Below are 72089 nucleotides of genomic sequence, written 5' to 3' on the forward strand. Positions count from 1 at the left end.
GTTTGGCACTTCACAAAACGACTATTTTTAGAATTAGCCTTCCGCCTTTAGGTTTCTCATCATCTCACCAAATCTGAAAGATAATGCAATTTCAGACATCAAATTCCAAATCTAGACCAAATTTTACCCAAAAATAGGCAGGCAAAAACCCCAAAAGGGAGAGAGAAAGAAGATTTCTAAAAATAGCCTGGGCTACATTCCTATACAATCATTTGCAATGTTTTAGTGCAGTGAGTCCTATATAACAACTATTGTGATCAGTTCCCTCCCTTGACCAATAAAATTGGACAAATGTATTTTCATCAGTTACAACCCTTGAACTATGTAAATTCTTTGTCAAGTTAAGTTGGCGTGTTCTATTTGTAGTGCTTGTTATGCTTACTCTTCTTGACATCTGATACCACTTTTCATAATGAAATACTACTCGTTTGATATATATCCCATTGTGTAAAGTTTTGGCTAAGAATAGGGACTGTTGTTAAATTCTAAACCACTAAAGCTATGTAGCTGAGAACATTGCAAACTTTCAACTTTTCTGTAGTATGTTTGTGTGGAAGAAAAAATACTGGCATTGGATACTTTTTGGTAAAATTTGGATCAAAGACTAACTATTTTGTTTCATTCTGTAATGTTACATGCCAGCCATATTGCTTTGTTTATATTTCTATGACATCATCATCTGTCATATTTACATAGGTGCCATATCAGGCCTTGATAAACTACCAGTTCATCTGATGCCAAATATCATTTTCTTTGATTCTGTGAGCACAAAATAGAACATGTTTACTTTTTAAAGGGTTTACCAACTAAGAAACTTGGATTTATCATAAATTTCTATTAATGCATAATGTGTATAAATAAGCTATAATCATCCCTGTCACCAGGAATGAATTGGTACTGGGGCTCAGATTTTAGACTTAGAAAATTTGAAGAATTTAAGTCCCAGAGAACTCATTTCTGACAAATTTGAGCTACCAAAAACGTATCAAAATCTATATCTTTTGATTTTGTATAAAAACACTGCAAATGAATCAATCTCTCTGCTGAACTGAACAAGGTTTTGCTTGGGCTTAATTCTTACTTGCTGGGGCCCAGACCCCAAGGACCCCACCTTAACCACGGGATGGAATAAAGATTATTTTTTGACCTGGAGAATTAAATCATAATGTGTTGTATTGCGAGAAGTAGAGAAAACAGACTGAATATTCAAATAGAGAACAGCAGACACTTGTTATTATTGATTATGATTTCAAGACTAAATATTATGACTGTAATTGTACTATTAACATAGATTGTTTTCACTTCACAGTTACATTAATGATGATTAGGTAACTGGAGAAAATGAGGATTTGAAGAATATTGATGCATATTATGACTAGATAACAATTTTCTTCAGTTTAACTCTGGAAGGTGCAAAACAGCAGGAAATAAAAGTCAATAATAAGAAATATGGTTGATGTTGGCCTTCGGTTTATTGTTCTTTCTTCATAGATTGTGAAGTGATACAGATTGTTCCACATAGTTAACAGTAGTAGAAAAACAAGGGCAGTAACTACTGTTTATACAATTAATGAATTTGTCCACAATGACTGTAATATAATGAGATTATCTGATGGTCAAGGAATTATAGAGTTGAGAAATATTTTAACAACTTCCAGACTGACCTTTAACCTTGTGAAATAACAATAACAATGTCAGCATGTTTACATTCCCTTAGGTACTGCTACTTTACTTGTTAAGTAGAAAAAAAATGTAATGGTTATGTATTGTTAATGGATTTGTGAGAGAAAAAAGTAGGTTCATTATTCCTGATTCAAACTAAGTTTTTCAAATTTTGAAAATATGTTTATCAATGTCATTATTGATTAAGTGACCTAATTTGCCCTCAAGACATCACCCCAGTTTATTATTTTATATCTCTTACTAACCTAGACAATCAATAGATTATAAAACTTTATAACTATTAGTTTGACAAATTAACACCCTTCTAACCCTGAAAATGGAACCATCTTAGAGGAAAATCACCCATGGTACCTTTGATCAGTGGACAGTGGATGCCCTGTTCTATTTATAGAATACTCCAGCTGATTAATATAGAACATGTGTTAGAAATTGAGTGAAGAACATCATAGAGAGGATAGTAGCTGTATAGACCACATCTAGCTAGTAATATACCTTACATACAGTAGCAGACTTACTCCTCCACAACTCTTATCTATTGGCTGCTTCTACCTCCATTACACCAGCCTGGGATATGCCTGGAAACTTGGTCTTTGGTGTCTTGTCTACCTGGACCTCACCTTCTCTCAACCTAACCAGTTGAGATGCTTAATGAAGACTGTAATTAAAATGAAAGTGTATTGTAGTTAGTATGTGTATATGAACTGTGTAATATATGAACCTGTATCAAGGAAGGAATTGTCTAACTATTTATATTATACTGTATTAGGCCTACTGTATGTATTATTTAAACCAATATGGCTTGTGTGATACAGAATTCTTCTGTTAGTGGTAAGTTTATTTATTACTTACCTTGCACAATATTATTTATAACTCATCTATCTAAATATTATTTTATAACAGTATGACCCATATATTTAGCCATGTGTATACATTCAATTAAATAAGATTAAAGACAACACTGTAAAAACTTAGATCATAATTTCAATTAATTGAATGCAAAATACATTAGAAGATGTAGGACATTGCTCTGAAACATTAAGCAGTCCCAACTGTTTCTGATATCTTACAATCTGTTGTTTATAAATCCTGCTTGTTTCACTTGTGTCAAGAAATTTAAATTAAACTCAAATTCTTCAGCTCTTTTAAATGCAATTACCTTCAATTTTGTGCCAATAATAATGAATATAAAATGATATCATTTGTCTGTTCAATTCAACAACAAGAAACATGATATACTTGCACTCTCTGAACAAAATTCAAGGTATTTTCATCTAAACATGAAATGGAAAAGATTTCTGTATATATATTTATTTAATTCTATACATAGATGTTGTGTATTTTTAGAACTAAAACATTCAGTATGCTGTCTCACAGAAAGATGCAAATCTGTTAAATCTTTTTAGTATTGTGCTAAACTAATATGTCAACTAATATTTGAATGTTAACTTGACTTTCCATAGCTTGTTCTACAGATTTAAGAATTTATACTTCTATTCCATAAGCATTTTTTAAGATGTGTTTACATCTATTATTCTCTGGTAATCATCATTAAGAATTCCAAAGGTTGGAAGGAGTGGAATGGACAGGTTTAATGTCTAAAGAATTTGGACCAAGCCTGTGTAGTAGAGTTTAGAAGTGTACAGATGTTATGTTAGATTGAAAGACTGACAGATATCAGCTGATAGTACCATCTTAACTGTCTGTACCAACTTCTGTTTCCTTTTAATACCTAGCATATTTTATTGAAATAAAGGAGGTAACATTCACTAAAATTAGATATAGATCAGATATAGGGCACACATGTCACTTTTAATTTTAAAGACTTCTAAATGATTTTAGAAAGTATCAAGTTGGATCTAATAATGTAAACATGTTTATCTTGAAAATTATCTCGCTAAGCTTTAAGAAAGAATTATAATGTTTGAATTATTAAAAAAAAGCAATTTGTTTGTTGAATCATAGTATTAAAATTTACATGATATTTGAAGTGTAGAAAAAAAAATTATTGATGAAGTAAGTTATTAAGTATTAGTTGAAACATGTCTCAAAGTGTTAAATTAAGATAGTAAGAAATTTGAAGGTCGGAAGAGATAACTATTCATTTCCTTTCAATCATCTTCTCCCACATCCTGTTTCATAAAGCCAATCTGACTTATTTTGTCTCTAGATTATTTCAAAGTTCAAAAATCCTGTTTCTATAATACATGTATTTAGACCTACAAGGTTCTGTCATTTTAAAAGCTACTGTTTGCATAGTTTTTAATCATAGAATATTTTTGAACCACAGTAAGATCATTCCTGAAAGCTGAAGGCTTAGGGGAAATTTTCTTTGAATTTAAAAGAATATTCTTATTCTAGTTTTTTTTATTTTCAATGCTGAAATAAGTTTGAAAATGTTGACATTAACAACTCCTATTTAATCATGTTTTCAGTATTAAAAAGGTACACATCTTATCTCTGTACATTATCAATAGCATTTATGACTTTGAGATTATCCTAAGTTGATCTTTTAATACACTAATCCATAATTGACACATTAACAGATTATCACAGGATGTTTAATCTGACTATTTAATGGAATAAATCCAGGTGTCACTTTAACAAGACTGCCTTACAGATTATCTTTCTTATTTGTATGAATATAATATATATGCTGCAAAATATTATTGACAAATGAATCTTATGGACTTGAGAACCTTCAGTATGAACACTGTCTAAGATTCTTGCAATCAGAAATTCCAGATATAAATCCATGAAGGATGATTAAAATTTCCGCTTCTATACCTGCATATAGAAGTATGTTTTCTATATGATGTTATCAAGATAGATTGATATGTAAGTTGCTGACCTTAACAATAATCTTTTCAATATGTTTATAAAACTTTTAACACTTTCAATTACAATTAAATTGAGGAAGTTAAATTATTCTAAAGAATTTCATTGGGATGATGCCAAGAAAATGAAAAGTTGAGCCAATATTGCATTTTCTTTAGAATAATTGTTAATTTGTAGAAATACTTATGATGATGATGTACTAACTGCAGAATTTCTATTAATTTTAAACAATGTCGTGACTACCAATGTCATGACCACCCACTGACTAGAATTTAAAAAATTGAAATCAGTATTACATGGCATTGTAATGTTTAGAAGTGTGTAGCTTTCTTACTTTTTTTTATCTTAAAAAAACTTTGGTATAAACTGTTACAAAAACATCTGTTTGATTACAACATCAAATTTAAATCAAAACAAACTGAAGATAAACATACTGGAGAAATTGGTAAATAGATAGGTAGCCATCTTGTACTGTTTAATAGATTGAAGAATTTCATCTGATAAGTAATGTTTTTATTGTATGGGTCAGTCCAAACATCAGTCTACTTCAGCAGGAACATTACATCCATATAAAACTTTCTTTTGAATATAGTGTGCACTAACTTATAGAAATAATTCTGCTCTTTGAATTATCAGATTTTTAATTATATTTTTCCATCTATTATATCTGTCTGTTGACCAAAAAGGATAGGAAATTATATTTAAAGCTTATTTCAAGACTAAGATTTGTATACTTGAAAGGCAAAAGAAATGTCATATGAATGTATATTTATTTCTTATATTATAATTATGTAAGTAAAGCCAAATTGACTCTAAGGAATTAAAAAGAAGCAGTAGAACATTAAATGAGTTTTTTGACAACAACAGCCAATGTCTGTAAAATTTTCAGAAATTACTTTTCTTTTGCCTTTCAGTATATTTAGGTGTTAAATTAATACTTTATCCAAAATAACATTATGTGGATATAAAGGTGACTATAATAATACAGTACAGACTATATTACAAACGTTATAAAGATGTTCTCACTTCAATCATTGTTTATTTAATTAAAGTATAACTTATATCAATATTAGTGAAAGAGAAATCTTCTCTGATAAGATAAGATGGGTATTTATCGTTATACTTACTGATTGATAGAATACATAATGTTGTATAACATCCCCATGGGTGATCCCCCACCCCACAGTTTTATTACTGGATATTAATGATTTAAACAGTAGTTTTATATCCAATCTAGTAATTGACACATATTTTACTCTGGACATTGTTTATCTTCAACATATTTAGTTGTCTTGGAAATTTTAGAGATGGAATGGATTTTGTTATGAAATTTTCTATGATTACATCTCTGATTTTCTACTATAACTACAAAATAGTTCAAAATTGGACACTTTGTGCAAAAAAATCCATCAATTGAATTATATGTTATGCTATGTAAATAATATTATGCATTACTCATTTCTGAATGCAGAACCAAAAACTTTCATAACACAATAGTCTAATCAAGCTTTAAATTAATTAATTGAAATCAGGGATATACATACAGTATAAAAGAGAAGTAAAATGATCAATTTCTAATATGAATAGACTGATATCACTGTCAGGAAACTGGTGTTGTTTGATATACAATCATGTCTGGATATTATATCATATAAAAATCAATATAGTTAGTTTAATAAGGTTATGTCTGGCTTTACAGCACATGGTGTGTATATATTCAATATTCAATTTAACTTGGTGGCATTACCTGAATTTCTGATAATTTTGTTGGAAATTATATTTTCAGTTCATGTTATTTATCTAATGCTGTTTTTTCGTTGCTCTGACATGAAGTTTTAAAACCTTAACTTAAATCAAAGACATATTAATCTAGACAAATCAGTTATTTTAAGGTGCTGTAAGAGCAATGTTATGAGAATGGAAAGGAAGAAAGCTTTGTGAAATTTGTCTGTATTTTTGTCCAACATATCTTTCATGATCAAATGTTGTTTGGTTACTTAATGTCTTGGAAACTCATCTTACATCTATTGAAACAAGACTGTAACTGAGACTACTCGAGATCTGTTTATATTTCAGTGGAAAATCAATACCATTTCTTATATTACACAGACAACCTTACTCTTATTAATCACTTTTTAACCTTCATTGATAATCTTCATATACACTTCTAGAACCATTCACTGGCTACAGATTTCTTTCTTATTGATCTGATTTAGTTCAATTCTCTATTTTATATAGAAAAAAACATTTTGTCAAGTGGCATTCATAATAAGATAGCTCAGTTTTGAAAACAATGTACCTTTAAACCAGTATTACAATTGACGAAAGGTATGATCTGTTTCCAGTCTTGTAAACACAATGTTATTATTGTTCAAACTTCTTTTTTTAACCTAATTATTTCTACTGAGTTGATAGAAGTAATAGAAATAAACCAAGAAATAGACCCAGAAAATGTGATTCTATTGTTTCTATTAGTGCCAGAAGGTGTTATTCTGTAGATTAAACCAGATGTTTTGATTCCTGACAGTCTTTTAGAGCACCTGTTATCATTATTTTTCCAAACATCTTCTTTGTATCCTGACCTTTAACCTTTCTACTTACACTTTCTTGATATTTGGTGACATTACATGACATCGATAATGAGGAGTTTTGTGAAGTTTGAAGGTAAATAGTGAATGTGTTTGGTCTATAAACAAGAGAAAGTGAAGTTGTACAATTCGACTAGCACATGTTTTAAATACTTGTAGTACATGTTAACCTAGTGTAGTTACACAAATCATTTACAACTATTTAAATTGTTATTTTACAATTAAACCTACTATTGAATCAACTTCATTGAGACTTGTTCAGTCAAGTACTTTAACCTAACTATCTTCAACCAGCATTACCTATGTTGATCATTAACACAATGTTTTTGAATTTGTATTTATCATGACCAAAGTGACTGTAAGCTATTAGAGACTTGGACAGGACATTACGTTAATTTCTTCATGAAAAGGATGTAAGAATACAGATTTTGAAAGTTAATGTTTCCTTTGATGGATTAGAATTAATTTTGACATCAATGTTAATTAAAAATTATCTAAATTTGTTAATTAGATTGTATAGAATTTAAATGAGGTATCAATAAAAGTTGACAGATATCTTTGCAAAAACTGAATTATTTCAAGTTTGCTAGTTATGATTAAAAAAAAGTAGTAACATTCAAGTTTACACATCACAGTCATTAGCATGATAAAAAGTCATGAGCCAAAATATTTAGTAAATTGACTATTAACCTCATTTTATGAAAATAAGTACAAAAAGGTATTCTATTAATCAGGCAGACAACTATCTTGACTCTTTCATGGTGGTCATTGAACATCGAGTCTTGTGCCCCTAACAGTGAGAAATACCAGTTGGAATTGTAAGGCATGTTACGTGTAGATTCATGACTAGAAATGATTAAATGTTAGGAATAGCTAATTAACATGAAGAATGAAAGAGAAGTCTAAAAGTTATTAAATAGACTGAATAAAGTTTTATGATGGTTGTATTCTAACTATGAAGTGTTATAAAGGTTAAAGAGGTCACATATTTAAGTCCTAACTGTAATGAAGTTTCCATGTGGTCTGTAGTCATTAAATAGTTAATGATAGCTTTAGTACATAACCATAAACTTTCTACCTTCAATAGATCATTAGCCTTGCCTAGGGTGTGTTAGTGGTGGTAGGTGTTTTTTAATTTCAACCTTCCTTTAAACTTAGTTTTTGATGAGTTCTAAATGGTTAGAATGTCAATTGGCTTAGATATGATTTTCCTGAATTGCAGTTACCTCAATAATTGAGATAAATTTTGAAGATCTTTGATATTGGTGCTTAGAACTATGATTTATACCAGTTGCTCCTGCTTTAATATATTTTTAAGTTCACTAATATAGGGATTGAAACTAAGTAACAGATACATCCTGTGTTGACAACTCAGACAGTAGGATGAAGTTTCAGAAAGTGAACAGCAGAAGTAGTGTTCTCATGAATACAAATCATTATGGATCCCTCTCTTTGTAATCCTTATCATAGTTTCTCACACACATTCAAGATTATTGAAAATTGAGGTTAAGAGGTTTAATCTGTATTGCTGACAAGGATAATGGAAGGGAAAGTAGAATTAATTGAACATGTGGCTATTTTAAGTGGTCAGTTGTAATAATGGCTTCAATAAGCCACAGACAGACCTAGTCTGAGTCTGGTCACTCTTGATTGTATCATTCATTCATCAAGATTTGGTTCCATTACAGCAGACTTGATCCAGATTTATATACTATAATAGTATAGTAATATATAATATATATATTCCAAATGAAGAGTAGCTATGTGTACCCAAGATCTCTTTAAAATTATTAAAATTGCTCAAGTTCTATAAGCTAGACAGGGTTTTTCAACTCATTTTCTCGTTTTTTGGGTAGTCAGATGTGTGGCTTGGGGAAAAATGGTTCATCTCATTACTGATTGATGTCAAACCATTATATAGTTGCTTGGCTCATGTAGGCTACAAATACTCATCATGTCATCAAAACTGCATTAATTTGTACATACTTAGTTACAATTAAAACTTAATATTCAGTTTAACACGGATACATCTAACACATCTTCACCTACCTTTCATCAAATAGATATTCATCAATGAAAGTTATGGAAGATGTTTGTTTGAAGCAGGAAATCTTGTAATCAATTAGTGTAAATAATTAGAGTTTGGTACCAAACCATGTAAAGACCATTATTTAGACAACATTTTCCTCTTAACAAAGTCCCAACCAAGGTGGTTTTAATTATGATCTCTAAATACATCAAAAGAAGGTTATAATCTGAGGCATTAACTATATCAAATTGTAGTCATGAGCTACTGTATATTACAAAAAATGATTTTATCAAAAATTCGAATTTGCAATTTCCAATGTCATTTTTGTGATTCTGTGTATAAAGATGTACAAATTGAATCGTTTGAAGAAATTAAGTATCAATATAGTTTACACATTCTTATTCTATAAGACATCTGAATAAGTGTAATAAATGAAATATATTTTGGAATGAAGTCTCAAAAAGTCTAAAATTTAGGTGATAATATTTGACCTGTGCCAAATTAGGCTGTAAATCTTATGATTAAAACATCTATTTTATATATATTTTTTACTTCATTTAGATAAGAACATCAGTTGAACCTTTCTGGGCATGAGATAACTGAAAAGATAGTAGATAAGGATTTTAGACCCTAGTTGACCCATGAGGTCTGAGAACAGATTGTTAAATCAGGACTTCTGGTGGAATTGATATCTTGAAATGATAAGATGACATCTTGGTTCTACAGATAAGATGTCTTTCCTGTATGTCCTTGATGACTAGGATACAATCTTCAAAGTTGAAACCTGTTTCTTGTCTAAATATGACACTAGTGGATCTTTTAGAACTAAACTAAAGTTATGAAATATATGTTAGTTCAACATAATAATTGCCAATTGATCATTTTAAAGGGGGCCGTCACTAGCATACATGTTTTGGTTGTAACCTCAAGCCACAATTATTGTGTTTGTATAAGATGGCTTGGCTTCAAGCACCCTTGAAACATATAACAAAACACAAGACAGAATTGTCTTCTATATGTGTTCAAATCTTATACCCTTGAAACAGTTGCCTGTTTTCACTTGTCCCTTGTAGTATTTTCTGTAGGTAGGTAGGTAGATGACAAGTTAACGTTCGCTTCCAGCGGATGCTGATATCGCAAACTAGGTAGTTGTTGGTAGTCGTAGTAGTTGGTAGTTGGATTGGATCAAATTGGATGATTCGGTGTTGTTGGTTTGGTTGTTATTTTCTGTAAATTTGTTTTGAGTTATATAGTATGCCTGTAACCCCTGAGTACTAGTTAAAGATGAAAGATGTTGTTAAAAGTGTTATAATGATAGTAATTAATGCTAATGAGAAGGTAATTGATAACTATCATTAGTGCTCTAGTTCTGTGGTTTGTCACTAATAGATTTACTTCCTACCACAATAGGGGGGTCAGTATTTATTTATATTGGCTAGTTGTACTAATAACAGTTAGTCATTGTTTACTAATATCATGGACTAAAGTACCATTAATTCAGCCAATCAGATTAATATGGAGACTTGAAGCAATTTAAAATAAACTCCATGTTGATTTTAGATTATTATTGGCACCATTTTGGCCAGATTTATTGGTTATTGTCACTAGTTATTACAGTACAAGAATTTCACCAGGTTTTGTGCTGACCAGGAACTATTTTTATGATATTTGTACAGTAAATATAGTTCTAGTAAATCTGTCTATCAGTGGAATATTTTATGGTTTTAAATGTGATATATTTAGATAAAATCTCCATTTATTTCTATTTCTGGCTTTCTATACATTACATAACACTTCAAAATTCTTTCTGATATATTACTTCAGTGGATACGTGGCATTTCAATTCATTAATCATATTGAAAATCAACAAGAAATTTTGTTCAAACAATATTATGATCAATTCTCAAGGGGGAAAGTAATGAGTGGCCTTCAGTTTTAAATTTATCTAGTGGCTATTCTATTTTTTTTTTAGAAATAATTATTACTATTTAGAAATATTGTTTTGAAAGTGAAATGAAAGACCTTGATACTAAAAGTAAAACTATGTGTGGAAGTAATGGGTAGATAATAAGGAAGTATGGGCTTGTGAATGTCTTTAATGTTCCAGTCTCTACACATTTAATGAGTGATGAAAACTTCTCAATGAATTACAAATGTTCAGACTTTGATGATGTTAATGAATCTACCTTGGGGTGCTTGTCAGCCATTTTGAATATAATGTTCTAATCTGATGGTTTGTTGATCTTACACTTGAAAATTGAATTCAACACATCAATGGTTGACTCTGGCAGTCATTATTCATTCAAGTTGAAGATTCATTCAGTAAAACTTCATTCAGTTAAAATCTGTCTGAAGTATAAAATATCAGCAAGAATTAATTAATCAGTGTTACTTTGACCTTAGCATGATATTTAAGATTTATTTGTATAATTGAGTTAGCAAATCCATTTCTCCTTTGATAACCAAGCATAAGTTAATATTGTTCATAAATCCTTTCAGTGTTTTTGATGTTCCAGCGTGGTGGTTTACAGATCTTGAAAGAGAATTTACATTATTAATGAATCTTCATTTCGTTGGTTGTTTTTGAAGTTGACTGCTAACAACTTGTTGGACCGAAGCATACCAACCACTTAATAATTGCAGTTGCTTTTGTTCTACTTATCTGATAGTCAACCTCAGAGAATATCTATATGAATTCTATGAGATGCTTTGAATGTCCAAGTCAACCAAGATTTAGTTATTTTATTGAATTAGCTGAGAGGAAGAGGAATTCTACCTGAATTTTTAAAATATTGTAGAGGCTGTTTTTTCCTAGTCAATACAGATCTTTTACTGTTAACTATTATTGAAAGTCATTAAGAAGAGATTAATTATTCCTCTTGAGTACTATTTATTTATCTTTATCTCAGATGTGTCTTGTAGACTATCCACCTGAAGTGTTTGCTTGATAAACTGTTATAGGCTGGGCAATGTTGTGACCATGTATTTTAAAACCTGATGTAAACTGTAATGTTGCCCATCCTTTGATAACAAATGTCAAAGTGAACTAAAAGTTCAAGTTTAAAGTCAAAATGATCAATGTTATATTGGAATTTTTGTCTTTTGGTATAAAGTCTTGTAAAGATATGGATTGGGTTGGGTATTACATAGAAAAGAAGTATCCTGTTGTGAATTCATAGTAAGCACTCCCTGTCTTAACAAGATATGGATTTAAGAATCATACTTTCTCTTTAATCTTATCATAACCACTGTGAAAATCATACAAACATTTTAATGATAATCATTAAAAAAAACTTTCTGCAAATCTAGATTTGATCATTATAAAAACTTAGTCTCTCATCATACCTCTCTCTAGCACATTCATTAACTTAGGTACCAGTGATAGTATTATAGAATCTAGACTAAATGTAATCTAACAGCAGGTCATCAGATTAAAATATTTTTTTACCTTTCTGTACTTAAATTATATTTGGAATGTATCTGGTAAAGAGTGTTTTTGTTACTAAATAAAAAATACAGTACCATGTTACCCAAGTGACAACAGTAAAGTTGGAAAACATCAAGTATCTGGTACTTCAAAATTATAAAAAAGTAAATGTAAAATAAAATCCGAGTGGAATTAAGTACTAGAAAGAACAGTATCTTTATAATATATACAGACAAGTGTCTGACCACCTCACCCTTCTCTTATGTCTTGTAGTTTTAGTTTTGGGTTAGGTACCAAAATAAGTTTGTTGTAGACTAAGCAATAATTATAATTACCGATACTCTTTTCTGTTATTGAAAATAACAGAGATGTATTAAAGACTTGGCTCCATTGCTGATAGTAAAAATTCAAGATGAAAGGATGTTTGTGTTTCTCTCTACTGATATTAATGTGGCATCACAACTTTTGGTAGTAAAGGTAGAAAATATGTAATAAAATTGAAACCTAAGAAAGGATGTATCTAAATCTTGGAAAAATCAGTTTACTGTTATTGACATCTCTTTACTGGTCTACATTTTAAGCCTGCATTTCCCTTTTTTATGGCATGGACAATAAACTGTTTAAGGCTTCCTGAACAACATTATGGCAAATAACTTATAAAATATCTTCCTACAGTTTTCTTTTCCACCTGTCAGCTTTCTTATCATATCATTTTTTCCTTAGATTCTTGCGTAATGTATAAGATAAATCTTAAACAATTTTTTGAATCTATATTTATAATGAAATATATAAGAAATGTATTTTGATCAGTTAAGAATAGAACTAATATTTTTTTTTGGGTAGATGTTACGTGTAAATAAAAGTTAATTGAAATAATTCAATATAAAATATTAAGATATGATAAAACAGATAGTATGATTGAAATGATATAATTCTAAATTCTATGTATTATCTAAAAAAGATTATAATTATTAAGGTCTAGAGAATGTTTTTAATATTTGCTATATTGGTAAAAAATAAATTGTCATTATTTATAATTCTTAGACTATTGTCTTCATGTAAACAAATCTATAAGCTGCTACCGGTGATGGCAAACTCCTCTCTTATAATAATAATTGCTCACAGGAGTGCTTTTATCAGGATCAGATGGATGCACAGGGAATTGATTCTCCCAAACCAATCAGTGGGTCAGTAAAAATGAAATTTTATAGGGAGTTCTTAAATAATAAAAATGCAGATCAAAGTGATACAGAACTGTAAACACATGAAAAAGGTCAAAGCAGTTATAATAGTTTGTCTGAAATTATTTGAATTAGGTTAAATTATCTGGCTAAGGTTTCATTAGAAACTATATGTTAATCTCCCTTTTCTTAAATAATTAGTGATTCTCATAGACAATCCTTTTACGTATGAAAACTGAGTGAAGTCTTAACTGAAAATATTGTACTAGTGATCAGCTGCAACACATGTAAGGTTATTTTTTTATCTGAATAGAGCCAAGAAGAAAACAGACATCCATATTTAGCCCTTATATTGTGACAAATATAGTTTATCAGTTGTAGATCTGCTATTCATTGAGAATCTTCTGTGTAATACTTGACGTCAGACCTGACTTATACTAGTCATCACTAGATCTGGCAATTTACCATAACATTTTAACCAAATCTAGCCTTTATGTGTACATTAAAAACAATGTTCAGAATTCTTAGAATAAACTACATTCTCAGGCTAATCATACAATAACTTACACTGTTTGCATGTGAAAAGCAAAATGAATAGATTCATTAGAACCAAGTGGATTAAGAAATAAAATGAAGTGTTATACTTCTTACTTTTTTGCACCTGATTAAGCTAATGAGGATGGTAAATGGATTTAGAGTTCTCCTTAGTAAGAAGTAGTAATAGAAGATATTCTTAGATCTTAATCATATTCCAAGGTTATTTAAAATTGTAAGAAAATAGAATTATTCTGGTTTGATTTATACAATCATAGAGTCTGAGGATAGTGAAAATCATTCAATGGTTGATATTATAACTGAATTTGTCATTAGAAATAATTTGAGTAATATCAGTTTCAACTCTTACAATGTATGCAAAATATAAAAAATCAAATTTCAAAATAGGAGAAATATAACCACCTATGTTGAAAGTATTTTAGACCACACAACTAATTAAGAAATAGTTTAGGATCAATATAGACCAAACAAATTATTAACTAGTATTGGATTGCAAGAAATGTTTGTATTTTATTATTTTTAATTAGACCTGAGAGAAAAACCATTCTTTATAAGTGCCAAGTTAATGATGTTTCATTTATCTTGTGTTTTATAGAAAGGTGTGAAGGGTATTGACATTTGGACTGTCCAAAACTTCTATAACCAGCAGTTTGCATGGAATTAATATATAATGATTAGTTTTTGAAGGTTTGAACAGATAATTTGGAAAGCATCAAATTGGAATATCCTCTAGAATTAAGAGTCCTTTAGCAAAGATGCTGTCCAATCAGTCAGTTGAATTAGTAGATGACCTAGATATGTTTTTTTTTATATTAAAGCGGAAGTTAAACTGCACCTATATATATTATAAACATACAGGTGTAGTAAATCACCTGACAATTACTGACAAGTTTAAAATAATGGAATTTCTCAATGTTAGATATAGATATATACATTACACTATCCCTGTATAAACATAGGTTAGGTGATATCAGGTAGGTTCATCTAGTTCTCTGTCATGCTATTGATACTCTTGACTTTCTCTTGGTGGATATTCTGATTCAGAATCATGGTTAGGAGTCGAAAACTGTGAGTTCAAACAAACTCTTTGCCAATTAATAATAATGTTGTCAGCTTAAACACAGTCTTCTGAATTAATATTTTTATTATGCACATTTCCAGAGTCATCTGCTGTGAACTTCAACTTTGCTCAATCACAGCATACGCTTGTCTCATTTTTATGTTCAAACCACAGATACTCTTTTTCTTGGATATAATATAATTTTTTCTTTCTTCAAAGGATTTTTGGGTTTATTTTTTTTTACACCACATGTAGTTAAAATGAAGGCAGTTTTTCTGTCTTATTTTATTATTAGAGACATGTTCTGTGTAAACTGCAAGTAAAATTTTATTCTTTCTCAGTAGGTGTCATATTCTTACTTTACTGTGACCTTAAAACATGCTTTGGTATGATTCAGTTGCTGTTTTAAGCCCAGGTTTCCCTGTTTCCATTAAGATTAAAGTGAGGGCATCAGATTCGGTGCTAGATCTCATTGCACAGTGAAAAATTTCCCAGTTCCAGTCTATGTTGGATTACACAGAGTATACCGTACATGGCTTGTCAAAAAAATGTTTGATTCATATACTGACCAAGTATTGCAGGAGCTGATTCAATACCCATTTTCTTGTCCCCCAATTCTACTATAGCAAAAAGGGCATTTTGTTACTGAAATGTATGATTGGTATTTAATTTGTTTTAAACTACATAGCCTGTTGTTTCATCATGAGTATAATTGACACAGATAAAAATAAAATGTCAAGGTAACCAGGTGATATCAAACTATTAAATAGGGTCTAAATGTCAGATTATCCAGCTAAACCTTCTCTTCATTATTAACTTCAGGTAAATAAACATCACTATATCAGTTATATCTTGTTTTCATTTAGTGAAAGTTGTAAGACACTGTTAGACTTAAACATCCTTGTCTATGAACTAAATTATCATTTCTTTTTTGATCAGTATTGTTTCTGAATCTTCCCGGCTCTTCTAGTGGTAAAAAGTCAGCTATACTCGCAATATTATTTATTGATCTATCTATGTATCAGTAGATATTTTTTTTTCCATTTCATCCTTGATTGTCACTGGAAGTAGAATCATAATAATTAGATGATAGAGTTGTCATAAACTACATCTTTAATGTCAACTGATGAGATGAAAGAGTAAAATGTAAATATTGAATTTAGAGTGGCAATGTTTGAATGATGTTTTTAAGGTCAGCTACCTGTAATTTACCTGCAATTAAAATCTATCAACATTTTCTAGTTACATAACTACTGTTTGATTCTATTTGAATATATTCTTCTGCGTAATATAACTTCAATTGAGATCTAAGATACTATGAGCTGTAAACCAGATTTGAACTGATGTACCATTACCATTTTATGGACTGTGTCTTCTGAATAGTAGATTAGAAGTTTGAATATTATATAATAAACAGGTGCTATTTATTATCTTCATTAAGATATATATTACTTAATATCAAGACATTCTTGTCTCAGGTGTACATAATAATCACCATTATGGCACCATTATTCTCCCAGGTAAACAGAACTTATATAACAGACATCACAGGTTAATGTTTTATGGGAAAATTAAATTCCGATTAAAATTATTGGAATTTGAATTATTGTTTTGTAATGGACAAGTAGTGCCTTCAGGATTGTTAAAACAGTCTGTCTACTAATGTTAGACCTACTGGATCAGGAAACCATGCTACAAAATCTCATGCAGTTCAAATTTGACTCACTTATTATCTGTTTTCATGAGAAATAAGACCTGGAAATGCTATGATTGGTTTATTGTAAGTTATGCAAAGAAACGTTAGAATGATTAGTACATAATTAGAATAGTATATGTTTAGAAACATTTGAACTATTTGAAATTTACCTATATAATTTGAAACTAGATGAAAGTTAGATGTTTGATAAGTAAATTCATATCTTGGCATGAAGCCATGCTGTTTTATATGAACTTATTTTTACCATGACATGCTTTTCTAAAATGCCAGGAATATTTTTTACCTGTAGTTTGTTGATGAAGAGATGAAGGTGGTAGCCATATGGTATGATTACATCATTATATAGGTATGATATACTGTATATCATCAACAAATCCTACATATACCCTTTATCCTGGCATTTTCTATAGCCTTCTATTAGTATATGAAAATAATTAAATGACTCATGATCTGTAGGGTAATCAGTGGGTAGAGGTAGTCAGGTTGTTGTCCTTTTCACTAGCCAGTGATATTTCTGGTTACAAGTTGTTTATTAACATTGTCAGTCAATGATTGAAAAGCAGTCAACTTTCTTTCTGAAAATTGACTTGGAATTCTTAGAAACACTTAAACTGGGTGAAGTGTGGAATGGTTTTGATAGTTAAAATTGCATTGATGCATTGAAAATGCTTGAAACATATTTCATCATGTTTTTTCTCTCATCTTTGAAAACAGAATCGATAATAACTGTTAGATGTATATTGAATGTAATTAATTTACAGCCATCTGTATTCATGACAACTTCTAATTACACCACTTTTAAATTAAACAGACACAAACTATTATTTAAGATACGAACAGGTCATGTTTTGAAATTTTATATCCAGTAAATATATTTTTCAAGAGTAATATTTATTTGAAATATGGAATGTGAAGTTATGATTATTTTGATTGTAAAAATATATATATTTAAATAAACACTTCTGAGGAATGGGTTTCTTCTGTATTTTATTTTTACACTGAATGTTTTCAGGGTAGAAAATATATTGAAGATACTATTGTTTAATATTGAACATTGAATAATGTTATAGAATATAATGTTAGTAGAATTCCTATCACCTGGCAACCATGTTCAATAAATCAGGTCATCTTTGTTTTGAGTTAAGTATATCATCAGTCTACGCTGACTGACCGCCTGGCCTCCATTCACCTATATATATAAGGTGTAAAATGTGAGGATTTGGGTTGTAGGAATAAACAAGATAATGTCAGTACCCATGTGGATGAAGTAACTAATCTAGCCTACAAACGGCTGTTTGTTATTTCCATATGATTTCTACTGAGTTCACCTTATAGTTAGGTAAAGGTACTGGAAGTTTGTAATTGTTACGTAGAATGAAAAGTAATGAAATCACTGAGTGGAGGTGTTGAAGTGTTAACTGGAATTCACATCTCTTGTCTAAAATAAGTTTTAGTCCCAAGAGAATTGAAGTTCTTCTCCTCATACAGTGTTAGGAATCTATTACGTTACTTTAAGTACTAATGGCATACATTTGATCCTTGAACATTGCAGCAAAGTTGTAGAGGTTGGTTTGTTAAAAAAGGAACCAAATCAATCAAATTAAATATAATTGCCTAATAACTGCTCATTTTGATAGTATCATAAGCAACATGTAGCAATGTGTAAGATAGATGTAGACTTCTAGAAAGTAGAGAGCTGATATATATAAGGAAATATGTAAGAGGAAAAGTCATGAAGATGATGTGAAATATAGAGTCTTCAACACCCGTTAAAACAACCTTTACTAAGGTATGGAAAGTAGTAGACAGGAAGGGGTCCTTTAAAATAATACATGAGATTATTGTAATAATAAAAGTTAAGTTTGTATTGTGGTTTCCTCCCTCCCACCATACTGTGTTTATCAGTATATAAATATTGTATCAATTGGTGAAATAAAGTCAAGTCTATGATGATCTGACCGCAGACTAAAAACCTTGAATTCTGGCCAAGAATGATTGAATAAAAACTCTATCTGTCTACACCAGATTATTTATAGACTAAATATTGTACACTTAATTTTACATTAAATAGAACTTGGTTGGTAAATTGAACAATATATTCATTAATACTCTACATAATATTATATATGACAAATGTAATGGCACAATTTCAAATTAGTTTACCCAGATACATTGTGTTAAGGTTAGTGTAACTATTATATAGGAATATCACTTTTGGTGACCCTTTTTTTTTTTAAATATCTTTCAAGGTGTTAAAACTGAAGATAGAAAGCATAAACTAGGGAGAAAATGGTAATGTAAAGATCATTGTGTGCATAAATTCTTGATGTATTTCTGAAAAGCAATCAAAGACAAATTCTAATTGTTGTTAGAGTAAAACTGTTGGAATTCTCTTGCATGTTTTCAGTAATTACGTAGTTATGCAATATTCAATTATTGTTCTTGGTAATAGTTTCATGCCTTCTGTATATTACTTTACAAGATAATTATTTCACATGTTAACTATAAGTTAATAATTTTCTAGCTAATAAAGTGGAAGTTTTCAGTGTTTTTATTTTAGCAGATATTATTTGAGACATGATGGTATTTGAACACTGCTACAGACACCTTAAACATTCTCTCTATTTGACTTACTGTTAATAAAACTAATAAATAACAGTATGAATGCACACCATATGGTCAATTCTCTGGTGGCACAAGATGCAGATATTGTAGATATTTGTATGTTGTTTATACTTATTGATGATGATAGGTAAAGGTTGATAAAGATTGACCAGTAATTTAGTCTAAATCTCTTGACTCTCTTCAACATAAATAAGTTTATCATTTCTTGCTTGGACTACATAATAAAGATTCCTGTTGAATTCTTGAAGCAATGTTACATCCTTGAGCTGCAAACTGTACATTTGCAAGAACTTTGAAAATACATTCTACATTCCATGATAAAGCAAACATCAATGCATACAGCTATTCTTTTCTCTACAAGGATACATGTATATTTATTGACCCAAACAAGATGTGTGATTTTGCTTTGGCCAGTATTCTGAAGTGACTCAACCAAAAAAAAATGCAAACAATCGCCAATCTTGAACAAGTATGTTATAGACAGTAAAATTTAAACAATAAAACACTGTCAGTGACCAGATCTCTGGTGAACCCTAAACAGAATGTAAAACTAAATAGTTTAAACATAAGGTAAGAATTGGTTGGTCAGTGATATGGACTAAATTACCAGAGATAAGAGATCTATCAATAAACATCACAGTAGTATACAAATCATGAGTTGACACTTTAATCAGCACAAATATCTTCTACAATACATAATACATTCCTTTTAGGCTACTTTTATCACACATACCTGTAGTCACAAGTAATTGAGATATATGGTTTGACCAATTCTTCTTCTTGGCATCGTCTTCTACAAATTACCTGTTTTTATCTTGATGGTGTCCATGGTGCTTATTAATTGCTTTCTGTACCGATTCCATGACAAAAACTTATAAACTTAAACAATTGTTTTTTAGCAATTACATGTATTCTTGTAGAATTGGAATAAATATTTTCAACCTCATGTTGTTGTGTTCTTTTTGAAAGACTTTTATAGAAAAGATGAAATCCTTAAGATGTAAACACAAAAGGGAAAAAATCATGTTAACTCTAGATCATTGGCACTCGAATGGTTTTTCTTTTCCAGATTATGCAATAGATAAGAGTAGGTGGTCTCAATTGCATGTTTGGAATTGAAGATATTTTTGGCAGAAGAATTCTTTTAGTAATAATCTCTTCTCTTGATTATTGTATATACTGAATGATAAATAGATAGTATTGAACTAAATATAATTTCTTTAATGAGGATTTAATTGCAAGGGAGATAACAGCTCATTGTGTATTTTAAGAGACACAAGTGTTTATTTTGAAACAAAATATTTTATGTTTGAAAAAGTTAATAGTAGAGTTAGGTTTACTGCAGTCTTTCAAGTAAAGAACATTAAGGAAATATTTAGGAAGTTTGTCTGGGATTATTTTCTCAGTTGTTTAGTGTTAAGATTAATAGCCCCCTTCTCTTGGTGTGTTTTAAACATCCCAATATTGTCAGATGAGTTTAAGAATTACAGTTGTTCATTCTGTTTTTGTTTTTCTAGATCTCAGCTCCTTTCACCAGCATGAACTGTGAAAATAAACACATTATGATTGTTTTTATCTTCAAAACTCTTTCTTTGATAAAAACTCTAAAGTTTCAAGGCCATTACTACTAACATGAAAATTTCTTTCTAAAACTACATTCTTTGATGTGGTTTGAACATAAACCAGAAGATAGCACCTTTACCTTTTAAATAGGTCTGTGTTAGTTATAATAATCAGATTTATTCTAAATAAACATGACAGTATAACATGAAAGTCATCAACATTGATAATGCTCAAAGATTTTACTGATAGTAAAAGTTTATAGTGTTCCTGGGAATTGGACTAAAAAATTGCTGGAAGCTTATGCAATTTGTTGTTGATGTACAAGTCCAGTATAGCACCAGTACGCACATTTATTAATTAAGTACAAAAAATAGATACAATAAGAAAGTGTAAATATTTAACACCTGTAGTCGATGAATTTCACTTCCCACCTAGGTGATGAGGTGATAATGAATTTGGCACTCAATATTTATACTTTGATCCTTTTCCTTTTAAAACTACATCTGACTTTACTAGTTGGGTGGGTGTATGTTATTTTACATGCCATCTTGTCATGTTAAACAATTTACAAAATATATTTCACTGTGTTTATTAGATTTATCTTTGTCTATAACAACATAATGATCAAGAATGATCGTCTTTCCCATAAATATCAGCCCTTTAATCGAGGATGTTCAATATTAGCATTCTTCGAGAGAAACACTTTATCATGGTACTGTTTATTTGTATATTCCAAGGGTCATTTTGAATTTCCAGTCATACACATATAAATAAACATGTTTTTTTATAATTTCAGATTCAAACAGCAGCAGTGCTTGGACGCCCCTATATGGGGGAGGAGGAAAACTTGATAAAGACGCAATACAGTTAATACATAAATTCTACTGTAAAGACTGTCAAATGGAAGAACAAGCAGCAGAACGAGCTAAGGCTCAATCGTCCAGTAAAGCTGCTGCTAATTCTCCATATCATCGTGAACCAACTAGTCCAGTATTAGATCAACATTCCTTAACACAAAGTCTAGATAAAAACAAAGAATGTAAGTAGATTTAAATTCTTTAATCCTCAATCAATCCACAAAATTTTACCTCTGTAACATGTTTTGGGTTGGGCCCCTGGTTCCCAACCAGAGAACATCTTATGAGGTGCTGATTTCAGACATCATGCTTTCAAAGGAGTCTCAGCAGTCTAAAAGGTTGTGAACCAAGGGTTTTGGCAATAAACGTTTTCCAGATCTAAGTTATCTGTAACCTGTATTTGGTTTTTTACCCAGATTGATTATATTGTGTTGGTACTAGATGTGAGAATTCTTCTACAGATTTTGATATTCTTTGACCAGAAAGGTCATCAACACTCATTTAACTTGACCATAAAAAATATACATACTTTGTATTGTATTGTTCTCTCACAAGTCATAAATAGTTGTTCTACTTCATAAAGATTATAATTAATAAAATAAGATGGAATATGAAGGTGTGAGTGAATGTTTAAAAGTTTGATGGTATATTATAACCATGCTGTATCTGGACATTAATCATATTCACAGTAATTAACACAAGCCTTAATTGACAGGTTTATTTATCTCTAATTATTTCTTACATGTCCCTAACACCATTACCACTCTTTTTTTCCTTCACCTAAATCAATGAGAAATCAGCTGACTTGCAGGTTTTCCTGCCTGCCAGAAGTCAGTACGAATAATGGCCTTGCACATGAATGGCTAACTGCCAGCAATAAGTTGAAGAATGTTTGGCGCTTGCCTCATCAGTTAACTGTAGGCTGGATGCCAAATGTGTTTTTGAATAGAAGACCAGATGCTTTCTTCTTGATGCTAAGAAATGATTTAAAGCACTTTGAAGTATAATTTCATCATTTCGATTTTTTGAATATTTATGTATATTTCAGAGATGAAAGAGCAAATGTTGCTTTGTTTTCGTCTGTCTATCTATATACATATATAATAACAAAAATAACACATTATAATATAGTTTTCAAATACTTTAGTGCGTCAATATTCAATTAAATTTTTAATGTCTGTTGAGGTGAATAGACATAAAGAATAAAACCACCTTATAGATAGATATTTCAAAGATACTAACATTAAGTGGGGGAGCATAATTAACCGGTTTCTTTTATTTTTTGTCAAATTGAAAATAATGAACATATTTTACTCATTTATTATTACTTACAAGATAATTAACATGCACTAGAGGTATTCAAAATATGTATCAATTTAAAAATGTCCTAAGACTGCATCAATCGCAGATTTAGCACTTTCAAAATAGGTTATTGAACTATACACATCAATTGGCTGTATTTCTGATCAATATCTCTTGGTGTTTGATTAATATATTTTTTGTTTTGAATAAAGGTGTGAGGAAAGAATAATTAACCAGAAAGAATGTCTTTCAAGTGAGTTAATATACCTACCATTATTGGGCTTATTCCTTTCCATTACTTTTTATCTTTGATTTCACAGTTCCTGTTATAATTTCCTGTTTTGTGGGCACTGATGGTTCTATAATTGATTTTTGTTAAATTCATTCTGTTTTCTAGTTTGGGATCAATCTCAACTTTTATTGTTGATATAATTAAATTTTTAGTGACAATAAGCTGGTGCTTGTGAAGAGCATATCAATGTTATTAGTTATAAATGATTATTTATTTTATGCTTATCCCTGCTTAATGCTTTGTTTCATGATTCTTTGCTTCCTTCAACAACTTTTGGAATTTAAAAAATGATAAAAGACAAGGCATGTTTCAGTTCAAAATATTGCAAAATGTCATTTGTCTGCTTTGGTCCAAAAGGAGCAGGAAATTAGTTCATTTTCTCTTTCTTTTCCCCCTTTTATCATTACCTAAAGGTGGAGAGTAATAGATCCAAAGGATACAAATCAATTATTGTATTCCGGAAAACAAAACTCTATTCTGTTCTGATATTCATTCTCAAAGTGTTAGTATGCCACTTTGTGTGAGCAGTTGTAAATGTAGCATCTCGTTCACATGTTTGATAATATTTTGATTTTTTTTTAATGAACTGTGATTGTATGACTGCATCACTTTAATACTTTAGACATGAAAGATGATTTTTAATAGAAAATAAACAATATTATCATAATTTCTCTCAAATTGAAAAGTGTTTGTCACTTAAATTGACTACTTATTAATAATGATTGTGTGCATTTATATAGTTCATAGTTGTGTCATTTAACACACTTTGTTAAGCAGTGTTTTATGGAAACTTAACACTTGATTATTGTAATATTGGTAATTGCCTCTATACATTCTATATACTGTTCCACTTGAAAACTTCAACAAATAAACAATAGAAAAACTCATCATAATGTACAGATAGTTGTGTTCCTTACTTGTGGGAGATATCTATTTCATCTTACATATTTCAAAATACTCCTAAAACAACATATGTTTATAGTTTTTATCAAATGTAATTGAAACTGATATATAAATATCATTATTTTGGTAGTTATTACGTAGAATTTTTAATTCCTGATACCAGCCAGTGTGTCTTTACTGCAGTTTATTATCATACTCTTAGTCTTCATTAGAATGGCTTCTTTTTTACCCATCCTTAACAATTGAAAGTTGCATTTAGCTTTAGATGTAAATCATAAGTTTATCAGCATATTTGTAATTTGCTCTTATCAGTTCTTTTTCACAAATCTGGAAATTAGTTTGAAGTTGTATTCTATCAACTTTTATGGAAATCTTTATAATCAATGTAGAATAAATCTGAAGAATTCTTAATGTATTGTCTTCCAAATTCATGTTATATTCTTATAAATTTCTGAGACAGTTCGCGAGAAAAATGGAAGTGATTTTCAGGATTGATTTAGTTGGTAGCATCAGTGCTAAAAGGTATTGCTTATCTAGGTAGGAATCAATATAACAAATCAACTTATATGTTATTGTGTAAGACAACAAAGTTTCTATATTTGCTTCTGAAAACATCTGCTCCCCTATAGAATTAGTTTACAAGTGTTGAGTGAAATACAGAAAACGTTCATCCTTCTCAACTTTTATCTTATCTCACCTGTAGGCACAAACTATCTCAAATATTCCACTAACATAACCAGGATTTAAAGAGTTTTTTTGATATGAAAGTAGTATTTTAAAGTGTTTGTGATTGTGATTAGTTTATCTTACAGTATATTCTCAATTCTTATTCTCATATCAAGTATCATTAAGAATTATATTCTATCTAATAAATTCTTTCTTTAAATATCTTCTGCCACACTTTCATTTCATTCCATTTCTCATAAATAACCACCATTTATTCATTCTGACATACCATTGAAGTGGCTTTATACCACCAGAGAAGCTTCAAGATCTTGAGATTATAATAAGTTATCTGGTTATGCAGAATTGAGAGGGTAAAGGCTGAATTTTGGTATTCCACCATGTGTTTTATTGTTTTCACTTTTACAATAAAGCAAAAATTGATTTGAATTGAATTATGAATAGTATTGAAAGAAAAGCAGGAAGAGTTTTCTAAGTCCTTCTCTATTTTGTATGTTGTTAAGGTCTGGTTGTAATTCATTGTGGATTTGAATTGGACTAAATATACCTTCATCACCAGTATTCAATGTTGATTCTTAAAAATTTGTGCAATTTATTTCTTTATAACCCTACATTGTTCTTATAAGTCAAAAAGCGATCCCTTTGCTTCTATTCAAAGTTTTAGACAATATAAAATCTTTTGGCCAGAGTTTCTCAGGTACTGATAGGTAATTTATCAGAGTTATTATTTTAGACCAGGTACTATTTTAGTACATAATAAATTAGCGTTAGAGATATTTCTAGATATGTTACAATTAAATTAGAATTATTTGATAAGATCAGTATTATATTTAACTTTATAGCTTGTTTGTATATTTGATATCATAAGATTGTTTTTCTCGGAATTTGGGTCAAAACCATTTGAAAAATGAAATATATTTCATGAATCCAAAAAGTTATATATATAATCTGTAACATACCCAATAAAGTATCTGACACATTTATATGTACAAATTAAATTTCATTCGTACCATTTAATATATAATATGATATTATTATATAGTGTATAAAGAAGACATGAAAAAAAGAAAGTTTTGTAAAGTGTTTAAGGATTAATTCATATGCCTGATCCTCGGAAACCTCATTCAATGTATCAATATAACAACTCATATTGAATTTGATTTGTCAGAAATCACTACTTTTTTGCGTTTTTTTTTTTTTTTTTCAATGAAGAGTACAAAAAGTTCATACTAAATAAGCATACTTGTGAAGAAAATTTGTTAATTTCTATATTTTAGCACTGAAGAGGAAGTTAATGCTGAGAAGATCTGTAAATGAATTAGTTGATCGAGGCATTTATCCACGTAAGTACCATCTTCACTCAGTTTGAAGTTCTTAAGTTCATTGACTTCAGCTAGTAGAACTGTGTGCCAAATACTGAAATACCTACAGATCAGTTGAGATATTTGCATAATGAAATATCCACAGGAATAGATTCTGGAGACCTATTTTTGTTTTTATGCTGTATAACCTATATATGTCCTATTGTTAACCTATATTAGCAAATTAGCTCATGTTTGTAAAAGCTGATATTTTAACTATTTTTTTGTACTATGTTTCCAATGGACACAATATGTACAGAAGACTATTAATTAATATTTTAGATTAAATTATTAAAAATTGTGTTTAAAAGATAACTGACTAGGTCCAGACATATTCACTGTTCAGAACATTTAAGATAGTTCTGCAAACTGGAAGCACTTGAGAAGATAATACTTTATTAGATTTTACATACCTGAAAGATCTATGTTAATTCAAATATAATTTAATGATGTATTCTGTTTTTTTGGCTATTTAAATCTGCATGATGTACTAGGGTGGGGTATAGAAATTAAATCTGTTATGAAATAAAATGATAAGATATCAGAGTGTATTGGGTGTAATATTTAATTAAATGACATACAGGTTGGTCCAAACAGTTATCATATTATACAATTAATGTCCCTGAAAACATTTAAACTAAAATTATTTAATTTTCATTGCGTAAAACAGCCGTTCTCTCAATTTCGACTTACGTTAAAACAGTAACACTAATGTATAGTTTTAGATTAATAGATCTTAATGATGTGATGTCTTTCTGAATCGTTCTAGAACAAATCATATATGACTAAGTATCTTTGATAATTTTCTAGCCCATGTTAGGATAAGTTAGCCCTTTCTGTAATATCAGGCATTGCTTTATACTAATAAAACATTTCTTTTCAGCATTAAAAACACCACCAGCCTATGCTGAACAAAGAAAACAGTTAGAAAGGGCCAAGGTAAGTTGATAAAGACCATAGTTGGTTGTAGCTTTTGGATGTTTGTGCTCAAACCCTCCTTGAAGCAAGAACATATGTGGTTATATTCAGGAGGGATGAATTTCTATAGCAACTGTTTTTTCAGTTTAAGCTAGTTATTTTGAATGGATAATTTGGAAACAACATATCAATTAATTTGAAAAATCCCAGTGAATAATGTTTATCTAATAATTCAAAATAATTTTAAAAAGCTGACTGTTTTTTCTTAATCTTTAATATTATTAACTAAAATAAAATGATAAGATTCTGTTTAGAAAGCTAATTGAAAGACAAGATGTGTTAACTTTCCTCTTCAATTCAACTCAATGTTTATTAAAGTACCCAGCATATTGTTTGATGTTCAACTGGGATATTTTCATACCATTATATTTATTAGACAGGGGGTGATGAAGTATAATAAAATAAATTGATTTTACAAACATTGGATGTGTATTACATGTACCTGGTTGTTTAGAGTGCATTCAGTGAATTAGAAGGACGTTTGAACTGAAAACACTTGTATGGGGTAAAATGTTATATCAACATGGTGGCTCATTAAATCTCTAAATATCTCTCAATACAAGTTCCTTCTTAAATTGAGATGGCTAATTTTTACTGCGCTTTGAACTAGAACTTGAATTCCCTTACAAATTTGATTAAAATTTTCTAACAGGTAATCTTTTAAGATTCCAGGTTTTTTGTCAGCCTTCTGTTGATTCCTAATTAAGAAAGATTGGACTACCTGATATTTAATTAAACTAGTCCAGAAATAGTTAATGAATCACAAGTAAGAAATAAAGTTGAAATATTTTGATAGGTTTAATTCTGGTAACTGATTCTGGTAATCTTGAAACAGTAGTTCCAAAAAAACAATATTAAGATAAAGATTTAATTTAGAAATTTAGTTTATTATAATTCAATATTATGAAAGTGTATTGATTTAAAGAAGGATATGAGATATTATTGAACACTGATTGAAAGTATTTAAAATGTTTTGAGTTATAAGATATAATGGTATTATATTGATGTAACAATTGAAGATATAGTATAACAAGAATCTATATTGACTGAAGTTTATTAACATCATTATACCAGTTAAACATTACCAATATATCCCTTCCTTTCACCTGTTATCTATTATTATACTTACCTACAACCTCATTACATACTTCTACATTTCAACACTACCTAGTTTTCCATTCCACAGAGAAAAAATTTGATGCCACAGTGTGTTCTTTGAAGTATCAGTGGAATTTGGTTCTCAGGTTCAATCCCAGAGATTAATGCCAAGCATGTTTATACACCCACATCATAATGTGGACGTATGTTGTCGTTACCCATGTCCGTCCGTCAGTCGGTCTATCTGTCCACAATTAGCTTGTGAAAGCGATAGAGACTACAGTTTACATCTGATTCAAATAAAATTTGGTGTGTACGATATTCACGATTTTTCGATGAACGGTTTTTGAGTTATTGCCCTTGATTTAGCCAAAACGCGTCAAAATCGGCTTGTGAACGCGATAGAGACTACAGTTTTCATCTGATTTGAATGAAATTTGGTGTAATCATTTATATTGATGAGATCTTGGACAAGTTTGATATTCACGATTTTTCGATGAACGGTTTTTGAGTTATTGCCCTTGACTTATGAAAACCTTGTCAAAATTTGTTTGTGAACACAATAGAGACTACAGTTTTTATCCAATTTAAATTAAATTTGGTGTGAATATTTATAATGATGAGATCTTGGTCAAGTCTTAAGTTGGCTATATTTCGATGAACGGTTTTTGAGTTATTGCCCTTTATTTATGAAAAACGCGTCAAAATTTGTTTGTGAACACAGTTTTCATCCGATTTAAATGAAGTTTGGTATAATCATTTATAATGATGAGATTTTTATTCAAGATTGAATTTTTCGATCAACAAAATTTGAGTTATTGCCCATGACTTAGTAAAAACTCATCAAAATTTGTTGCCGAAAGAGTTGACAGTTTATGTTGGAATTTTATTAAATAATGTGTCTTTGTTTAAATCAACAATATCTTGCACAAATTAGATTTTTGGTATGATTTGATAGGTGACCGCCCTTGATATACTGAAAATGTATCAGGAAAGTGGGTGTATCTTGCTAGGCAACCACTTGTTTCATTTAATGGTTACTTTAGATGACATATGCCATTCAATCATTAGTATTGTTGGTTTATAAACCATTGTATATTTTTAACACATTAATATATGGAGCTTATTAACTTCAACTTTCTTCATTCATTTAAAATTGATGCTACTCTTAACTCTGTATGAAAAACTTTTCATCCTCAATTACAAAAGATGAAAACAGAAAATTTAATACCATCTCAAAAAAATGTATAGACAAATATAGAATTATTATTGAAAATAAAAGGAAAGAAAAGTACAGACAAAAAAAAAAGGCACTTTATTCCAGAAATAAATAGATAGAAAAATAATGAAAAGCCTGAGGTTGGAGTTTGTTGTTTAATGTTAGATAGATGATGATATTATTATAATAAATTGAAATCATTGTTGTGTAATAACTGAAAGCTCTTTAACAGGATATCTTTCTAGATCATTTTGTGTCACTCTGTTTTATTTCACATGATCAACACTGTTCTACTGACAATCTGAAGGGGTATATTAATTTGATGGGAACATCATAAGGTGTTATGTTATTTTACATCTTCATATGCAATTGCATCCTTGAAGTGAATTGAAGCTGAAAACAACTGGCAAATATCATTGTCCCTAGTGATTGGTACACCTCCAGTTTTTGGCCTAGATCTACCACAAGCATATGGTGATGTTGTTTTCTATAAAATACATAAATTCTTTATGCCTGAAATAACTGGTATCTGTATACAGACTGCAGTAGTGCACTTTTCTGACTGATATTTAAATGTTACATGTTATATAGTTTACATACCTGTTCTATAACATTGAGTATAATGATCTGATCTTACATCTTCACAAGCTCAATGCTCAGACATGGCTGTCTAAACTAATGTGACAAGACTGAGAATGCACTGATAACAGCTCCTACTAATGTCCAAAAATCTTCAGGAGTATGTGTCAAGGAATTCACTTTTTTGTCTTGGATTCTGTTATTTGACTATTTTATTTGACTGTTCCTCAAAATTCTTTGTTCTTCTTTCCAATCTAGTTTTGATGAATCATAAATTAGTATTCAGCTATGTTTGCCGCTGTGATTAGTTCGTGCTGGGCTGATAACCATTTTGGAATGTTTGATATCACTCTTGACTTAGATGCCAACTAGGATATGGGAAGATGATGTTCTAGAATATTCAAGTCTTATGTATTAATCACATTGTGTAGGTTGTAATATATCAACTTGTAATAAACTCTTCAGTCTGTAAGATCATAAAAAGTCAAATTCAATTTTGATGCAATTCGTGTGGTTTACAGTGACTTTCAGACTAAACATCATGGTGATAAATAATTTTCTTTGAAGTAACATCTTCAAGATGATATTGGCATAGATTTCAGATTGATTCTCTGATTGAACTCGTAATGTTTTTAAAGAAATTGTCTGATGATGGATTTTCCCTTGGGGTTTTAACTATAATAATAGTTCTAAATTTAACTCAACTAAGCTACTGAAATGACACTAGTTTAGTTTTTTCTTTTTTTCATGCTTGCAGATCATTGGAATATGATTAAAACTGGACTGTATTTTATATAACTAACATATTTATCGCACTATTTGATGATACACCTACTGATTGTTATTGAAAAAGAAAATTCTCGTTTAGGTTGATTGAAGTAAACATGTTTTTAACAACAGTGAAAAATTTTTCTACAATGATTCATAGTAAAATAGTACTAAGTCAGGTTATTTTGAGGGGTAATTGGTATTTTACAGTACCATTATTCTTGTCAAAGATAAATTAAGAATTTTGTAAGATTCGATAAGAAATGATCTCATAATTATGATATTTATACGCTACCTGGTTTTGAGGTATTTCTGAGACTATTCTTAATTCTGTATAATTTAGAACACGTTTAGCAGGCTTTACAACATACATCACTTTTTCCAGAATTATGATAGAAATCAAGGATTACCTAAGAATACCTTACTTCAAAGGCAGTCTCGGCATTGCTTGAATCTTGAGCAAGTTACAGAAGAATCATACAGTGGATATAAGATTAATGTAATGTTACATGCCACAACCATAATCTTTTTTCCATTTTTCAAGGTTAGATGAAAGAGCTATGTTCTTGGCCTTTGTTGATTCTAGAAAGAACTGACAATTTATAAGTTTCTTCTTGCAATAACAACATTTTATATGAAATCTTGTATTTAGAACTGAATAACATGAAAAAGTAATAAGAAATTATTATATGTGATGTAATATTATTTCTAGACAAACAAATAGATTATTTTACTGTTACCAGATACCCTATAGAATTAATAATAGACATTAAAAACTAAATGTCTGACTTATATCATCTTAGAGATTGTATATTAACCATCTGGAATGATGTAAACTCAATCTGATTGGAGGAAAAGATCTCAACAACCAATCATAGCTTTCGGAATCCATTCTATCAGTAACTGTGTAACTCTAGTTTCACAGATGTTCTGAGATGAGAAATGGTTCCAGACCACTTATAAAACTTCCAAATGTTTAATATTAATGATGGTCGAACATACGTCATTCTCTCATACTGGATTGGTCACCTGTTCGACCTACTCACTCACTTTTTATAGGTCAGAATCCAGCCACTGTTGGGGATGGGAATGTTTTGGACTGTTTTTTAATGCTACTGTATAGATACCAGATGAAAGGAACAATGTTATGAAATCAAGCAGTAACACCTCTAGGCCTGACTTTATTGAAACCTTATGATAATAAATAAAGATATAATCTCTTTCAGGAAGTCTACAAGTGACTCATGTGGAATCTAAGTTAGTTTTTCATTTCAATGTCAGGTTAAAGGTTAAATTTTAAAGCATTGAAAAAAAATGATATGAACACATATCCAATATTGTCAATATTGATGCACGGTTAAGTATTATTTTCTGCTTCAACTAAGCTCTGTAAATATTGCAAGGATTTCTAGACTAGATTGCAGTGGGTTGTTGCTATGGTGGTCTCCAACATTTCAAGTTTACTCTTAAATGTTTCACTTGTATCAATTATAACACTTCTGTAGTAAAGTTAAAGCTTTTTTCTCTAAACTTCTTTCTAAATAAAGCAAAACAATTGATAATGATAAGAAAACAGAAGAGAAGAAAATTGATCATTATTAAATCAAGCACCTGCTTTATAAATACCAGGTAGTAAATAAAACTAGCTAGATAAATCAGGTCAGTATCTGACCAGTAGAAACATTGTCCAGCTGTTTGATATATCTGACCACCTGGACTCCGAACTCATCTCATCTAATATTTTATAATCTCTTTACAATAATCAGTATTTAGATTAAAGATTAATTAATTGATGCCACCCAGTTGAACTGCAGGATGTCAGTGGAAGATAGAAACTTCTAATCAGTAGAAATCTATAAACTAAATTATACTTGTATTGGTTACCAACAGATATTACACAGTCTTGCAACTGTTCGATAATATGGTACATGTATTGTAATGCTGTCATAAGCGAAAATATTCTGGATTATTGTGATAGTTTGAGTGAAATTCTTTATGATTTGTCCCTCCCTTTAGTTTGATATGGTATAGGTCTTATCATAAAAAGAATCTCCTATTTGTAATGAATGAAAGGTAGGAAGCTCTAGAACTGTACTTTGATGATCTGCAGTAAGATGCAGAAAGAATTTACCATAAAGATGAACAATGCATACATATTGCTGTTTATGCCATTATGTTCAGTTCTGTATGATCAAGTTCATTATGAATTATATATGAATGGTCAAAATGAAAACTCTTATTTAAATCTGAAAATTGTGCTAAAGTTTCTAAGTCTGATAAAGTCTCCATATATGAAATTAAAAAGCATCATTTGTGTCAATGAAACCTGACAATGGTGCCAATGAATAAAGATGATGTTGTATACTGACGTCAAAGAGACATTTCCTTTATATTGTCAGTTGTCACGGGGGTATATAAATTGAAGTTATTAGTTTAAAATTTATGTGCTTTTATTTTATTATGGAATCATTCCATAAATAGAAATTTATTTTTATACAGAAGCTTAGACAGAGATTAATATCAAATGGAAACGTGACAACTTCAGTTCAAATTAAATCTAAACCTTGTTTTGTATCACTGTTTCAAAAATATCCTTGAGTATGAAAGCTTCTGAAAATTTTCTTTTATTCATGGAAATATTTGAAATCCTGAAACTGTGATTTATTTTTGACAAGAAGTTATTTTCTGGTGTCAATTGTTAAGGAAATACTATTATGTTGTTGATAGACTATAGTAATCATTGGAATAACTATTTAAGTTATAAACAGAGGAACCATTGTTATGCACATAGGAATAGATCTTACAAGGTGGGGAACCAATTTTTTAGTTAAAATTTTGTTGTAGGCATTTATGTCAGTTCAGTCACATTTAATAGGCTCTAGAATCTTCAGTTTTAAATCTATTTTCATAGATAATTTGTATGTGTTTACATAGAAACTAAATAACGAAGTGCTTTCCAAATATTAACTCCTCCGAGACATTAATGTAATCTAGCATATTGGATATGCAATAGAAGTTACAGTTTATATTTCTGTGACAGTTTCCATTTTGTATAACGCAATGTATAGATTTCTATAGGCCTTGTCTATCTAGATTTAACTCAACAAGTTCAGGTGAGATCTGTAGAATATAAGAACGCTTTAGAATAATATACAATTACTAATATTATACAACAATATACAGCTTATATGTAAAAAATGCAAGTTGTCAATATAGGAAATGAAATAATCCAGGCAACTACCTCTCACCTGATAAATATAATTACTTAAACACAACCTCTCAACCTTCAAATTAGACAAGAAAAATAATAAAAATACAGTTAAAAACAAAGTTTTTCAAATTCCAATGTCTGACATGCCACGTTTTATGTCAAATAAATGGCAGCAGTTGTTGCATTAAAAGTTTATTATTGTACAGGAATCCAACTTGAAAGAAATCATGAAACTTTGTTACTTTTGTCTATCAAATTGTATCTAGATGGCGAGTAATTAAGAATCATGTTACAATTATAACTTAAGAATATAAAGAGAACTGTGTACTGTGTGACAAACATGATGTATTTCTTGTATTCTCATTATGAAGCACCTGATGCCACAAATTGACAGTGTTTTTCATTGTGATGCCCTGAAATATAGTAATGTGAAGGATGAGGGCCTGGTGTTCTGCCTCCCTGTCACTACCTGTAATAGATGATTACAATGGTTCTTGAATACATACACTTGGCATTATTTTATGATATTTCAAATGCTTCCTACCCTTCCTGGTAGTCTGACCTGGTTCCTTTCTGTTTCAAGAGAAAATCTTTGAAAAGAAATCCTAATCAGATAGCAAAATTATGATTTTCTATCTTTCACTTGCGTAAGAAGTTCAATATTGTCCACATATTGTTTCCACACCTTTAACTCTCTCTAGACAGTAAATATTTCACTGGACGATGAAATACTTGGCATCAAATCAAGTCTTTTATATCAAGACCACTCTGACCTTTCTTTTATAACATTCCATATCTTATTTATCAGATTAGTATTGATTTAATTGTGAAAATCAAATTATATGATTTTAAATGAATGAAATTGTATTACTTCTAGAAGTTAAATTCCAGTGTAATTTTGAAAAACAATATGATTATTAAAGTTACTTCAATATTCTGAAATTGAAGTTGTTTGGTACTTGTTCTTCAATTTGATGTGAAGTATTAATATAACTTAACTAAACTCTGCAAGTCCAATTGAGATATTTTACTTTAACAGTAATATCAGTAGACTATAATATTTGTTGTTAATTTTTGCTAAACAATCTTTTCACTTAGAAAGTATAGAGAACCAAGTTGGACTACACCAACTAGGAAAAAAATTTGAAAAAGAGTGAAGAAACAACCTTGGACTAAGCACATGACCTTTATTTTTGAAGAGTAAAACTTCTAAATCTTATCTGTAATGGTATACAACAGTTAGTGAGATAATGTCAAGAAATGTTTTTTTGTGTAGTTTATATCTAATTGATGATAATACACTATAGATATATTATATATAGTATATTGCCACTTCATGATTTCTGTTATTTAATTAATACTTGTATCATAACCTATAAACCATAAACTGCTTTTTTTTTAAAATACCATCTTAAAGTCTAGCCAATTTTCTCAGAAGTTAATTGTTACTAGACAGGAAGACCCACTGACTTGTCATGTATTTACAGGCCATCATTGATTGCTGATCTAGGTGCAGTGTTCACTGTTCAGTAACCGTACATGTTCAGATTTTTTTGTTCAACCTAGATTTTGTTTAATGAAAATCACAATTTACAATCAAATATGCATAGGCCTACTACTTCAACAAATGGTTTCCAAAACCAACTGAACTTAATACCAGTAAATTTAAAATGCAAAAAGGAAATCAACGTGGTGTCTATATTAAAATAGTTTTGGTTTAAAGTTTTTAATTTGCATATTTTCAGGCAGGAGATCTGTTGCGACGTAAAATACAACAAAGACCAGATAGACAATCATTAGTACAACAACATATATTAGAAGGTGGGTACACGATCAAGTCATGTAATAAATATTGTATAATTCTTACTACACATAATGCCTAGTATTCCATGCAAGACTTAATTTATAGAGATGCAAAAATAGCTCTATTTCTACTTTACTTTCTTAACTCCATTTTTATGTTACAATGATTGCTTGATAGTTCTGTAATAATAAATTATGCCAATTTCACTATTGCAAAAAATTCAGTTTTGATTTGATGTATTGATTATACCTGTTTGAAGCATCAAGTTATAACAATACAATAAGTAAGGTGGTTGCTGTAATAAAATTTTGGACAACTGCTGCCAATTGTTATTTTCAACCTGTTTTTATATTCTTTAACAAAACTCAACTTTAAAAAAATAATGTTGATGGTTATTTCAAATTGAGATCTTTAAATAGAAATTTTTTTTAGAATTTGAATGATGTTTGCAGAAGCCTGTAATTTGTTAAAAATCTGTAATAAATTTTTTTAGTAATAAATCTGTTTTGTTCTTCCTAAAAAAATGAAGATTTAAATATTTTCTTTGAAACAATAAAATGGTAAAAAAAAAATAAAATAAAGCTCCTGTTGTCAGATGCCACCTTGGATAGGACTTGTCAAGTCCATTTTATAATCATAATACTGTAGTAGGTTTATGAGATCATCTATTATGTGATATATGATATGCTTTTCTTCTTCTAACTTTTACATGTACTACAGTATTTGATATGATTTATTACCATTTTTTTTTGCATATCAGTTGTTGCCAGAACAAACTGATAATTCTGTCATAGAATCTCAATTATTTGGTATGTTGTCTGAAATTAGCATTTGATAATGATAATCAAATGATGAGACACTGTTTTTTTTTTGTTTTTTAAAGGGAACAATTTATTGTTTTGTTTTGACAGTAGGAAGTAATTTAATAGGATACAAAGTATTTTATGATGAAACAGTATGCTAGATAATAATTTAAGAATGAGTAAATCAGAATAATTACTGATTTTTGAAACTGCTATAAACCACTATTAAAAGGTTAAAAAAATAGATAATCAAGATGTTACAGAATGATAACAATTTCATAGAAAAGATTTAGTTCACCAGAAGTTTTAAATATAACATGGACATTCAGGGAAAGATATGATTTCATATGTAAATCAAAAGTCGCATCATGAAATTCTGTACAGTCACTCTTCTCTTAATGTACATAATGAACAGTTTGTATACAATCTGTTACAGATACAACCATAGCACCGTCATTACAAGAACGCCAGAGGTTATTGAAAAAGTCAAAACTTAGTGATGAGTTGAACGAGAAGTTATCACATCGTCCTGGACCTCTCGATCTCATCAAAGGCAATATTCTTCAAGCTGACAATAAGATGATAGTTGATGCCATCAAAGGTAACAATGGCTTGCAGATGTATGATGATGATTATTATGGTTAGTTGTAGTTTTCATTTAGACTTAACCCTAGCTTGCATGTAATCATTCCATATCTGTTCATCATCATGGCATGTATTAAATGTTTTAGATAGGAATAACAGCATCAAATATCAGTTCCCACTATTTAGTGTATGTTACTGTGTGTGACTGTACTTCTATAAAAATCTCTCCAGCTTATTGCTATCAGATAGAATTTTAATGTGTATTAGTAGCAAGGCAAATGGGCTCTATTTTAAATCTTTACATGTATCTAACAAACGATTTTTGATAGAAATAGATATTGTATTTTCCTCATTTACAGATGGATCCCTACACTTTGATGGAATTGAACCTTCTGATGAAGACGATCAATCACGTCAGATTACTTTTGATGATGATACAAACACAAGTGATGGAGCACCTTCTCCACAAGACTCAAATATGTCAGAGATTGGTAGTCCTGTTCCAGTCACCATACCAACACTACTGGACATGCCACAATTTTTTCAACAAACAAGTCCACAACCTACAGTGGTGTTACCCCAAGTATCCAGAAGTCCACAACTCAGCTCACCTCCAATTATTCCTCAAACCAGCAACATTTTGGCTAAATCCCCTTGTAACATGATATCAAGCAGTAACAACAATAACAATAAAGCACGACCAAAAAAACCAAAGCCAAAATCTATTCCCAAGGCAAAAGTTATTAAATTCCATGAATATAAGGGTCCACCAAACATAGTTAAAACTCAAAATGCCAATGATAAGGATTCAGAAACCCCATATCATGTCATGCTGCAGCAACAACAGTTATTTTTACAGTGGCAGTTGGAGTTTCAACAGAAGAATAATTTTCTTTTGGCTCCAGCAGAACCAGAAGACACACTTATACCAATTGCTCCTCAACCTGCTCCAAACTCCAGTTCTACTGTAGTCACTTCTACATCTCCCAAACCAACAACCACTCAAACTGTTCAAACACCTGTTATTGTTCAAGCTACAACACAGGCTATACCAACACCAGTTCCTCAACAGATTATTCAAACTGTTCAGAAATCTGTTACTCCACAGATACCAGTGCCAACAATGATCGCTAGTAAATCACCTTCACCCCAGCCTGTTCCTCTGCCATCTATTGTGGCTGTGAAATCTCCGAAAATCTATGGCAATTTAGAAGATCTTAAAGTTGCTGATCTGAAAGTGGAGCTTAAGAAGAGAAACTTGCCAGTATCAGGATCAAAGCCTCAGCTCATTCAAAGGTTAAGTCCCTATCATGAAACCGGTGCTAAATCACCTTCTCACACAGTGGTTACTCCTGCTCCATCTCCAGCACCTAGTATTAGTAGCATCGGTAGTACCATTGAATCAATAGGTTCTCCCCCTCTAGCTAAAGTAGGAGCAACTATAGGAACTGTTATTAATGTTCATTCACAACCGATGCCACAAGTACAGCAATCACAACAGCAACCTAAAGTAAAGGAAGAGCCAATGTCAAGGAACAATTCACCACCAACATCACCATTGCTAATGGAAAGTAATCCACTGTCACCAGACATGATGGATGTTTCAATACCAAGCACTGTCACTTTAACAAATCAGGCCAAGATTCATTTCAGTCCACAACCACCACTTTCATCGGTATCTCCTATACCTACTCCGAATTCAACCCCAATACATACACCAGCTCAAGTTCCTACATCGGTGACTGCTCCAATTATAAGAACTCCAGAACAGCAGGTACTCCCTGTTCAAGCTAACATTATAAAAACTGAGGCTACACCCATGGATGTTGATCAGACTACTAATGTGGATACTCTTAGCACTGCCTTCATCAATCAACAACTCCAGCTCCAGATGCAGCAAGTGAAGCAATTGATACAACAAACTCAACAGCAGCAATCCCAACAGCAACCACAATTGAGTCAAGATGAACTTTTGAGACAGCAACAAAGTCAGATTGAAGAGCTACAACGACAGCTTCAAGAATCTCAAATGAAACTCAAACTACAAGCTTTACAGCAGCAACAAATTCAACTGCAGCAACAGAGCCAATTATTGCAACAGAGTAACTTGATGCAACAGCAGCCAGTTACATCACAGACTTTGATAAACAACCAGGCTAACCTCTTGAACTCACAGTCACAGCTGGTGAACTCTCAAACTCCAATGGTAAATGCTATACAGATCATACGTCCTGATAGCAAGATATCAACACAACTTCAAAATTCACAGACCAAACAGATACAAATACCAGCTAGTTTATTACAAGCTAACTTACAGAATAACAACCATGGTGTACCAGCTGTTATTTTAACAGGAAATGGTGATCCAACTAAGCAGAGTAAAACCACTTTTGCTGATTATCTGAGGTTGAATCAATCTCTACAGAATGGTAACAAACCAGAAATAATGACATCAACATCAACTATCAATAATCAACCTTATATATTTACTACAGCTACTACCAATATTAAAACTACAAACCCTCTACCCATTAATGGTATTCATAGGTAAATATACTTTTTGTGGATAAATATAAGACCTATAATGTATTAGGTGCAATTTCCTCAAAGACTGTGGGAACTTGCACATGCCTTCTGTGTTAAAGCCCAATTTAACTGAAATACCAAGTTCTTGTCTGATTGGAATTGGTTTGGAAGAGTAGCTTTTGTGGGTTGCCTAGGGTGCATATGTCACTTATGTCCATAAAACCTATATCAAACTATAAACACCTTCTTTTTCAGGACTACATCATTACCAGTTACTTCTCTGGACTCTCAAAAAATTCCAGTAATAGAAAGATCACCATCTAATCCATATTTTAATGTCCCATTGAAAGAACCACCAAAGTATGATGAGGCTATCCGAAGTAAACAAGTTAAACAGCAGAAAGATGAGGTAATTTAGATATTTCTTTCCTCGAGTGCTACAAAAAGCTCCAAAAATAGAATAGTGTATAATCATCAGTTCAATGTTCAAATGTGTTTTGAGAACACAACCATTTTAAAATGCTTTAAAAGTAAATAATTATTTAATATTTATATCACTTGTGGTGCCATTAAATATTTAATATATATAATTAGTAATTTTTACATTTTCTTTCTCAGCCAATGGTGCCATCTCCACCTTGTGGAAATCCCCACATAGTTACCCAGGGTAATCCTAATAAAAGTCAAGCTATGGATGATGTACTAGAGATTCTTATTAGACATGGAGGTAAATTAATTATTTTGTCTAATACATTTAAAATTGTAGGGTGTAATTAATCCAGAAAAGCAAACAGTGTATGTGATTGTAATACAGGTTATTTAAATATACTTTTGTAAGATACTAGATTGTTGTTGTTTTCATTGGTATATGTCTCTTCTCACCATATGGATTAAACCTTTAATATGTTTTCCAAAATTGCTTTATTTTGTAATTAGTGTTTGGGTATCATTGAAAATTTAATTGAAAATTCCTTTTATTTCAGATTTGCCACCCAATGCTGCTGAAGAAGCCTTACCAACCCCTAAAACCACACAAGCTCAACCCTTGCCACCTGTAGCATCAATGCCTTCTAATATAGCTGCATCTTCATCTTCATCCAGCTTTAGATTGGAATCCATCCTTGCGTCTTCTGGTATTAATATAGCAGCTCCTACTGCACTGCCAATCAGTTCTTTAACCCCACCCCCTCCAACAATAACCACACCTTCAACAATTAATGATGTGTTACAAATGACTGCTGAGAAATCGAATCGTATTGAAACCCCACCTCCACCACAAGTTGTTGTATCTATGCCTTTATCAGATAATAACAATGAACTGTTGGATTTATCTGAAATGTTGGATGCTGGTGATTTAAACAGTATGGATTGGACAAATGATAATGCGTTTAGCAATTTAGATCTATACGCTGCTACTTTAGCTGATCAGTTAAATTCAGTCAGTGATCCACAAACCATGCTTAATGTGCCAACATCAAGTGATAAAGATGACAGTGCTCATGGTTCAGAACCTGATCTTGCATCATTAGGACTCTCAGATCAGGATGCTGCTAATAATATGCAAATAGACGTTTCTGATTGGTTAGATGTGATTATGCCAAGTACAGGATTAACACCTCTCACCACTAATGCCCCAGTGTCTTTCTCTTCAGACCCCATATTAACCCCGAAAACACAACAAGAAGTTCTTGAACTCTTCAACTTTGATGATACAGACTTCAGTGCCCCATCTGACTCTGTCAATGGAATAAACTGGGAAAAATTAACAGATCCTGGAACAAGTTCGAGTTAGTGGAAGGATTATTTTGTGAACTTAGTTAAGCGTAGTGATATTGTGATGTGTAATATGACATATGAATGGACCAAGTGCCTAATGGAACAAATTGCTTCCGGAATTGTGATTGAAATACAATGGAAAAGACATTGATTTAATGAAACTGGTTATTGAAGACTTGATTGGTAGACAAGATTACCAATTTTATGTAGAAAGAATTTTTGTAGAAACATTGCCATTTTTATTCTGATTCATTTTGAAGGACACCCAGTGAGTGCAAGCTTTTTGAATGGAGAATACTAGTTGGAGATTGTTAACTGCAGGCTTGTCTTCTAAAACTTCTTATACCAGTTATATACATATACATCAAACAGAACATTGATATCTTGAGTATGATTAAGAATATTGTGTTCAGAACAAATAGAAGTTTTAATGTTCTTCTACGACATTGAAACTATACTGGATGAGTTGCCAGTATATTATATATGCTTAGGTTTTTATTTTGATGGTGTGTTCCCTATTTATTTAGAGCTGGTTTGAAGATGCTATGTTTATATTATGTTATGTCTATGGGTCCATCAAGCGGAATGTTTTTTTTTTAATTTTGATAATTTCCTACCTTTGTATTAGTTCATTTCCTACATCATCAAAATCACTTGAAACTTTCATACCCTATATTATAATCTTCAGTAGATAACTTGGCATCCCACAGCCTTCTGTATTTTGAAGCATTCCATTGAAACTTGTGCAATTATTCTTCCCCTGCTTTTTTAAGCCACTTTCTAAAGGGCAGAGTTTGGTTTCAAGACTAACAAGGGCATATCATGATCAGCCATTACATTTTTCAAAATAGAAAGAGTTTGGTTCTTTCTAGATCCTGTTACATTGATCTTGCTGTACTGTTGTACAAAGTGGTAATACCTAGGTCAACTATTGAATGGGACCATTATTTATAGGAAGGAGAATGAGGTCAGAATATCCAACAAAAATGGCTCTCATAGTAGTATTAGTGTTAACATCTTGAAATAACATTTCATTGCTATTTTGATTTTAAGTCGATTCTATTTCATTTTCTTGAAATTTGTTTGAAAAGTAGAGAACTGTTTAGTCATTTTTCATAAGATATTCAAAAATATAGAATATTTCAATTTATGAAATTTCTCAATGGTAATAAAAGATGGATGTTGAAGATTTCTTTGATAGTTAAACTTTCTGAAAATAAATCAAAAATTTCAATATTCTGAAATAGCATATACTTTAAATTAATAGAATCATAACATCATATAAAGATATCCATTCCTTGAAAGTTAAAATACACCTAACACCAAAGTACGTGATTGTTATTTATAAAATCAACTGGGATCAGCTGATTTAGATTGGTATTACCATTTTGTTACTAGCTTTTTGTATCTAGCTCGTTCATTTTGACCAATCTATCTATTGCCTATATTGATCTAATTTGTCCAAAGCTAAGATTTTTACCCATTTATGCTTATAATTGTTCTGAAATTCTGAGGAAATATAATGGTCATTTTTCAACATTTACTCTAGAATTTTCAACCAAATCTGTGAGAAGCAATCATAAATATCAGACAAATTTGGTTGTAATAGAATGTTACTAAATATTCTTTGAAAGTATTGAAAATTATTCAATCATCATATAAAGAATACCATGTAATTTGTTTGTGCTTTGATGTAGTGCTTTATTTTGGCTCTTGTAGTTGTGTTTGTGTCATTCCTTCCTTCTGTGATAAAAAAAACTTGATCTAAATTAACAAAAATATTTATTTCTCTTTGAATTCCTACAGCTGAAATCATTTTTTAAGAAGAATGCATCAGTTTGAATCAGTTTTAAAGAAAGATGAAAGCAGCTCTGTGCTTTTATTAAAGCAGGCTGAAGTATATATAATAGTTTTATTTATTTCATTATTAAGTTGGCTGATTTCTTCTTTTTTACCTGAAAGTGCAACTCAAAGGGTAATTGTAGAGGAATTTACACTTTCAATTAGAAGAATGGAAAAAGTGGAAATTTATCCTCATGAAATAAAAACTGAACAAAAAAAAAATATTATCAAGTTGTTTGTGATTTCCTATTTAAAGTAACACCATTATTATCATACTAAATAGAAATAATGATACTTGGTGTTTTGTGTGGACCAAACGAAAGAAATATCTACTGCTGTATATATCATGTACTTACTAATACATTCTCCATTATCCAGACGAAGTCAATTTTAAAATTGATAAATATTTGATAGTGGGGATTGATATTGTTCAGCCTGAAATAAAAGCCTGTTATTAACTTGACATTCAAATCTGTTTTCTTCAAAATTCTAATTTTCATAATGTTAGGATCATTTCTGATTGACTTCCAGGATGACAATGATCTAGTGTTATTAATATAGTCTATTTTGGAGAAGTTATCAAGTTGGATGTAGTGAAAGAAAGGCTTATCAGATGTAATTAATTGATAATGAAGATTTTTATTTATTATTTGGTGTGCAGTTTTACTTCACGTTTGTTTTCGATATTATAAAGTAATAAAAAAAAAAGAAAGTGTTTGAACAGTTATGTACATTTATTACTATATTCTGCATGCTATTTATGTTTAGTGTGATTATTTGTTTATTTAATGTCTGTTGTTTATTTATTGTTTATTTTTGTTACCATGACAACATTCATTCTAATAACACATCACTTTAAACTCCTGGATCTTTAAATTTCCAAAACAAGAATAAAAACATTAAGATGAAAGTGTCCTTATAACTTGAATAACTTTGATTTCTTTACTGCTTCTAGGGCTCAGGTATGACATTCACTGCTTTGAAATCTATGCAAATTAGTTTTCATTGTGTTATATTTATAACTATCAAAATTAAGCTTCAATTATATCATAAAAATTGTGTTCGTCCATTAATATTATGTATGAGCTCATAGTACTTCGCTTCATAGTTTTAGTTAAAATATTATTCTTATCTTTAATGTTCTTTAAAAAATTTCACACACCCATCATGTTTGTGAATCATAAGTAGTTTAACAAATAACATATCATTTCATTATTCATATAATCATACTTTTTATTTTCTCAATTGTTTTCAAAGAAATAATCTTTAAGTAAAAATTTGAACTTGTGAATTTTGATAAAGTCATAGTGTTCTCTGTGTAGTTTTATGAATAATGAGTAAAGAAATTTAAGAAAATGTATTAATTGTACCTGAATGAATTTTCTTATGACTTATGGATCAAATTTTAATCTTTTGTTTATAACTGGCAAAGCTATATTCATATATGTTAGAATCTTTTATTATAACCAACATCAGCTTCAATTACCAGCATAATATCTTTATCTTTTATTATCACCCACTTTCTCAATTCTTATTAGTCTTAGTCTTAGCTCATTCACAATGCTGCTCAATTGAATTTAGATTTTAGTGCTACTTCTATTAATTTTAATTTTCGATTTCAAATTTCCTAAATACCGTAATTTTAGTATATTATACATTGATATTTTGAATTACAAATCACAAATTCTTCTCTTACATTATAATAAATAACCCCCTTCTCCCTTCCCCAGCAATTTTTATTAATTTAAAGGAATAAATAATATAATAAATAATTATAAATTTTAATGAACTGTAAATATGTATAAAGTTGGTCAGTAATTACATTATTTTATTTATTAGAGCCATATTTTGGTTAGCGAAATGAAAGTAGAATATTTTTAATATTTATTATTTTGTTAATAATGATACTATAAATAGAACACTAAAGTCTTCCTCGGTCACAAGTAATCAGAGTTTAGTAATGTTATAAGTCAATGACTTACAGTGACAGAAAGTTTAGTTTGTAGTTTAACATGCAGTCAAAATGAAAATATTTTGAGTTGAGTCTGATAGTTCAATTAGTTAGCAGTGTGTCATTGACCATTAACACGCATAGATCATGAAAAGATTTAGTTATGAAATCAAATAAGTATCAAATGTGCACCAAAAAAAGACTTATGGGAAATATTTTTTAAGATCATTGACAATGCGATGAATAAGTAATATACTAAATATAGTATACTAATAGTAATGAACTGTTTGTATTTACAGGTTATAAGAGTAATATTGATATAACATGTTAAAAACAGAAGAATAAATCACTGTTAATGTGAGGTTTAAATCTGTAATATTAGTTTCTCTAATTATTTAACAGGTATAATTACTTTTAAACTGCCTAAAAACACTATGTTTGATGTATAAAAATAGTTACTCTGTATGTTTTTCTCAATTGTTATGAAGCTTAAAAAGCAAAATAACAATGTTACAGTAAAAAATTGATTTATTATCACTGAAAATTCGAATATTGGCCCTTTATTTTATATTTGTGCATCTATTCTAAGATTATGTTCATATCACCAAACATCTATCATGTCACCTGCCATTGTTGTTGTATTTTGTTATTATGTTCTTTATTAATGTGCATATCATTAGCTTATCAATCAAGTTTGTTCAAACTCATTCTAGTATAGCTCTATGCTTTCACTACAGTATGCAAACTGAATGAAGTGCAATGGAATTGTTAATGTTATCAAGAATCTTGGAAATAGATCATTGAATTATGGAAATTATATAAAATGGTTATATTCATTCATTTAAAGACTTTAAGATATCAATCAAAAGAACACAACACAATTCCATTGAACACTGTATTTGATAAAAGTTACAGAATATGGGTTATTTTTAATGATATTAAATGACAATATAACCATCTTATAACAAGTAATAACCCTTGTCCATCACGTGTGATTGTATATAATGTCTATCATCGATATTTTGCCCTGTAAAATATGCATACAATTGTTCTATCTAGACCTCTAACTCAAATAAAAATGCTTGAAAAATATTCAGTTTTTGTTATTTAAAGCTGTGAATGATCTTAAAATGAAGTTGTTTGAAGCTGTACTTTATGCATTACATCGCACCTTATTGATGGCGCTACGCGTATGTTGTCATGTATAAGCCCATACTATATCAGCCTTACAAAGACCCACATGTAGTGGAGCTCGTGAAACTATACAACAGCATTACCTCTATAGGACCCGAATGTACTCGTGCTCTTAAACTATACAAAACATTACCTCTATAGGACCCGAATGTACTCGTGCTCTTAAACTATACAACAGCTTTACCTCTATAGGACCCGAATGTACTGGTGCTCTTAAACTATACAAAACATTACCTCTATAGGACCCGAATGTACCCGTGCTCTTAAACTATACAACAGCTTTACCTCTATAGGACCCGAATGTACTCGTGCTCTTAAACTATACAACAGCTTTACCTCTATAGGACCCGAATGTACTCGTGATCTTAAACTATACAACAGCTTTACCTCTATAGGACCCGAATGTACTCGTGCTCGTGAAATTAGTTCAGCTTTACCCTTTGGACCCGAATAGAGTAGCGCTCCTGACTATATTAGCATAAGCACTAAAACCAGCAGATCAAAATGCCGATCCTGGTCCTCTATGTCAGCCTGATTGGCGTTACTCACTATGTCAGCATAACCACTAAACCGGATCGTTATGCCGCTCCTGTCTCTCCATGTAGACCTATCTAGTATGAACTGAATGTGTGGGCTATTAAAATTAAGCCACCATTGCTTCATAATATAAACTACATTTTCTTGTGACATAACTGCGAATGGTTAATAAAAAAAATATGACTTTAATGAAGTTTGTAAAATTATTATGACAGAAATAAGTGGAATATTCATGCAGAATTCTTATATCGGTTAACAAGAAATCTAGACAGAAATATTCTGAATGCGTAAAACAATCTTGAAGCCTTGATCTCATTACAGCAATTTTCAGCATATGGTACACGATATAATTATTAACATAACACATCATGCATTAGAGCATGATAATTATACATTTTTACTCAGTGTTAATCTAGTGTAATTTGGTTCACGAATGAAGGAATCCATACCTTGTTGATTCTCTACATACATCTTCCACCTACACTTCTAGTACGACCCTCATTGTACACGACATGCAGTGGCGGTGTCAGTTGGGTTACAGGGAGTAAGGGTAGGGTAGTGCATTTGCCCTCGTCTCATTGCAGGGCGTTCGAAAAGTTATATTAATTGTGATCACATCATGTAACACACGTACCGTTGTGATCACATCATGTAAATCACATCGTGTAACACAATCAAATAATGTGATCAATCATACCTCGCACCACTACGGTTAAGTGTTGATCGATTTCATCTGAATATTGAATATTTGGAACTTGTGATATTGGCTTACCTGGTCAGCCTCTAACTTTTTTTTAACAATATCATTTTCAAATTATCACAGCAGCTGACCAACAGAAAGATAGAAATAAACCAGTTTTTGAATAATGTGATTTATTGGTTTATGGTATGACCATGTGTTCCTTTAAGCCAACCCCAGTTGTTCTTGCTACTTTAGAAACAACAAACTTGTCGGCCAGAATAAATAAAACAAGATAGAATATTTATTTTAGACTTATTATTATGTTCTTTATTTCATCATATCTCAATCCGTATTGTACCAGTGGATGAGTTGATAATACCTTTCGTCAACAGGAACAGTTTTCAATACTTTAGTTCTAGTTCAATGAAATCGTCAAAACATCAAATATTATACGCTAAGCATTAACCCACATCTGTATGAACTGGGGCGCATACCCAACATAAACGGATTTAGATCCAGGCCACGTATTCTCCAAACGAGAAACGTTACAAAAAAACTCTGGAAATATGTCTAACATGAATACAATTTTCTAATCATAACTTTCAGGTTATTACTTTTGTATACTATCATGGTATGCAATTTGTTGTCTAACAAGTATAATTGATCACAGTAAATAATAAATCATGGTGTTTCTGATGAAGAGATATAAAGTATATGGATAATGAAGAGTCTTGTAGGCGACTGATAATCTACCACATGTCGTCATTCACTCACCAAACCAACAAAAACATAACGTTATTAACACAATAGATGCCATATCGCTACTAATATCTCTATGGTTTCGTGGGCAATATGAACTTAGAAACATCGGAAGAAAAGCAACTTAAAAGATGGCATTGGTAAACCATAAATATCGGTTTGTTTAGGCAGACAGCCAACACTGATATTGGTTTAAAATAGGTATTGTTGAACAGAATAGCTATTTCTTTAGAGTGTTAGCTCAAATATGACAAATATATCAAGTAAGAATTCTGGCTTTTAACAGAGGTATGAGTTAATGGTTAAATAACGTTAGTACATTGCTGAGTCTAGAAAAAAGATGAATAATTCCTTAAATTCAGTTAACTAATGACTGCTAATAATTGGTTAAAAAAATTTATCGAACCAATCACAGTGAATTTCAGAGAATCTAATAAGAGTTCTCATAGGTTAAAACTAAAATCATCTCGGTGTGTTGAGATGAGTTAACCAAGTCATGGAGTTTTTTTGGTAAAAATTCAAATATCTTTCCACCCACAAAGGACGAATAGTTTTTAATGACATAGAAAAAGCTGTTGTTTACCAGACGATTACCTTGAGCATAGCTGTTGGTATATAAAAAGCTATGCAAGGTTTTGTTAGAATCGTGCAAGTAGTTATTTTGTGTGCAATGTGTATAATAATCAGGTGTTTCTCAATTCAGATCACCGATATACCAAACTTCATCATACAAATATGACATGCACGAGCAGGCAGTAGAACTTAATAACTGCATTCCATATAGATGCTGAATCGTCTATTATAATTATTTTATAATAAGTAGTTATCACTAAATCAAGTAAAGCATTTTTACCTGATGGCATATAAAATATCGAAATGTCTTGTACAGTATACGCACGTAAACTGACAGTCAATTCAAGTTTTGGATAATTTTAGAATAAGAGTAAAATAATTTCTATACAGAAAAGATTGATTTGTGTATATTTAATCTATCTGATTGTACTAGTTGATCTCGGTGCTATAAGACGTGGAATTTTAATGGTGAAAAATTCTCAACAATTTCTATCACTGCAACAATCTGTGATTGTTAATTGATGGTTCGTGCCTTCTGGAGCGAGTTCTTATAGCACATTGAAAACATATTACCACCACAACTGTGTTAAAAACTCATTATAGAAATTACTCAAATATTTTACTGCTCAAGTCAAGGGTATCAAACAAATTTCAGAAATTTAATTTGAAAGATCATCTCAATCTACCTTTGGTATCAAAGGTATTGCCAATTGCCAAAATGAATGAAAGGATTTCAAAACCACTGTGAATGTTTTTAATTGACATCTGTGCATTTTGTTCAACAAGCAACAAGGATACTTCAATGAATTGAAACGTATTTCCCCTTCAGATTCAAACATATTGACTTCTTACCAGCCTGGGTGATGGTTTTCGTGACTGCAAAAAAACAACAATATCTACAGGTGTATGTATTTGGTCGACCTTCCCGGATGTTTGATATAATAATGTATGTGTAACTGTTATCACCCCAAGTATCTAATGGTTACAAGAGTCATGTCTTATCATACCATGATTATAGTTTTAATTCCTGCCTTAACTTTCCATCAGTAATTTGATTTCTTCTTATTTTTTTATAAGTTAAAGTCGAGTTCAATATGGTGTTCATTAGATAATATATCCAATGAGTTATCTACATCACACAGTAATGTAAAGACGTCAAAATGCTATTCAAATCAAATCTGTTTAAAATCGTCAATAAAAGTAAAATAGAAAATAGGGCAGGCCATGGCCTCCCCACTCGGGTCCGTGAAAATGAAATGAAAATTAAGCCCTCTTAAAGCTCAGGCATTTTCTAGATACGTCCCTGCTGACTAATGTATTGAATTATTGCTGTAAATTTTATGTCTCTCCAACGTTGTATATATCAATCAAAATTATATGTACTGATACTTTATAGTTAGACTGCTGAATGGGCAGAATCGGTTTCAAATAGTAAGTTCTTCGAAAAAACAAAAACTCTGAATAGAGTCAGTTTGAGTTTATTTCAGTATATACGTCAGAAAAAAGACTTCGTATCAAATAATTGGTAGTAAATCGCGAATCTCATAAATCCAAGAAACAGACATGAGAAGTGAATCACCACTGACCAACAACCTGTCTTGTGGAATAAATAATGTTTAGTGTTTGTTTGATTTACTCACCTATAATGTTATTTATGTAATGTTAACCTTTCACTCCATGGTTTACTGCCCTTCTACCTTGATTCCCAAACATAACGCCTGCTTCCAGTTTGGTATCAAAGGGCTAATAGAGAAAGATAGCTATAGACTATTATTGATAGAGGTTCAGTCCCTTCCGAAAACGCAAAGGCCGGGGAGGAAAGGGGAGACTAGACCCTTACGTTGCACATGTCCGGGGTTTGATGTTTCTAGGGCACCTAAATTAAAAAGAATTTAGAAAATATTTATTTTGAGAAGGTGAAGGTATAGAAAGTAAATTTTTTCTACGGTTAGCGAACTTAATTTGCTTTACTAAAAATATTGTTAACGTTTAAAAATACAGATATCTGTTTGAAGTCAATTTACAACTTTACTTTCAGTATGCTGGTCACAATCTATTTGATTGGATTGTGCGATAGAGAATATGGCCAATCAGAGTCCCGACAGAAAGAATGTAGGCCTAAACACTAACATCTGTTTACAGTCTATCTGATTGTCTGTATTTAGCCTACAATCTAATCAAATTGTTGCATTCCATGATCCAAGAAAGGTATTTACTGCAGTCAAGGTATAAACTTACGAATACGAAATAGTAATATAGTTAATTACACGAAGGTAGAACATCGGCTACCATTTTCCCTTTCAGCAATACATATAAACTTTCATTAGTAGACTTGAGGTCAGTTTGGTCTATTTGGAATGGACTGTGACCAGCAGGCCTATAGCAACACAAGCTAACGGGATAGAAAGATGCTTGGTCATGATCTTTCAAAGCAACACCACGGCAAAACTTTCATTGATCTTGCATAGGCTAATAAAACAATTATTATCTGATCTGGCACTGACAATTATTTACTTTCTGATCTTATGATAGAAATCTTTATACATACTATTATACATCTGATTGGTCCAATGACGAAGGCCAAAGACAGCCAATGTATATGACTTATAAACAAAATATTTCAGGACAATTTCATTAGCCTACATAATTCCAATTTTCAACTGTCGATAAAACTCTTACGTAATCAGCCTGTATCACAGCTAGGACAGCAAGCTGCGACCACACGATTTTCCCATGTCATATCCTCAGGTACCCTGTATCACTGACAAGGGATGGAACCACGGACCCCCAGGAACTCATTGAGCGAGCAGCTACAGCTATATGATATCCAAAGTAATCAAAGTGGACAGGGGACATAATTATAGCGCTTTGAAAGTACACATATAACAGATTTAATAAAAAGAGAAAAAATCTTCTAAGTTAATCTTTAGTCTTCTAAACAATTTCACCAAATTTCGTCAAAATCTGTCAAGAATGGTGCCTTCTAGAGTGTTGAAGAGCTAAAAATTGAACATGTTTCAAGAACAAGGATAAAAACTCATTCTAAATAGATTCTTTTGATTTTCAAAGGGTTCATCCTTGGGTGATAAAAACCACTCATAGCAAGATTCGTCAAAATCTGTTAAGAATTGTGCCTTCGGGAGTGTTTATGGCTAAAAATTGAACGTGTTTTCAAGAACAAGGGCAATAGTTGATACTTAATATTTTCTGAGTTCATCCTTGGGCGATTACAAACACTCACACCAAGTTTTGTCAAAATCCTTCCATTTTTATGATTTTCGATAGGGTTCATCCTTGGGTGATAACAAACTCTCGCGTCAACTTTTGTCCAATTCTGTTAAGAATTGTGTCTTCGAGAGTGTTTACGAGCTAAAAATTGAACGCGTTATCACTAACAAGGGCAATAACTCATACTTAATATTTTCTGAATTCATCCTTGGGTGATTACAAGCACTCACAAGTTTTGTCAAAATCCGCCCATAATTGAACCTAGAGTGTTTACAAGCTAAAATTGAACGCGTTTTCAATAACAAGGGCAATAACTCATGCTAATTATTTTCCGATTTTTCTGATTTTCAATAGGGTTTATTCTAGATTACACACACTCATACCAAGTTTCGTCAAAATCACTCAAGAATTGTGCCTCCTGGAGTGTTTACGAGCAATTGTGAACGGACGGACTGACGGACATAGGTGGCGACAATATATGCCCCCATTTCTTGTGGGCCTATAAAATAGGTATATTGTAACTGAGTGGGTGGAATGAAAGGTTGTTGATCTCGACATACTGTGTCAATTAACAAGTAGGCTACATGGTGAAAGTAGAACGAATCTGAGGATCAGTCACAAAACTACCATCCATTAAGGATAAGTGAAGAGTATATGAATGATCTGAAACAAGTTACTGAGATGATGTGACAACAGATAAGTCATACACTGATGCCAAAATAAACCGGGATATAATCTCAATCACCCCAAAATACAACGTTAGCCTAAAACTCTACCACCAGGAATGATAAACAACAACAAAGAAAATAGAACATTAATATGGTACAGTGAGATTGTCTAGAAAAACTACTAGAAACATATTATATAATGTCAGTGGTTATAATTATGTCATGGTTAGACCTTTATGTTTAAATCAGTGATTGACTGGTGAAAATGCTTAAAAACTAGAGATCAAAATATTGATCGGGGCAACTGATAAAACGGGACCTTTTAAGTCTAGTGACGATATATCACGTCCGAGGAGCTGGTAGGGCCAGATTTGTCGAGTGAAATGGAGTAAGCACATTCAGTTCTGCTCGCAAGTTTCCAATGGTTTAGCCATTTCTGAGAAAATTATACATTTTTGCATATATATCATACTCATGAGTACATATAAGTTATATTATTACTATTATATCCACCTTACAACTGAATATTATTAAATTTGTATATTGTGGTACTCCTATGAATAAATGCTAACCAATTTTTAAAGTATTATGCCGGAAGGCGCCCGATATTAAATGATGCAGTTTTGAAATTAATATTAAATCGAATAGAAGGCCCCTAGAGGAACATATATAAAAGACGAAGCATGTAAATAGAATATTGTAATACAATATGAATAGGCTCTAGTCTTGTAAATATTATGCACATTTATGTCTGAAATAAGTTCACTTTTAATTATGTTCAATATTGCAAGAAGAAATTGTCATTTTTTTTTTATCTGGATCTCATAATCAGGAGCAATTATACTTGCATAGTAATTTTACATTTCATTTTAAAGATAAAAAGTCAATTTACATAATTATTAGACATTCAAGGTCGTACTTAGTTCTATATAAGTAATGTGTCGGCTGTATGCCAAATTGGCAGTGATAACTACTGTAAATAATTCTTCAGGCGTTTGAAAATAGACTTCCTAATAGATTTTCAGTTGCTAATATTCTTACATAACAGGTAAATCATGAAGAAAGAAATGCTAGGTTAATCTAACTCTTTGAACACAATTAATATTACAGATACAATGAATGATCATTTTGGCCCTAACTAAAGGCGCAAGATTTTCATAGAAGAGACTGACATTAGGACCATCTTCTCGAGAAATAGCTTATGGTACCCAAAGTATTTATGTGTAGCCCACAATTTTTCCATCCGCAGTACGAAATCATCAATTAGTAGGGCTAAAACACCGACCCACCCCGAACCCTCATCGTCTCATTTGTAGGCTAGATCAATCTGATACTCAATTCGATCAAAGTCTTTCTCTCATCTTGTAACGATTATAGTCAGCTATAGAATTTATTGAAGAGGTTAAGAAACCGTTGAATATTGATCGGAAATATTTTACCGAAAGCACTGTAAGTCCTCAGAAATGATCATGTAAATTGTTCTCAAAATAAACAACCTAGAAGATCACTTTGTTTTCATAATCGAAATTGTGACGTGTAGGGACGTATTTATAAAATGCCTGAGGTGGACGTGATTGGAGATGGGGGAGGGGCAATAATGAGAGGTCTCCGAGGTGAAGACTGATATGAGGGGCTGAAGTCCTTGGGGTGGTTGGGGTCTCTCAGAAGCCAACGGAGGTCAAAAAATGAGCTAAAAATAATAATCGCATCTCCTTGAGCTGAAAGCTATGAACGTAATTATTTTATAGAGTTCACCGCTAGGTTATTAGAGGAGGAAATATTTCAAGGTGAAAAAAGGGTAAAAACATGTGGTAATATGTTGATTTACAATTATTTCAACTACTGTAAGGTGATGACAATAGGAATGATTTTAACAGCTACCAAATACACTGAAATACATTCCACTAAACTTTTACATAGAGAAACCTAGAGACCTGTTGTGTACAGAAGCAGTTAAGCAGATGGTTACATTGTACAACAGCAACACTTATCAAGAAACAACAGAAAAGGTTATCTAAATCTAACTTGGAGGTTTAAGCCAAGCATCGAGACATATTTAAATTCCTTTCCATCCACTAAATAAAATTCAGTATTTCCTTAAATATCTAGCGATTTGTGAAACTAGCAGGCTACCGCTTCAGTAATGTTAATAATACAAAATCAAAAATCGTTTAAATGCCCGGTGTCAAAATCAGCGACTTTGGTGTTTTTGATGTCGATGCTGCTTTCGTGTTTTGAAGTATCTTTACAATTATATGGCAAGGGAGGTGGTCAGGACAGTGGCTCAGTGGGTTGCTCGCCTCCCTGAATTTCCCGAGCTGCTATCCGGGTCCGCCTTTGTCATTGATGTGGGTGACCGAAAGATATAGGCTTATACTGCTGTCCTCTCACTCTACCACGCATTACGTTTCCCGTCCTTGATTTACTCCACCAAGTGAGGAAAGTTTGGACCTAAAGCTCCATTTTATTTCCAATTTATTCACTTCCTTGATTCAGGTGGCCACTATAGTTCGTAAATATATAAACGAATATAAATGATAATCGTGATATACATCGATAAGGAAATTGGCCGACGATGATCTCTTTCAATATCTGGGTATCGATATATTGCACATTGAAGGTAACTCCAAGGGGTGGTCAAGAGATAATAGTAGTTAATAGTTGCCCAAATAGTTTGAACGATTATTGCATTATTATTATAGTCATGAAAGAATAACTAATGTTTATTTCCTTTTAATTGTCGTTTCAATATTCAAAAAACAGTTCCCTTGTCCAACAAACTGACCCAAAACTATATCTGTGACTATAACTTGAACTTTAAATTCGCTGGGAAATGTCAGGAAATCACGTTTCCGGGCGTCAAATTCTCAAAATTTTCTTGTTAGTGGTCCCACAGTCACTATACAAATAAACCTTAAATTCTCCAGGAAATCGCGTTTCAGGGAGTCAAATTCTCTAGAATTGTCTAGAGGGGATCGTGTTTCCAGGCTTCCAATGGGCGTCCTTGGGAGCAATAAAGATAGCAATAACTCTATAGACAGCAACACTGTAATGCATAACAATTCACAAAGTTTTCCGGGAGGGGAGGGGGGGATAACTAGACTTGATTGGACGTGTGACAAAAGGACTTGGATGACCCCCTCCCCCTTCCCCTGGCTATATTGCTCAATAATGTCTACCTTAATGAATTTCGCTACTAGTAGTATTGAAAGGTAGTTTTGATAGTTACATGTCATTTTCTGACTGTATGAATAAATAAGTTGTCATAAATTTGAATAACTGACTGGACCCTATGAGAAATTCCAAATTTCACTACATTTATTTTAAATTGAAACAATGACAAACACAGTAACATAATAAAGATAAATATCAGCTGTCTAAGCAATAAACAAATTGTTTATCAACAACTGAACTCTGTTTACAACCTTAGTCTCTCTATTTCACCATCCAATAACTATTCAGTAGGCATTATCTTCATATTGTAAATATTCCACTAGATTATATACACAATAACAAAATACTTCATGTCATTTCTTATTTTTAACAAATACATTAAACGTAGCAGCTTTATCTTTTCTGAATATCATTTCAGTAACTTGATACATTCATACCATTTGTTTCTGTTTTATCTTTCTGCATGACATTCAAAAAAAAGGTAACAATATAAGTATTTAAGTACATATTCTTCACAACAGACATCCAATTTTAATTAATATGCTTATAGTCGCAATAATTTCTGTTGCAAGTAAATAAAGCATATTCATAAAAAATAGGCAACTCCTTCTCAATATCACTCTCCATAATTATACAAAACACCATCAAAGATGCTTTCAAGAGTGACCTGCACATCATACCATAAATAATAATAAGCTTATTCATTGTCTTTCAAATTCAGTTAAGTTTTGTCTTTGTAAGATTTTAAATAAATTGGTTTTGATAGTTCAATACTTCTTTTCTGAGCTTTTTTCAATCTAGAAATTCCTGGAGGTAAAGTGCTTTGTGGTATGTTCACCTGAAATAAACAAAAACAAATACGTATAAATGCATGTGTCCACACAGGCGTGTTGTAAAAAAAATCATGTGCTGCCGACGCTGCGTAATACGCTTATAACCTTCAAAGGGGTTTAAATTGTTATCGCTTAGTGTAATCAGCTAGGCATTAGCAAACGAGGACCCAGTGACTTTTTTTTCAGGTTGACGCCATTTTATGTAGATATAAAGTGCTCTGAATTCAATGTTCGATTCATCTGCCATATTGTCTTCATCTTTAACAAGTGTGTCTCCAAAGTCGCTCATGTGGGCATAGTACGTGACCTATTACGCTGTGTCATTTGCAGGCGTAATCTAACGCATTTTACATGGCATTAAAACGCTCATGAAAACACATAAGAGAACACAAGAATTTAGTGATTCAGTGGACATGAGACTATTACAGGGACATAAATCCCTTTTTTTTTATTAAATTTTCAGACCACAATGATGTAAATTGTACGTTGTAGGTAGTGAAATTGTACTTACAGGCCTTGGGTATGGATTTTGATAATGAATAGCTGAAAGAGAGATAAAATCAATTAAAAAATTAAACCATGAAACATCGAAAAAAAAACACAAATTAGATTAACAAATAAAATCTATTCCTAATAAATCTATTAAGCTTTATCAAAGAATTATATAATATCTGTTGAAATTCACTGATCAAAATTTTGATAATGAATAGCTGAAAGAGAGATAAAATCAATTAAAAAATTAAATATACCTAATTGTAGTCTAGTTTCTCCTTCTCTAATAAATTCTTTTATATCTTCTTCATTTGAAACCTGCAATTTAAATAAAATAAATTGATCAAGGTCTCTATTCTAGAATAAAACTGAAATTATATAACAAATGACTGTTACAAATACTTCAACCTTGTAGAGCTAAAGATAAATCATTTTTACCAAAACACCAACTTACATTTTTATTCAGTCTAAACAAATTTCTAGCTTCATCTTTGATGTATTGTTTTTCAGTTTGAACTTCTGCGTGTTTGCTGGCTATATCTTCCCATTTTCTAGCAGCTGATAAAATTCTTTTGTACAGGTTCAAAACTTCTTTTCTTAGAGCCATTTATAACTTTTTTCTTTCATTATCACTTATCTAAGATATAAAAAGAAATACAATTTCAAGGTAATTGAAGAAAAAACAAGTCACCATCAAATCCAAATTTTCACTGGCCATTTTTCTTCTTCTGAAAATATCCATTTAAGGAATTACTAGGCTACCTCTAAAGCATCTTCACAATGTCAAGTCAAGCTATTACGAACTTCGTGCTTATACCTTGACTGAAATAGTCACCTTTCTTGTACCATGATAGATTGTAAATGAAGTAATTTGATTGGATTGTATGCTAGTGAATGCTGCCAACAGAGGCCTAGAACTACGGAAAGTCTGAACACAAAGCCATAATGTTTACAGTGGAAGGCTGTATTTTCTGGCATACAAATCGCTACATTCCATGATAAAAGAATAGTGGCTAATGCAGTCAACGAATTATCAATATTGTAGCTTGTCTTGGTTTGTAACCCAAGTTCATTATCAGATTTACAATATTGATGTCCACTTTTTCAAAGCAACACTTTATCTCTCAGTGCGAAAATATATCAGTTGAATGGAGGTTTCCTTTTTACATTTCTGTACTTCACATGGTTCTTTTCTTTTGTGTACCAACTGAACATGATTTAACTGAACTATGCCTTCAATTTTCAAAATGTGACCACAAATTACGATAAAAACTTTGATCATGTAAAGAACAAACCCATAAAATTAAGGCCTACCTTAAAGTATTAACTTTATTAGTATGATATCCCTAGAAAAAAGGTAGTTGGTAGGCTACATCCAAGCAAATCTATGTGAGACATGCACAGATATAACAAACAAGCATGATATAAACATAGAAAATTGATCATTTCAATTAAGATCAATTAAAAAACAAAATAAATGAAAAATCTTACGAAGGAGTGCCTGTATTACCCCTATCAACACTTCGTGACATAAGCGTCATCGTTTGGTGAGTGATCAACTTACATGAATGTGAAAAGGGATCAGAGTAGAAAATGAGCTGGCAATTCAAACTATTTTGTATCAAAATCGTATCCCTTTTAAAGCAAAAGTTATATAGTAACCTTAGAATTGTATATAAGGATTCAGGCTAAGACAATTAATCCATTAAAAAGTAATTTCTTATTAATTTCAGGTATAGGCTACATCAAGCAAAACATTCATGTAAGTTTATCACTCACCACACTATGCCTTTAATAGGCCTATTCAATGTCTTTTGTGTCAAAATATTTGGAAACAAATGGACAATATCTAGAGTCTTTTTTGTGGCACGCCTGGTAAAAATCTCCAAATCAAATATATGACAAAAAAAAATGTTTGGATAATGTCATTAATGACCTTACAAAATGTTACTACTTTCGTTTTAATTGTTGAATTGTGAATGGTAAAACAAAACAAAAGATTACCAAAGAATCATTACCTGGAACAAATCGGATTGAAAGACAGAATTTATAATTGAGATGGAATAGGCAATCAATTTAAATGTTTTCATTTGAAAACTTAATTTCATTCCCCTACTTTTATTTCGTTTTCAGGTAAATAATCAGTTTACAATTTCAAATATCCAGTGCCTACTTCCGGTTTCAGTAATGTCGAAATATTGTTTTTCTAAGAATATCTTGAAATGAACATTTTGTAAAATATACACAAAATCATAAGATGGCATCCAGACCAACCCATTCATCAGCTGATACTGTAGGTTCTCCACCAAGATTTGGACTTCAGGTATAGGCTACATCAAGCAAAACATTACATTTGTATTCATCTACTGAGTAGGCCACTTGTCTGGTTGTGGTCCAGGCTACTCTGTACTCAGTACTCTCACTGCAGAGAGAATGTTCAGTATAATGGTCATAGATTACTCTGTGCTACACAATGACCGAAGGGGTGGGTCAAGAATTGATTTTTGATCATCAAATGAACACACTGTCACTGTATTCTGTAAAAGCTTTCTTATTATAACCGTTATTGCACTCCAATTATGGGCTCTGTCCATGAAATAAGAGATGATACATCTTGCCTAGATATCCAACTAGATATTATATTCTTATATGTTCATATCTAATACAGGGTCATGCCTTGAGTTGGACAGATGATTTACCAGTGTGTCATTATTCTGGTGTTGGATTTTCTACCAATCAGATTTATAGAGAAGATGGTGATAGGCGAGAAGAACATGAATTTGAAGATAAAAGTTTTCATTTCAGGTAAATTAATATTAGCCTACCTAGTTTTTACTGAAAATTTAAGCTAATTGATACAAAGTAATCTAATTTTATGCATTTTCCTTAACATACAATTGAAAAGAAGCAGACATTCTGTAAGTGTAGTGTTTTTTTTTTATTCCTTTCAAACCATTATTTTCTTAATTACAGGTCTGATGATGGGTGCTATTTATATGGTGTTTTTGATGGTCATAATGGAAACAGGGCATCTAATTTTGCTGCCCAAAGAATGCCAGCTGAATTATTGTTGGGTCAGTTACAAGGTAAAACTACAGACAATGAAGTAAGAGAAGTTCTCAGACAGGTAAACAAATCTTCAATGTTTGTAAACTTTTTAACTGCATCTAAACTACTATCCCGTATTAGATCAGATAACAAATAAATATAGACAGGTACCAAGGCTGTTTAACTACTATTGCATATTCTCAGAGACAAAGATATTATTGGAAAATGTATCATCTTGTAGTATTATAGAGTTATTTTGAAATATTATTTCAGGCATTTATAGCAGTAGAAAAGGGTTATTTTGAATCAATGGATGAGCTACTCTTACAAAAAACAACTCTTCAAATGGAACTTCCTGAGGTAAGTTAATTTCTTTAATGTAATAGTAATTAGCATTTGAATGAATTGTTCAAATATGTTATTGTATTTAATCTGATCATGAGTTTTAAAAGGTTATTATTTTCTCAACATACCACCCTGAAACTATAGTCAGTAGTTTCCAGACTGTTACCGTACTAACATTCTTTTATGCAGTTTTAACTGCTTTTCTTTCTGGACAATGACAAGAATTTAAACTTCATTGTTACTTTTTATTCAATTGTAAAGAACATTGAATTTATATATTTTGACAAGTAATGTTTAATTAAGCAAATACTATCATTCTTTTATGTTGTGTTAGATAAGAACTAAACTTTTAAGCCTGAACTGATTTACAATATCTATTTGCTATTACAGGGCATAAGTTCATTTGATGCCTATAATAAATATCCTGACATAATGAGTAAGATACAAGCATTAGAAACCCAGATAGCTGGTGGCACTACAGCCTGTGTTGTATTGATTTATAATAATAAATTATATGTAGCAAATGTTGGTAAGTAATTTTGGAAATTAACCCGAATTACTCAACTGAAAATTGAGACTTGTTTGATAACACTTCAAAAGAAATAGTGTGTATTTTTGAATGTCATATTACATTAGCTATCGGTGTAAAATAAAATGCCTGAAATGAGTGTGATTAAGAAAATTAATTATGCTTAATGATTTAGTTTTGTTTGTCTGCTATAGGTGATACAAGAGCATTGTTATGTAAAACTGATGTTGATGGAGTGTTACGATTGGTCCAGTTATCACATGATCACACTATTGCTGATGAACAAGAACAAATACGATTGGTTAATTTAGGTTTAGATGTAGAAAAATTAAAACAGTTACGTAAGATAGGAACATCTGATAATACAAGGTGTATTGGTGATTATCATGTTAAAGGTGGTTATAAAGATATTGATATCTTGAGGTAAAACATAATTATCTTTTTATCATCCAGCCTGCCCATTTTCTCAAACTAAACTTTATTTGCTATTGGATGTGCATGTATCATGTGACTGTTGGAAATTGAAAAAAGACACTGCAAACTACCTTGCCTTTTTTTCATTGAGGTTAGTCCAACCAGTAAAAGAATAGAAGGAAATTTTGAATAATGAAATGGATAAAGTTTTATTTGAGATTTTGAGAACAGTTTAACCTAGTAACCTGTTTCTTTTGTTATGTAAACATTTATACAATATCATGTATCTCATCGTTTCCAAACCATGCCCCCCTTTGTCATACTTTCTCGAGACCTTGATAATACAAGTGAGAAAAAAAATGTATTCATAGCTAAATATTGTCTGATCAAAATTGCCCCTGCCGTCTTGGTACTAAAATTTCAGCCAATCAAAACAAATCACCTGTTACGGCACTATGCTTACAAAGGTAAACAAAACAAAAGCAGTGTGGCATTACATGTTTTGGTTATGTGAATGGTAAAGAATTGAAGCTGAGAGAAAATCAAACCATACTTTGGAATCTTAACTCGGAAAAAATAAAAACGGGCAATGTTGTGTTTTGTTTACAATACCTTATTTCCGCTCTACAGATCTCATTGGTCAGGTTCAAATAGCACCAATCTCATTTCAACGCCCACAGAATTTTATGGGTTAATAAAATCATGTCAAAACCTGAAATAGTGATACGATGTCATGTGTCTATGTTTCAGGACTGCTATAAGAGAACCTGTCATAGCTGACCCCCATGTTGAAGGTGGAATAGAACTAGATGAAGGCTGTAGATTTCTTATAGTTATGTCGGATGGATTATATCAGTCTTTGGAAGATGCTTCAAACTGTGAACGGGTGAATGCAGAAATTGCATCAATGGTGGCTGCAGAATTCTCAATGCAGTCTACCTTAAATGGTGTTGCTCAGGCTGTAGTTGACAGAGTTGTTAGGCGCCATCATGATGCCTACATGACAGGACATGACATGTTAAAAATTGTGTGTCAAAAACGTGATGATATAACACTATTGATCAGAAACTTTAATTATCCTTTAGCTTTACCTGCGACTAGTCCAACGATGCCTCGTGTGCCTTACTCTACTGGCTTACCAGCTCTTCATATCCCTGGCCCCATGTCTCCTGTTAATAATGGATACAGTAGTACAGGTACAAATGATTCACCAGTCACACCTACCAATATGAATGTACATCCACTTTATACTAATAACTCTCAAGTTGAAACACAAAGGACTAATAATAGTGGCGCATATTCTACTGAATCTACAGAAAGTAGTGGAGATCAGCCCTTATTTGGACGTGAGTTTGTGGGACATAAATTAGAACTTGATAAAGATGGCCGTGTCACAGCATACGTTGATTTTAGTGATTTCTTTAAGGCTATAAATGAATTAACTGAAGCTCAAAAAGAATCATTTAACGATGATATGAAACCTAAGTCAGGATATGAGACAATAAATGAAGAAACTGAAAGTTTGTCAAGCCCTGATCATTGATATGACTTCTATCATAGTTTTTATTTTGCATTTTTAATGGTGCAGAGCCTTGTCTAAGTTGAATTACAAAAATTCTGTATTTATGTCTGTTTGTGATCACAGTATATACAAGTGTATAGTATATAAAGTACTATAAAAATCACCTACATTTTGATCAGTATTTTAAATACAGATTGTTAACTTTTAGTGCTCTATGTGATATCCAGCTAAATATCTTGGTGAAGTTATATTTGGACAGAATTTCTGTATTTATCTGTGTTATTTCCGTAAAAAACACCTGTTTTGAATTGATGTTCAATTGATATTTAAGGTGCAATCTGATTAAAAGATAATCTTGATCTGACTCCACTTGGCATGATGGCCATGCATGTCATGTTGGGTTATATTATATATGGGGAATTCTGTGATATTCATTCTTAATCATTGACTTGTATTATCTGCCGACTTCTAAGAGTGTTTTTGAACAGAACATGATCTAAAGACAAATTCATCAGATCAAGGAAATGATGGAAAACTCTAACAAATTAACAAAGCATCTAAGTTTGCATTTTAATCAGATTGGTTTAAGGTGCTATATTCTCATATCATGAAGCTGTTAAACTGACAACTTATAAGAAAGAAAGTTTTATGTATCTACTTGTACAATACAATTGTTAACCTGGATATAGCTGTATAAAAACTAACAAAATTTTGTTATTGTCTATATAATTTTATGAAATAATTTATAAATGAAATATAGTTTATAAAAACAAATGTTATATTTTAGTATTAATATAAGCTTTGAATCCTAATGTACCAATTTACTGAAATGAATATTTTCTTGCCAGAATTAACTGGGGCTTGTAAACCTACCTGTCCAGATATATAGAATCTTGTTAAAAGGATACTATCTCTTAGAATACACATAAAAATTTAAAATTCAAACTTGGTCAACATCAGTTGGACTTAACTAGGTGCCACAGAATCTCTATATAGCGACGATATATCCATCAAACTAAATGATTATTGAAACGCGCTTCTAAGGTGGATTATAGAGGGATTTATTGGATTTTTTATTGTCATGTCCAAAGTCCCATTGTTACCAAGTTTCAAAATTTCAATTTTTTGGTCATCCTTACAGGTAGTATACCTTTTAACCTACCTGTCCTAATCGATCTTACCTGGTCTCATCGACTGAAGCTGTCTGTCTGAACCTTTATAAAGCACTTTTTCTGATCAAGGAAATATTGAAAGACATGTCCCGTTTAATTGAACTTTCAATTTACTTGAAGATCTACCTGCCTCGATAGACTGAACCATGAAAACCCACTGCCTATGGTAACAGTTTTTGTGTATCAGGCCTCATTAATGAATGTTTCATGGAATTCAAATTCTTAATAAAAAATATCCCCAATGAAATTTGATTGGATTGAAGTCTTTAAGACGAGTGTGATTGGTGAAAACAAATTTCATTGACTGCTCTTTGGACAGCCTCTATTGCCTGATCTAGTTATCTTCAGATTGATTTCAGTAAAGAACAGAAAAACAGATTTTTTTAAAGGAGTATTCCGCTTTTTTGTTTCATTATCAAAAACGTCGTAAATTATGCCTGGAAATATGAAAAGGTTGGTTACTTAAGTGCTCTAGCAGACAATAAAATTGTAGTTCAAATTGCAACTTTCTCTGAGAGTTTTCGAATAGCAGCCTGTCAAAGTCTTAACCTCAAGTTGTGTAGCTAGGCGACTAAGGCTGATTCCACATATCTTAAAAATTGCCATAACTTTGCTAATTTTGACCCCTATAGGTTTAATTTTTGTTTATAACGCAAGTTTAAATTAATCAACTGATCTATAATTGAAATAGTTCTGTTATATTTCAATTTGAAACATTGCTGGTGTGATTGACTGATCTTGAAATATTCCTGGTATGACTGACTGATCTTTCGAAAAAAAACAACCGTTATGACTGACTGATCATTTGGACCAGTCCGGGTATGACTGACTGATCATTTGGACCAGTCCTGGTATGACTGTCTGATCTTTTGAAACAATCCTGGTATGACTAATCTTTTGCAATAGTCCTGGTATGACTAGTCTTTTGCAACAGTCCTGGTATGACTGACTGGTCTTTTGAAACAGTCCTGGTATGACTGACTGATCTTTTGAAACAGTTGTGCTATGACTGGCTGATCTTTTGAAACAGTCCTGGTATGACTGACTGATCTTTTGGAACAGTCCGGGTATGACTGACTGATCTTTTGGAACAGTCCTGGTATGACTGGCTGATCTTTTGGAACAGTCCAGGTATGACTATCTGATCTTTTGGAACAGTCCGGGTATGACTGACTGATCTTTTAGAACAGTCCGGGTATGACTGACTGATCTTTTGGAACAGTCCTGGTATGACTAATCTTTTGAAACAGTCATGCTATGACTGGCTGGTCTTTTGAAACAGCCCTTCTATGAGTGATTGACTGTCAAAATCCATCTTGGTAGAGTGAAAAGTTGCTGATTAACCACAAAAATGTATGTAATAATATATGCAGTTTATTCCGCCAAATATACAAATATAATTAGATCTATAAGTAGATATACACTAGTATTGTACAATGAGGTAAAGTTTTTGTAATAGATTAATAACTGATAATAGATTAATAACTGATTAATAACTGATAATAGATTAATAACTGATAATAGATTAATGTCCAAAATGTCCGAGTTGATAGAATCTTGTGTCTACATAAATATTTCCTCTGCTATACATCTCAACTGTTCTTTGAAGACTTTTTGTCTAAAATTATCTTTTATTTTATGATAATTGTTTAATTTGTACTGCCAGTACGGACTATTTTTAGTTTGGCTTGGATAATCTATCCCTGGTAAGAGAGCCCAATTGGGAACATCAAGAGGTGCTTGAAAATAAAATTCATCGGACCAGTTGTTGATGGTTGTGTTTGACTCGATCAGATCTTCAATATTATCGTCGTCCATGCCCACTTCAGTTTTCCAAGGAAAAGCATCCAAATTAAAATCGATCCCCGGAAGCATCATCCACGGAGGGATGTCAACGAGAGGGGTCTGTATCCAGGGGTCGTCTGCCCACACCAAATCCTTCTCATTATCTTCCAATACTGGACCTGAAAGAGAACAAGTAGTTTGCTAATTAGTTGAAATCTCTCAGGGTCTACCACCTGTGTAGAATTGATTTGGTGATCTCAGACAGTTATTTTGTGGTATAGGCGTATGCCAACCATAATTTTTGTTTGAAATAAAGTAGGGGTACAATTCAGTAGGGGTACAAATCAATTTTCTTGACCCCACGCCCTGTACTACCACTATATCACAACACAACACCACACTCTGAACTTGAACTTGTTTTAAACAACAAGATTTCTGACATTAATTTTTTTTCCAACAATTAAATAAAATATAAGTATTAAAATACCCTCAATCTTAGCCCATTCTGGAACATCAACATCAATACAGTTGGACCACGGCTCCTCCGCCCAATTCTCAATTTCCTTAAATTCGTCAATTTCATCGTTGACAGTCTTATTGTTGTTGTTGTTGTCGATATGATTATTTTGGTTGAGGTCGAGGATCACACCTTAAATGACAAAATTCAATGTAGTTGGTCAGACAATAATTTTATACTTGAAATCTCTAATAAATTGGGAAAAATAAAAACTTATTCAAATGGCAAATAACAATTATTTACTTCTTTTGTATTTAATGGAATATTTTTATAGCCTTACTTACTGTTATTATCAGTGAAAATTTCAGATTGATTACTGTTCACTAGATAATCCAAAATAACCTCGTCTACATAATAACTTATTACTGGTAATCTGAAATATTAATATCAACAAATTAATTTAGTCAACAACTTTCTTCTAAAACCGATTTAATGATTTCAGTTACAGAAAAACTTTACATTGTATATTCTAATACTATACTTACATAATCGTCATTTCTATTAAACTACAGAAAATATCAAAAACCACAAAACTCTGACAGCAGCAGAAAATGAATCCTTCAGTGTTTGAAATCCAAATACTACATGAATTCTAACCAATTTGACGTTATTTCTCTTATGACGTCATAATGAATATATGAGAACAAATGACAATTAAGTTTCATCTTGGTTTCTTAAAGAAAAAAAAAAGAGATTCTTTTAAAAGTTTGTTTTTAAAACTAAACTCTACAGCCCATGGTTCCAAGCCTAGGATACTAGTTACTAAATGTAAATCTATCATTATAAGCAACTGGTAAATTCTAGCAATTGTGCAACAATAACACAAGTTTCGAAGAGGTTTGGGGTTGGGGACAAAGAGCACCATAATAATGTGTATAAAACTAGTAATCTTTATTTCACAAATATCTAAATTTGGTACGAAAACAAAGATTTTACTTTAAAGTGTGATTTCTGGTGGAAGTGTTACCTGCATGGCACTAATGTTTTATAGAAAATAATTCTAGAAATCGTATAAAGTAAAAAGGGGAAGTGTTGTATCATTTCTGTTGTAATTCTTTGATTAGGAAGCTGGTCTTGGTTTACTGAATGACTTTCTTCTGAAGTTGATGTATGTACGAACTGAAATTTTATTCCCATGCCTTTTGAGTTGTTTAAAATCGTTCGTGTTAAAGTTCAGAGTCAATTGTTCAATTTGTTATCTGTATCACAATATTATGGTAATGAGCAGTGATTGAAGAAACCAGAGCATACGGCAGAAGTTAAAAACAGAAAATAAACCGACAAAAATATCAACCAATAACCCAACAAACCAACACAAACCAAAAACCAATAAATTGGTATATCAATATCCAACTTGACGGTTCGGCATCAATCAATTACTCGGCGGATCGATATCATCCAAAAAGTCAAAAATCATCCAATTACCAGTCCAATTACATCAAGCAATGCGAACTTTGACAGAGAGTGGTGTGTGGTATTATGTCTCTAGAATGGAAAGGGTGTGTAGTCTATGTGATCTAATAACTCTATGGTCTAATAACTCTAGGCCCTAGGGTTAAATGGGAATGTGACCTTTTGAACTAGGGTAGTAAGGGCATGTGGTCAAATGACTGTAAGGTGGTAACGGTATGTAGTCTTAGATCTCTAGGGTGGTAAGTGTTTGTTGTCTTATATCTCTAGGGTGGTAAGATTTTGTGACTAATGACTAGGGTGGTGAAGGGGTGTGACATTTTGGTTAGAGTTTGTGGTCTAATGACTATAGGTGGTAAGGTTATATGGCCTAATAAGGTGCGATATGGCTTTATATTTCTAAGGTGGTAAGTGTTTATTGTCTTATGTCTCTAGGGTGGTAAGAGTTTGTTGTCTTATGTCTCTAAGGTGGTAAGTTTTTGTTGTCTTATATCTCTAGGGTGGTAAAAGTTTGTGGTCTTATGACTAGGGTGGTGAAGGGATGTGACATTTTGGTAAGAGTTTGTGGTCTAATGACTATTGGTGTGTTGACTTGGGTGGTGAGGAATTGTGACCTGTAATATCATACTCTAGATTGGTAAGGGTTTGTGAGATAATAACTAGGCTGGGGAGGGATGTGACCTTTTGACCTAGGGTGGTAAGGTGTGTTCTGATGACACTAGGTGGTAAGGGTATGTATTATTATATCTTTAGGTGGTAAGGGTATGTAATCAAATGACTCTAGGTGGAAAGGGTATGTAATCAAATGACCTAGGTGGTAATGGTATGTAATCAAATTACTAGATGGTAAGGGTATGTAATCAAATGACTACATGGTAAGGGTATGCAATCAAATGACATAGGTGGTAAGGGTATGTAATCAAATGACATAGGTGGTAAGGGTATGTAATCAAATGAACGAGGTGGTAAGGGTATGTAATCAAATGACTAAAGGTGGTAAGGGTATGTAATCAAATGACTAAAGGTGGTAAGGGTGTGTAATCAAAGACTCTAGGTGGTAAGGGAATGTAATCAAATGACTAGATGGTAAGGGTATTTAATCAATTGACTCTAGGTGGCAAGGGTATGTGATCTTATAAAACTAGGGTGGTGAAGTTGTGTGGTCTAATTACTAGAGATGTGAAGGAGTGTTACCCATTGATATATGATGGTAAGGTATGTGGTCTTATTGCTCTATGGTGGTAAAAGTATGTGGTCTTATACCTCAAATATGAGCTTGTGGTCTTATGATTCTGGGGCTGTCAGGAAATGAGACCTTTTGTCTTTGGGTGTCTAATGAATCTAGGGTGGTAAGGGTATGTGCTATTACATTACGAGGGTATAGAGGATTTGTGATCTAATGACATAGGATGGTAAAGGTAATGTCTCTAGGGTGGTGAAGGTATGTGGTCTTATGACTCTAGGGTTTTAAGGGGTCTAATAACTCTCTTGTGGTAAGGCTATTTAATAGTATACCTCTAGGGAGGTAAGGAAGTGTGACCTTTTGACTCGGGTTAGGGTGTGAGGGTTTGTAGGATATTACACTAGGGTTGTAAGAGAATGGGATCTTTTGACCTAGGGTGGTAAGTGTATTGATATTATGGTCTCATGTCTTTAGGGTGATAAGAGAATGTGATCTTACTTTTTGTAATGGGTTTGGTGTTTGATGGCTTAGCGAATAAGGGAATATGACCTTTTGACCTAGAATCCAGATTCAGCGGTGGTCAATCAGAATCAATCAGCACCTAGTTCTGACGAAAAATATCTGGGCAAAATGGTAAGAGCCAACAAGTCAGGAAAATATTTCACGTTTACGCCGAAAGAAAAGAACTGCTAAAACTCAGTTGACAAAAGCAAAACTTCTTACAAGTTTGCTTTGTGCAAGTGAGAAGCAGACCGCTAGCATCAGAACGGTAGTAGATAATGTCCTGCGGCATATTAAAGAGGTAATCGACAATTTGAATCATCTATGTGATGAAAGTGGTGATTATGAAGATGAGCTGGAATCTGTGCAGTCAGATAGCAGCATATCCGATCTGTTATCAAAGGCTATCCATCCCCAGTCATCTTACCAGATCCAACATTTCACCGACAAAATCTCCTGCTGATCCACAACATAGTAATCGAAAACAACAAATAGAACAGAGTTCAAGTGCCAGTTCGAATTTCAATCTGGATTGAGATCTCTACAGACAGTTAAATAAAGTTTTCATTATTAAATTCGATGGAAACAAGCATGAATATTAAATCTTTAAGGATTTCAACTTCGAAAGCTTACAAATGTTACAATTAAGACAACATTTAACTGGTGAAGCGCTGAAAGCAATCGAAGAATTCCAGATTATCTGACATGGAATATGACGCTGCTTTAAAACGCTTAGAGGATAATTTCGACGGTCCTCGTCGTAACAGTCCCTTTTGACTTTGACAGGAGGAAGTCGAAGGATTTACCCCTAATACTTAGACTTGGGTCCCATCGTCCTATTCGAAACCATCGTCAAGCTCATCGTATCGTAATCGACATTATAATGGTCTTTAAACTTTTTAAACTTTATAAACATTCGCAACCACGAGTCAAAATTCTTGTATTGTCTGTGGACAATTTCATGACAATGGTATTAACTGATTACATTTTAGATCGCTTTCTGTCACTCAGTGCTTCGAAATTGCTGAAGAGAAACTTATTCCGGTATTATCAATATCCTTAAACGACTGCATAAATTCAGGTCCTAAACTTCAAAGAAATTTTGAGATTTCGTAGTAAATCAATTGCCTTAACAAGTGACATTTCCGAGTTGCTTTTGCAAATTGGATTGAAGGACGAAGATGGCATATTCTATAGATTTTTGTGGCTTACAACTTTGATTCACGAAGTATAATTAAAATCTATCAGTACAATAGGCTTTTGGTCGGGAACTCGTCATCACCTGAAAAGTCATACGTAACCACTGTGAGCAAAATGAGAGTGAGTATCCTTTCGGCAGCAGAATTTATTCTTAACTCTATGTACGTTGAGGACTTGCTTGAGAGCGTTGATAATATTTCGGAAGCCATTGAACTGCGTTGGCAGTTAAGGTCACTTCTACTAGGCGCTGGATTTGAAATACGCAAATGGTTGTCCAATAAAGCAACAGTGTTGACAGACGTTCCTGTTTCTGATAGACTTAACAAACTTTCTCTTGATGATGGTAATCTCCCGTCTATTAAAACACTTGGAATATTGTGGTGCGCAGAAACTGACTCATTCACTTTTGAAGTAGCTGAGACCCACTTGCTACTTTGATCCCCTAAACCTGGTCGCACCGTTTACTTATAGGGCCAAGTTAGGGATCCAAAACACGTGGGTACGTGGTTTGGATTTGGATG

The 72089-nt window shown here is 31.6% G+C and overlaps 4 protein-coding genes across 4 annotated transcripts; 2 read left to right on the forward strand and 2 right to left on the reverse strand.

Moving 5' to 3' along the window:
- Positions 1-26580: 26580 nt before the first annotated feature.
- LOTGIDRAFT_111577 (hypothetical protein) lies at positions 26581-37767 on the forward strand (the record flags this gene model as incomplete). Its single annotated transcript, XM_009049769.1, has 4 exons — positions 26581-26644; positions 27546-27605; positions 36265-36336; positions 37559-37767. Coding segments are annotated over 4 exons (405 nt in total), but the record flags the coding sequence as incomplete, so codon positions are not given.
- An 18970-nt stretch (positions 37768-56737) lies between these two features.
- On the reverse strand, positions 56738-58549 carry LOTGIDRAFT_212882 (hypothetical protein; the record flags this gene model as incomplete). Its single annotated transcript, XM_009049770.1, has 4 exons — positions 56738-57455; positions 57962-57993; positions 58200-58260; positions 58397-58549. 4 exons carry the CDS (start codon positions 58547-58549, stop codon positions 57339-57341), a joined length of 363 nt encoding a protein of 120 aa, XP_009048018.1. The 3' UTR covers positions 56738-57338.
- Positions 58550-60118: 1569 nt separating this feature from the next.
- LOTGIDRAFT_186175 (hypothetical protein) lies at positions 60119-63410 on the forward strand (the record flags this gene model as incomplete). Its single annotated transcript, XM_009049771.1, has 7 exons — positions 60119-60265; positions 60611-60747; positions 60916-61069; positions 61264-61350; positions 61726-61864; positions 62059-62287; positions 63029-63410. Coding segments are annotated over exons 1-7 (1194 nt in total), but the record flags the coding sequence as incomplete, so codon positions are not given.
- A 3125-nt stretch (positions 63411-66535) lies between these two features.
- On the reverse strand, positions 66536-67770 carry LOTGIDRAFT_157567 (hypothetical protein; the record flags this gene model as incomplete). The annotated part of the gene is made up of 4 exons (XM_009049772.1): positions 66536-66936; positions 67245-67406; positions 67559-67647; positions 67760-67770. 4 exons carry the CDS (start codon positions 67768-67770, stop codon positions 66536-66538), a joined length of 663 nt encoding a protein of 220 aa, XP_009048020.1.
- Positions 67771-72089: the final 4319 nt, after the last annotated feature.

The sequence above is a fragment of the Lottia gigantea genome (genome assembly GCF_000327385.1).
Source record: "Lottia gigantea unplaced genomic scaffold LOTGIsca_14, whole genome shotgun sequence".
Classification (NCBI taxonomy): domain Eukaryota; kingdom Metazoa; phylum Mollusca; class Gastropoda; family Lottiidae; genus Lottia; species Lottia gigantea.